Source organism: Apteryx mantelli, chromosome 12, assembly GCF_036417845.1.
Source record: "Apteryx mantelli isolate bAptMan1 chromosome 12, bAptMan1.hap1, whole genome shotgun sequence".
Classification (NCBI taxonomy): Eukaryota; Metazoa; Chordata; class Aves; order Apterygiformes; family Apterygidae; genus Apteryx; species Apteryx mantelli.
Genome location: NC_089989.1, coordinates 7,309,180 through 7,381,268, shown reverse-complemented (window position 1 = coordinate 7,381,268; position 72,089 = coordinate 7,309,180). Strand labels below are relative to the sequence as shown.

Here is a 72,089-nt window from a genome sequence, read left to right as displayed (position 1 = left end):
AGTGGAGAAGGAGCGCAAGCGGATGATGGCAGAACCTCCAAAACAATGAACAGAGCAATAAAAGCAGTGAATGTTGTCTGGGTCATTACTGCGTTGTGTGTGAACGGGTTGTGTAGTGGAACATTATACAAGTGCTAAGGGTATAAGTACAGTTAAAATCTCTAATGTCATATGTCTTGTATGGCAGTGTGTTAAAGATGCTATGAACAGAAAGCAGCAGCCTGAACATAAAAATGTGAACTAATTAAGGCATATAAGAAAAATGTATATTAGGACAGGTTAAGAGGCAAGGAAACCTTTGCAGATATTTATTTCAATTGCAGAGCTCAGTACTGTGCCTGTTCTCATGTTTTCAGCTTTTTTTCTTCGCCAGCGGATCAAGAACATCAACAATTTCTTGGCTCATGTTTACTCTTCTGCTACTGCTATGATACTATTATCCTCTGTTTCATGCCTTTGTCCTTTCACCTCTTACAGCCTGTCTCACTATTTCTACTTTATCTCCAATATCTCCTTCCTTCGCTTCCATACTACTAGAAAGAGTTGCTGGATTTGCTTCACTGTTTGCTTGTTTCCTCTGTCCAAGGTAGGCTCTCTTCCTTGTAAAACATTCACACTCATCTGCTGTGACAGTCCCCCGTGCTGATCGGCCAGATCACGTCCCTCACTCACAACCTAAGTGCTGGCTCTTGTTAGTTTTTCCCACACCAGGTTCCAACCTTACAGCCTTACTGTGCCTGCTTATTTGTTAAGCCCATGCTTTTCACTGTCTGAACTTCCTTATCTGTAGCATATTCTCCATATCTCCAAACATTTCAGTTAATTCTGTCTCTTCCTGCCCGCTTTCGCATTGTTCATATTTTATATTTCCACTGCTCTCCATCTTCTTGCAGCAGGAGTACACATTTTTCTCTGTCATTATAAAACAATCTACATTTGACTTCACTTGCTGTGAAGTGCTTCCCTTACCCCAGGTTTTCTCCAGTGCTTCAAGGTCAAGTTAATTTTATAAAAACTGGTGGTCAACAAAAGTTATCATCTTCACACCGCCACCAGTGTTGCTTTCCAACAATAATATGACTAGTTCTTCAGTAAGCACCTCTGCACCTGTCTGCTCTTTATTTTGGAAAACACATTACACGCACAAGCTGCACAGCTTGTCTTCTAGGATCCTCTTTCCAGTCGCTTCTACAGAAAAGCCTGTAGGAAAATGTTGATTTGATGATTGTTAGGCAGGTGGCTAGCTGAGAATATTCACATTGTTCATCATAAATGTGAATCCAGCTGCTCAGTTCAAATCTTCCTTGCACTTATATCTGACTTAGACATTTTTAAACTGTTCTGACCAGAAACTATATTCATGCGTGTTTAAAACAATGGGGCTGTCAGGTACATTATAATACACATAACAGCCCGTTGGCTTATTCAGTGGAGTTTTATCCTATGAAATATTTTACAACACATAAGCGGATGGAAATAGAAGTTTTAGCTGACTTTCCCTTCAGTTCAGTTCAATTCAGCACCACTGTATTGTCCAGCCAGATGTAGGTTCTCTTAGTAAGTGAAACATTCCCTACTCATGCAATAGTTCACTCTCTGGAGAGTAAGGAAATAAGCTCAGTGTATTCTGCTGTCAGACTGCAGGTACGTGCTTTGCTCATCTCTCATTTAACTGCAAAATTCAGGGAAGCAACAGAGAGTATTTTGAATAGAAATGAAATTGTGACTTTACATGTTGCCTTTATTCCATATTTTGGCTTTTACAAGTGAAAGTGTGAAGCTGTTGCTATTGGGGTGGTCCTGGATATTCTCAGTGATAAATACTGCACTGGGACCAGCCCTGGCAGGTAGCTAAATAGTAATCAGGGAGGTTTTTGGAAACGTCTTTGCGGAAGTGAATTTTAAGTGTTTGAAAAATCAGACACAACCTCTTTACTAAACTGGCCAGGGATTCTTGTGGGAACTTTTTCTTAATATATTCTGCAAAGATGCTATTGTGTAGTTACTGACGTTAACTCTGGAAGTTTATGTTGAACATAAAAAATGTGCTTTCCCCACAGTTTTGAAATTTAGTTCCATCTAGTACTTCTTAGTGTTACTTCGCTGATTCATGGCCTGGTGAAATCCATGAGCCAAAACTTTTCCTTCAATCAATAATGTAACTTAGCTATCATAAACAGATTTGTATTAATCACTGCTGTGACATATCAATTTTCAAACTATTTTCCCTTATTTAGTTTGCTTAATACGTTATAGTGTGGTTAGATCTTCTTCCCATTAGTGGGACATAACTAAATCATAGTTGAAGTAACCTACTGTATGGTGTACTGACAGGGCTTGTTTTTAAAGCTCTGTTTAGTGCTTTAACGAGAAATTTGTTAGACATACAGCACTTCAGTCTCAGAAAGTGGTAATACGTTCTTCAATTATCTGTTTAATTTTTAAAGTACAGTTATATATATATAGGGTATATACGTTTATATAGCCTAGATATACATATATATAAAGAACATATATGTGCTTCATGTGAACCGTCTTTTTAAAACTTAAAGATTTAAGTTTCAAAAAATGACTAGCGCTCCTGTGATATTTTTAAAGGAAAAATCATGCATGTCATGAAAGTTGACTTAAAATTTCAGTTAAATTCAGATGTGTGCTTCAATGTTTATATCTAGTTTCATTGCATTGTTATCTCTAAGTACCAGGAAATTGGAATAAATCTGCTTTGCTGAAGATACCCTGTCTCAGCAAGTGAAAGATCCATATTGTACATGTCGTTTCCATTACAACAGGCCACTAGATTTGTATTTCAAGTGAAAGATGATTTGAAGAGGTTTTTTTTCTGTATGAAATATAGCAAATAAACGGAAAACTATTCTTATAAAAAGTCTAGCAAATAGGGCATGAAGAACTGGGTAATCTGGGTACCCAGGATACCACTGAGTCTGACCAATAGCAAGAAGATACTTTTCTTTTTTTCTCTGTTTTGTCACATACAAAATGTGAGTTTGTAAACTACTTTCAGACCCATGGACTAGAGGAACAGCATAAAGCAGAGAAGTTCAGTTTTGGACAAATGTGACTGCTAGCATCATTTCCTGTTTTTAAAAGATGGGAGCCTAGAACCTAGAGTCTAGCCAGAAGCAGTGTAAACTGCTTTATCAGTGTTATCTTTAGGAGGCATGAGTCCTTATTCAGTCATGCATTCAGTCGGGGAAAATCCGTCCTTCCATCAGAGGGGGTTTCACCACGTTATGAAATCTAGTATTTGGCCTTCTCAGGCTGAATTGCTAGACCTATACCATCTACACCAAGTGAAAATTGTTGTTTTAACCTATTGTTACTTTGTTTTGTACTTTTTATTTTTAACTTTTGAAAGCTCAAAGTAAAGCAGTAATTGCAGGAGGGGCAATTTTTTTTTCCTTTTTTTCCCAGAGAGCTGCCTGTCTCTGTGCTGCACGCTTGTGTGGTAGCTGCATAGCGTAACCGGAGATTAATATTCTAGAAACCACAATTTATGATAGCTGCGATCGCACAAGTATCAGCTGACGATAGTGTGTCACGTTTTATTTCAAAGAAGTAGCGGTAACAATGGCTTATAGTAATAACAGTAATGCTCCTTCCCCTCGGGGAAAGGCAGAGAATGCTATCTTGCCACATGATCTCATTTCTTTTAAGCTTTGCACTAACCGCTGACATATCGCATAAATGCCTCCTTTATTACCTGCCAGTGATTGTCTTCTGTATTGGGAATAGCCCCCGGAACCCACATCCACATGCCAGCAAAGTGCTTCGCTTACTCCATGTGAATTTGTCTCTGTCTGGCGCTCCATGAGGCCCCTTTATACACCTGAGCATCCTGACCAACTCAGGTAGCCTCGATTACACCGCCTGTGAAAGGCCTTTGTTCGGCCGCCGCCGTGGAGCGGGGACTGGGAGTTGGCACAAGCCTGGGCTCTGTTTCTGTATTTGCCAAGTAAGTAATTTGCCATTTTAGTTAGGGGGCGGGATTTTTTTTTAAGTTGTGTCCAGCTAGTAATGTAGCCTGGCCACACATCTCTGCAAGGATTTTGGTTCTTATCATTTCAGTTGCTTTTAAACAAAAGCAGCATTCAGTCACATCACTTCACTTATCAGCTTGCTAGCAGATAAAATAGTTATTTTTCAAATTGCTTCTCTATCCTGTCTTAAACAGACCTATATAGATACTTTTTAGTCATTTTAGTCCATGGATATTTGTTTCACATAAAAATATACTTTCCGTTTTATACGACTATTCATGCAAACTCCATTTCCATTTGCACAAAGCGCATTCTGTGTCTTTCAGTACCAAATGCCTTAACCTGTTCTGTCCAGTCCTACTTAGAGGAAATGCAGGGGAGAAAATTGAGCGCAAGTCAGAGTGACTGTTCCTCCCCAGTGGTGAATTTTAGCCTATTACACATCCACTCAAACTAGTGCATCACTTGCGGAACTGAGAAATAGTACCATTTACCTTCAAATATTTTTCTTTATTTCTATACACTGCACCAGTTTTACATGAGCGGTAATTATTAGGTACTATGACCATGGCAGATGAGTAAGATTAATTTTGCACTTTGCAAATAAATATTTTGATCAATCATAATAAATATAGCTATCTATATAAATATAGCTATCTCTAGCTCCATTGTGTGATCATTTAAAATTTGTGGTAATAACAAACTGCTGTGTCTCTTAGCTGTTTCCGTGTGCCTTCCATTTATACAGCTTTCTCCCTAGGACCCGGCCTCCACTCCTCCAAAGATCTACTGAGTCCTCCTCTCTTAGCGCTGTTCCAGCCCAGCCTGGATGCTGGTTTGCCGGAGTCTGTCAGCACAGCTTTCCAAGCACCGGGAGAGGAATTGGTCATTCACAGCAGAGTCTCAATTTTGATCCCTTTGGGGCTCCTGCCAGTTTTGCCTCTGGCTTGCATAACATTTGTGTCGGACCATGTACAGTCCCTGTTGGTGGTTAAATGTAATGCTTTCAGGCCCTTGTGTCCCAGAGCTGGGTACCAGCTACGTGATTCACGTACGGCTTCTCACTGCTTTACCAGCAGAGCAATGCAAACCATCCCGAATGCAACCTTATTTCTTCTCCCTGCACGCACATGCACATTGTAACTCACAAACAGGCCCTTTACGAACTGATGTCAAAATATTCTGTTAGCAAGGCTGGAGCTCCACAGTCTTTTCTCCAGGCTGCAATTTTGTGTGAGCTATTCGGACTCTGGATGACGAACCATGCAACCTAAACAGTGAGGTACCATTACAAGAGTACATTGTGGAAATGCTACTTTTAATTTTTTGAGACAAAGCTTTCAAGGACTTATTTTTCCCTCAGTTACATCCGTTTTAACTCTCTCTGTATAATCTCTTCCTGCTGAAATTAGGACCAAAGATGCACTTGTATGCTGTAGTTTCAACTGCATAAATATCTACTTCACTTCTGTTGCCACTGCTCAAGCTGTCTAAACAAGGGCTGTGAAAGATGGTAACAACTAACATGGAATAGCCCTGGGAAAGTATAATAATGCAAACTTAGAATGGGGGCGAGGGAAATTGTCTTATTTTCTTTTCTTCAGAAACATGAACTTACTTCCCACATTTGTTTGCTTTAGTTTGCTGATTTGCCAGGTGCACGGATCCAGTAGGCCAGGGCGCACCCAAGACATTTGCCTGGATGGTTTTCTTTCCTTTTACACTGCTCTTCAGATCCTGTTGCATAAATTAACACGTCATTTTCCCACATTTGGCAATATATGGTTAGTGGTTAAGCATTGTTTCATTCTCTTTTGCGCTTGTGTTGAATCAACAGTGTACAGTGTTGGGTAGGAAGCAGTCCGGTGAGTTTCATCAAAGAGTAACTGAGTTTTCATGTTCTGCTGTGTATAAAACAATCTCTGCTTGTGGCTGTCTGCTCATAGCTGCAATGGTAGAGAATGGCTAAGTCCTGTTTGGTAGTATCATAAATTTAGAAATAAAATGTTTGTTTGCTTTGAGTAAATCTCAGTTTTGCACTGACCAACTAATAAGTTTATTTGGTCCGAGTTCTGTGAAGAGTAAATACCACAAATTATCCCCACAATAAGGGGATTGTTCTGTCTTTCGTTCTGGATGGGAACAGAGGTGAGCATAAATCATTAAGAATGCTACCGCTGAAATTAGCATCAACAGGGCCAGCTATAGAAGGGAAGTTTTGGTTGAATAATTAAAGAAAGGAGCTGCAAGTCAGGATTTCTGATTGACGCACTAAACTGCAGTTTTATTTTTGGAAAAGAGACTGAACCTCTCTTTTGTTTATCTAAGATTCTGCCAGTAGCACTCTGAAGGGTACATGAGGTCTGACAAATTTTTATGAAGCTGATCTTTTCAGTCCTTAGTGCTATTTTGCATTTATACCGTTAACTGATGTAAGTATTGTCAGCACTACAGTTTTAAATGATTGCAAAGCAGTCCTCCCTTTGCTGAAGAACGCATTCCTTCCCTGAGCATTGCCGGTGCTTTTGGCTGACTTGCAGTGGAGGATGAAGAGCTGGAAGATTAGAGTGTCTGTCCCTTTTGCTTTCAAAACGAATTTTCATTCAGTAGTGGCTAAAGCTGGTGGACAGATGGCTTCAAAAAGCCCTTTAACTAATATGTGTTGCCAGCCCTACATCCTCTCTTCTGTTAAACATTTCATTCATTATGCAGTTTCGAGAAACGGTGAGAGCCAACTCTTTCTGCCAGTGTCACCCCTGCACGTAACTCCCCCTTCATTCCAAAGAGCTGTCAAGAGGCATTTTTCTTAGAAAGGGGTAGCAATCTAAGTCTTGCTACAATCAGCTTCTGAAGAGGAAGGGCCTTGCATTCAGCCAGAGCACTAGCATTTGCTGAGATGGAATTAAAAAAGAGAAGGAATAAGGGGAAAGAAAATCTCAAAGGGTGTCAGGGGGGTATTTACCTCAAACAGCTTCGTTAGATGGAGTGTGTTGCACAGACTTTGTTTTGCAGATCCAGCTCAGTGTGCACAAAGAGAGTGCCTCAGATGCTGTGTAGGTTACCAACAAGGGAAAAGAGAAATGAAAATAACACTGCAGCTTTTCCACTCTACAAGAGCTTCTTAATGGCTTTGAATAATTAGAGGCTGCAGAGCAAAAGTGGCTATTTTTCATTCCAACTCCCATTTTAATTCAGCTCAAAGTCAGCTGTTGGTAGAAGAGAAGAGGAGAAACAACCAACGGTTGGTTATGCCTCTCAAGTGTCACAACTCCTTCCCGTAAAATGCAAGGAATGAGAGCTCACCTGGGGACTGTGGTTTTGGCTAGAAGCGCTCCCAAAGTCTTAGCAAACAGCTCAGTAGCTGGATCTGTGGGCACGGCTGCATGCAGGGGAGGGAGAGCATGGTATACTCTTGTATGCTGCCTCACCAGGGGCAGTTACCAAGTGCTGAGCTCTGGGCCATGGAGCTAGGCTGTTCCTGATGTTGGATCTATCTACATCATAATTCACTTGATTTAAGGTATACAGGAAAACTTTTCATAAGGACGTGCTAATTTAAATTAAAGTGCCAAAAGACTTTTCTGGTCTAGTATTTTGTTTCTGGTCAACTCTGAAATAACCATATGCTCAGGACAAAACGCTGGGATGTGGAAGGACTAGTTTCATGGCTCTGTTCTCAGAGCCTGATGTGCAGCCGCATGAAGTTGGGTGTTTCAGGTTCTTGGGCAGAGCCACTGGGTTGCCCCAGGGCTGAGTGCTGTCATTCATAGGGAGGAAAAAAATCCAGAGATCTTGGTTTTATCCCAATAAGTAATGATAAACATATCTCCTCTTATATGTCCCCTCTCCTTCCCATGTGCCTACACCTTCAATTTTGGTGTGCTTCAGACTTTCCAATAAGATGATGGCCCTACTTCCCTACTTTTAACCACATAGAAGCAACTTGGAGAGGGAAGAAAAAAAAACAGACTCTGAGTCCTGAAATTCTCAATGTTTAATCTGTCTGCCATTAATTTTCTGTTAAATATAAAACAAATTTCAGAGTAACGTCAGCCATTCAGAGTAAATGGAGACTGAGAAGGGAAGAGGAAGTACATTTCTCTTTTTAAAGCACATCTTAAGCTCTTTTAAATTCAAGGAATTTAAATCATACAAGTTTTCTGGCTGTCTAGTATGAGGAGGAAGGGTAGGACTTTTCCCCAATCATAATAATTTTTTGTTAAGTTGCAAGAATTTTTTAAAGTGTTTACCAATCCAAGTCTGTTAACGGCTGCTCACATGAAGAGATCTAAACAGTGTAGTATTACTGGTGCATAGATTGTGAATACATGAGTAAACTAGTTTGGCAGATTAATTTTGACTCCAGTGATGAATTGCAGTTATCTTCACTGAAATCTTGATGTGTGGGGCTCTGTGCACAGAATGCATTATTTTCTGTGCGACTTCTGTGTTTCACTTGAAGTGAGCACTTCCAGCCATCAATGTTCTGTCTTTGAGCACCAAATTCATGCTTCTGTAGGTTTCATGAAATGTAGAAATCAAATCTAAGACTTCATATGCCCCTCATTTTAGTGGAGAAGAAGTATATGTGTATATATATATTTTTTACTAGCAAAATCAACCCATCCCTCTTGGGACGGAAGTGTCCTGAACAAGCAGGGTGTGCTGAACAACAGCAACCGCAAATCAGAATACAATGGCACAATTTGAATAGACTGGTCACCAAGGAGGTGTTCGCTGCCCAATCCTAGAACTAGGAAAACTACAGTAGTTTGAGTGGAGTCTTTGGGGGACAGAGACACAGGGAGAGAAAAGACAAAGGGAACCCAGAAAGGAGAACTTGAGGGAGTCTGAGGTGACCCCACAATCCTGTACTGGATTTGGGACCATCTTTTCAACAACGAGGGGAACTGGAGACAATGCAGGGGAATGGAGGGAGCTCAGGGACCCCCACAGCCTTCCTCGCAGGTCTGGAAACGCTAACCTGACCCACCCAACTTTTCTCCTGCACCCTATCATGTCTCCTGTAGGAAAGGGAAGTCATGTAATTCATAAAATTGCATATATCTGTGATTAAATTGTTTTGTTATCAAAATCTATTTAACCTTCACGCTGTCATTTGGTCTTAAACCAGGACAAGATTCTAGTGACAAACCAGCTTTAGTAAGTGCGGAAAAATCCCATGAAGGCTGTAGGTAGCACATCAGAAATATTGCAGATGCTATTGTGCTTTGACAGAGTTGTTGACTACTGATGCTCAAGGCTTCAAGAAAATAAGTAAGAATCTGCTGTGGGGAAAACTTGGAGGTATTGAAGGAATTTAAACAAAGGTTAGCAAACCATACAACCCATAAAGCTCAAGAAAGACTACTGTCTTTCATCACAAGCTATGGGTTGTGGTTGGTTTTTGTGTGTTTTTTTTTTTTATGGTCTCTTCAGGAACTCAAAATTTCAGTGTGATCTGTAAAGTTGGAATGAATCATCACTCCTGTTGGTGAGAGTTTTCTGAACTGCAAACTGGCTTTAGTCCAGATGTAAGGTACAATATGGGGAACAACCAGAAAGAGATTCCTGTTACTGAAAACCATTTAATCATTAAGATCAAAAGAGTTTTTAGTAGTTGTCCAAGCAAAAGAATGAGTAGGGAGTGATGTGGCAAAGGAGCCATTGGAAGGGGCGGTTCCAGTTCCTGGATTAAATCCGAACAAATGAAAGACAATGAAATCCAAGGAAAGATTGAAATGTTTAAATATTAGGAGATAATCTGCTCTGAGCCAAATCCTGCCTCTGAAACACTCCGGTAGACTCTGAACTTTTCTTCACAACAGCATTAGTCAAGATGCTGTGTTTTTCAAAGGATAGCTTCAGAATTTGTGCTGAACTGTCTCAGAAAGCTCAGTTTCAAGACAGACCAAAACAGTAACATGACTGTCTGTGCTAATTTGGTCTGCAAAAATTGGTTTGGGAAGTTCAAAGAGCTTTATATGCTGTTCTGACGTTTCAGCTGCTATTCTCAGTCAAACCCAGAAGTGCCGAAGGAGAGTTAACGAAATGTTTTTAGGCTTCACTGTGGGACTATATGAAACATACTGGTCTACATCTTACCAGAGCACAGCCCAGGCTACTGTTCATTAGAAAATAGGACTATGGCGCATATATATATGACAGTCCAGTATGAGCCTCTTGCCATTAATTCCCAAGCCATGTTTAGCTGAACACAAGTGTCTTGCAGAATGAAAGCGCTACGTTTGCTTGTGATGTAGTCTTGGTTCTTCAGTGCTCATCAGATGTGACCTTAGCCATTGTAGAGGATACTACTAATTTTCCCATGCAGTCTTATATTAGAGGTGTATTTCCCTGGCGAGTGTTGGGGGGGGTTTTTTCCGTTTTTTTTCTTGTTGTTTTTTTTTTTTTTTAAGGCAAGGTTCCTTTATACTAAGGAATTCTGCAACCTGAAAAAACAGCTTAATAGCAGTCAGCTGAGCACAGTTATACTGTACTTCTTTCCACTGCCTGCACAGATGTAGAGATCTTCAATTTATTTGCTTCGTAGCAAAAAGCTTTCATTTAAAAAACTGAGACACCCTCATATCAAACCTGTTTATGATGCTTTATAGCTTAGAGAATGAAACAATGTACTTTAAATCATGAAATAATAGGCCCCCAACAAAATGCAATTCAACTTTTCCATATAATATACACCTTGATCTCTCACATTGTAACTTGGTTTTTAATGCCATGTGTTTTGTAGTTTGTTTTTTTTAATTCATCCCTGCAACGTTCACTGTAGCAGAGTATCACTTGAATGGGTTAATTGCTCAAGCTCCTGTGTGATTTCAGTCCACCTAGTTGAGATGAACCACACATGCTTTAATAAGCAATTGTAAAAATGGACTACAGAACTATCCCAAATAACCCACAGAAGAAAGGAATAGAAGTATTTGTTTTGTCTCCTGTACTGGTATGAATACAACACTTGAAGGAAATTTATCTCATAATGTAGAAATCTAAAAGGAGAAAGTGCTTGATGTAATACGTACAATAATGTGCACTATAATAGTTACTTTTGAAAGCTGAGGAATTTTTTAAAGCATATTGTACTTGTGAATACTTAGTCTTTCAATAAACCTATGTATCTTTGACTTTGTTACTTGATGTTTTTTAATGGCCAAAGCAATAACTGAAAAAGGAGGGGATCAGTCCAACTTAATTACCTCAAAACATTATGCTGCTAATGTCTTAGAGGTAATCCAAGGATATCTAATATGCCTTTCATATTGAGACTGCTATGGAAAGGAAATGGAGATAGTCTAGAATCAGTTCAGGATGCTTTAGCATTCAGGAAGATGGAGAAAGGTAGCAGCGTGCACAGGAGAATGAGCTGTTAGGGTCTCCCAGGAATTATGAATGTCATGGCGAGCAAGAGGCCTGTAACTCAAGGATCACTTTGGAGCAGTACATGGTTGCAATATTGCTTGCGGCTGCAGAAAATGCAAAAGTTAGAAATAAAGACTGTGATATTGCCTACTAACTTAACGGGGCACCCTTGAATGAGCCTTGCACCATATCCAGTTCATGGAAGCCAGCAGATCTCTCTCTTCTCTCTTTGCTGCGTTCTGGAAATGAAGTGACGCTTGGTACTGAGAGGCCAGTAAGGCGCCCTGATTTTCTACTAGTTTTCAATATTTAAGACCTCTCTTTCTCTTACTTGTTGTTCTACCTTGGTTGTCACCTTCAGCAACTGAGAGAAAAGGGGGAGAGAGGCAGATATCTCATCCCTCTTGGGTGGTTACTGCATTCTGAAACTGCCACAATTCTGCACTTCCCGCGTAGTGTAGCACAGGCCTGAAGATGGACTTAACCTATCCTTGGTCTTACTGCACCTGAGCACTCTGTTTACTGGCAGCCTAATCTGACCCAGCAAGTTTAAAAGCAGAATGCTTTCCTTAACTGTATTGAGTTGATGATGAATGTTTCCAGGAAGCACAAAAAGAAGAAAAATCTTTCCCAAGAGAATCATTTGTTTAAGAGTGCACATGCACAGTGTAGGTGCATTGCTGTATAGGTTTAAATATTGTTCTGGATATGGAAGCTGCCGGCATGTCCATCATATGCTAGTGCCTTATTTTAGTAATGAGAAGGAGACGTATAATTTGCATGATCATAAATCTCACTGGAAGGGTTAAGAGGTATTTGGATCCTCAGACTTACTATGATGTAGCGAAGTTGTACTATTTCTTTCCTTGAAACATTTAGGAACAATTATACATGTTGTGAAAATTATCTTAATTGATTGTCTCATTTAAGCAAGCATGAAAGGCTGGTAGATGAATGACCCAATCCCCATTCATCATTTCATTCTGTGTAGATCCAGTTCATAACCTTCAACAAGTTACAAGTCAGACAACAAAACAGAATTTCAACAGCCTTGTCCTTTGCAGCCCAAAGACACATCTTGGTAATGAAGCCAAGCTGGCTAAGAATAAACTGCTAATACTTAACATTCCTTAACAAACTATTGAGGAATTAAATGAATGAGCACATCCATACTCGATTCAATAATAACTTTTGTTCATGTAACTACATCAGCTATTACAAGGTCTAAGAAAAGTTTGGCATATAATTGAATCATAGATGCAACACACTGGAAACAAGAAACAGATTTGCCTAGCTGGACTGAATTTGTCTAGTTGTGTATAATCGAGCAGTGCATGGTGAGATGGTACTAGTGAGAATAAAGAAGAGTAAAGGGAGAGGAACTGATGCATGAAAGACAGGTAATGGGACAGAGAATGGAAGGGAATGGATAAGAATCACAGTTGTAAAAGACATTTGTCTGCATGGATGGCTTCCCATTCATTTTGTCCTCTGTTTTTCAGGAGAAACTTAGGCTCAGTAGCTACGTTGCTTATTAGGCTATACCATGTGTATATTTAAACAAGGTAAATGATCCAGAACTTGCTTATCTGAGAAGGAGTGAGAGGCTGTCTGCTCCTTCTTTTCCTTTGGTAGCAACACACTAGAGTGAAGAGCAGCTCTAGGCTGGCCCCAGGCATGTAAGAAAATATAGTTTTTGAGACTAGATTGAGCTACTGTGATCTTTAGGGTCTTAGATGATCAGTCTTCTGGCACATCTGGCTCAGTGTATTTACACAAAGTGGAAAAGGTTTAAAATGGGCAGTATGACAACATGTAATTGTCATGTAATGAGGCATGGCATTTGCCACTCTGCTTGGCTGTCTGGTAGGTTCATCAGGTAGCCAGCATATACAGAGGTTTGCAGAAATGCCCTACTGTTACCCAAAACTGTATACAGATGAAGTTTTCAAAAGCAGGAATTCGATTTGGAGATCATATGGGACATTCACTAAGACTAAGGTATACTTAGTAGCTAAGTGGAGAGAGATGGCTACCAGTAGTTACCTGCTCTGTACCTTTTTATGAAATGACTTGTGTACTTTGAATTGACAAAATATGAGAATTAGGGTGAAAGTTTTCTAAAAATTTAGCACTTGAAGGTGGGAAAGAGTCTCTTATATTGCTTGGACGTCAGTGGATATAACAGTGTTCCCTTTACTACAACTCTGGTTTATATGGGAACACAGTCAAAAGAATAAATCTGATAAATCACTCTATGTTGATTTAAGAAAAAATGATGCAACACACAGTCTGGATTGCAGGTCCTGCCATGCTATGTCTCAGAAGAACAGCAGCTTCCTGGGATCTAGTACTATGGATTGGACTCTGACATCAGATGGGGTTTCTGTTATAAAGAGGTATTATTAACATAGAAATTGTATGTTCGGTCTTATCACCACCATAGCAAGATGGAAATTTCATTGTCCACTGAAATTCTGTGTGTATTTTGAAGTGGTTATAGGTAAAAGTAGTTATAGCTATGACATAGCCATACAAAATAAAATTTAAGAGCTACTGAATATCTTGTTCTGAGATTGAGTGTCCTTCTGGAAAGCAGAAAAATCTGTTTAACTCTAATTAAACTTTTGCTTTTGGCTGAAACCAATCCTTCCTCTAAAGCGACTAAATACCTGAGCAAATATCAAGCTGTGGTCAGAAGTACATTTTGTCAACACTGTCAATTTTGCTCTTGAGAGTACCATTTCTGAGCAAAAATCCAGACAAAAAAAGTTACTGACATGCCAATGACAGCAAGAACTCACAGGAGTTAACCTCTTTATCCACTGGGTCTTTATCCATCTAGGTCTGAAGCAGAAGCTGTACTGCTTTGGTGACTGCCTTGCTCCACTGGTGAAAGAAAGTTACTACTTTGTTGCTAAGAGGGAGGGGAGATGAAGAAATTTTGATTATTTTTTTTCTTGTGAAAAACAAGATGTTGTTGATTAAGGTAGATTTGCTGGGATAATAGGGAGTAGGCTTTTGGGAGTAGTCCTGAAAAAAATGTTGTCTGGAATCTTAGGCTTTTACAGTGGAAGTTATTGCAAGTTTCAGTTTGGTCATCCGTGTGTCCAGTAGCTAGAAGAAACTGTGGTATATTTGAGTCTACAACATACTAAAAAACACCAACAAGACCTTGCTTGCTTTCTTACAACCCAGACTCTGCACCCTTCCTGCTTTGTCATTATTTGACAAGATTAATATAACAATGATCCAATTTTGTCCCTCAATAGAGGAAAGCGTGTTGGCTTTAAGAGGGGAAGAGCTACCAAAGGACCTCGTGCAAGTTTGTCCCTCAGGACAGCTCCTTGCTGGCTCTGTCACTGCTTCTAGATGTTCTCAGTGAGTGTGGTCTGTAGCAGTTTATTTTATCTGCCGCTAATGCCAACTGTCACCACCTCATGACAGATCTCGGGGAGTCTTTGTCACCACCAGGTGACCCCAAACAAGGTTCCTACCCTGGAACCGGCTCAGAAGTGAGGAACACATTATGCACTTCCTGAAACATGTTCACCAGTTACCGCTCAGTGATGGGAGTTTCTAACGGTATCGTTGCAGGGAATCCCTTCTACGGTGTGTCCAGTAAGGCAGTTAGGAGCAGCTGGTGTGTCCATGCTCATGATTGCTAGGAATGAGTTTTCCAGGGTTGTGGCAAAGGTTGCTTGGCGTCAGGCACTGAACTTTGAAAACTGTTTGCGTGTTTGAGAGTTGGATTCTGACTACAAAATGCAACACTCTAGTCAACTCCACAAAAATATTGCTGTTTTATAATGACAGTGCAAGAGGAGTCAGGTTTCAGGGATTTTATTTGTACCATACCTGCATCTCATGTTCTTGAACAAAAATCATGGCCCTGATCCTATTCTTTTGTAAATGGTCTTTAGTTATCTAATAGTCCCACTGGATCTGGTGAATCAGACCAAAATTTATTTGCTGATTCTGTCCGCAGATCCTTTCAGAGGATTCAAAAGTGATAGCAGTGATAATTATTACTACAGAGTGCTTCTAATTTTGAAAGCATTTTGCCAAATACCTAGCCTAACCCAGTGTTAATGTCTCCACTGCTGCTGGTGTTTCAGAGCGTTTGTAATGCACAGCCTGGCAAAAACAGAACAACCGTATGAAGCTCAGTGCTGAAAACTCTGCTTACAAGAAAGCGATTATTGGCTAGATTTCCTTGAGAGAAACTCCAAGGTGCCTTTGTAATGTAACCCTTTATAAATGATAGAAACTGAGTCAAAAGAAAGTATTGCAAGCCATTGAGGTTAACCAATATGCCACTTAAATATAACTGTAGTTTGTGTTATCTGTAACTGAAGAAGGTCATGGGATCTATCGTTTGCAGTGGGAGCTCGCAGTGCCAACAAATTAGCATCAGAAGCTGTGGCTCGGCATACAGAACAGGGCGATAACTACAGCCTCTGAAAACTGCTCAAGAGAGCTGCGAATGGAGAGGAACAAGCTCCCTCAAGCTTGTGATCTTACTGTCATTTATTACAACAGCCCAGCTCTTGTTGCCAGCCTTAATGTGCTGAGAAAGTGTCAGCTGAGCCTTAGAAAGCAACGGGCAGAGAGGGTGATGCCAAGGCAGCCAGTGGGGAGCGGGGCCCGCAGGAGGTGCGCCTCTCGCGGAGCGGCGCCGCTGACGGGCTCCCGCGGGCTGCCTGCGGCTCCGGGGGCGAGCGGCTATCTCGCCGCTTCTTTTTGCTTTAAGGACGAAGAGGGCGACAACGGGATAAGCCCAGAAGCAAAAGGGCTTCTGAGAGGGGAGAAAAGAAAACCAAATTAACTTGAGTAATGAATTTAAGTGCTTTTGCCCTTTGTTAGCAAGACTGGCTAAGAGGGAGAAAAAAAAGGGAGAAGGCAAAGTCTGCCTCTTATTCCCCTCCCTTTTGCAAAATCCTACATGCCCTTTTGGCAGAGATCCATCATTCACTTAATGTGTCCTGAGGAAATCAATTCATCCATCAGGATTTGACCAAAACTTCCTTGCTGATCCCATCTGCCGATCGCTCAAAAAGATTCATAAGGATTAGCAAAAAAAACCAAAAAAAACCCACCCCCAAACCAAATTCAATTTATTGTATAAAGTAATGCATTAGAAAATGACAAATTGCAATAGGGAAGAGAAGAAGTTTGATTGCACAAAGCAACCTCCCAGCTGGCTGACAGTTCGCAAACACCTGTGAACAAAACAGGTACAATTACATGGAAAGGGATTCGCCTCCTTTGGAAACTGAAAGAGCTGCCCTCTTTGCAGAGCACTGCTGTGCACGGCTGAGCAAGCACGTGGGGGCCGGAGGAGGTGCGCGGCTCCCGGGGCAGCTCGGCCGTGGCATGCGGTGGCGCGGCCCGCGGGGAGCCGGAGCACGTGCTGGCACGGCAGGGGCAGCGCGGTCCGCGGCTGAGTCAGGCCAGAAGCAGCCCCATCTCTCTGCTGCCTGTGGCATCTGGGAGTGCTCCTGCCTCCGGAATCCTTTTGGGGCCTCCTTTGGATGTGCGTGGAAGAAGATTGATGTTACAAACGCCCAGCAGAGCAGGGGAAACTTAGTCCTCCAGTTGCTTGTCTTCACAGTCCTTTGGAAATCTTGTGAAACTACTCCTGTTTTAGGATACACTGTTGTGTGTCTGCATTGACATGTTTGACTAACCTTACGTAAAACTAACCTTTTTGCATGTTGTAAAACTTGAAGGGGGACAAGCGAAGGGGAGAGAGAAATAAGGATTCAGTTCCAGTGCCATAACTGTCTGCTAAAGAGTTTTCAGTATACAGGTATGAGCTAGCTTGGCAGCAACATGCTTGTTTGTCTGTTAGTGTGCTGAACAGTTTCACTTTTTGTTGTAGTAATAGATGCAATTAGAACCTTGCTTTTAAAAAATATTTCAATTAAAATGCAATTAAATGCATTAAATATAAAGCAATTTTCTCTAATCTCACATTTGTAGAAAAAAGATTGCTGTGAATGTTAGTCAGCAGAGTAAGGAACATGTAAGCTCAACTAGCAAGACCCTTTTTGCTTTTGTAGGTTCAGACAGGTGTAGCTTCATCCCGAATATTAGATAGGGAGATTAAAATTATACATATTCTACCTGAAGATTGCACCAACTACATTAACCTACTCGCTGACTGGTGAGCTACCTTAGCCTGCCAGTGCGTAGTTGCTCTGGTAAATAGTGTGGGGCATGATGTCACACTTGCTTAAAGCAATTTGTTGAGTTGTAAATATCAGTAATCAATTTCTGTGACTGAATCCTGTGGCCTTGGGTGTAATCCATGATAGCGCTGACTTTAATGTATTTTCTAGCCTTAGCAGAAGTACTTTGAGCTGCCCTTTCCCATTAACTTCTCATCTCACTAATAAAATACTTAGAGAATTCTATTCATCGCTTCTGTCAATTTTAACCGGAAACAATTCTGACCAGCGAATATTAAATGTTTCACATTGACAAATTTGATCTTCTGTTAGCCCTTGCTGGGATAGGCAGCCACCTCCTTGGCCTTCTTTTAAAGCAGACATACTTTACAGCCCAGGGTCACCTGACTATAGTTTCAAACTTAAATTTAAGGAGCTTTCTAGTTACACCCAAAGCAGCACAGGGAACATGCTGTCTGGATTTACTGTGAGACTCGCCTAACTTGTAAAACTTCCTTCTTCAAGTCATGAGCCTCCTTCCTGCCTGTCCTCCCCCACCTTCCCCCAAACTTGCATGTAGACACCTTTGAAAATATTAATTGAATTGCTTTTACACAATAGATCACAGCTCAAAAATCTGGGCAGAGCAGCTGACCCAGCTGTGTTCCTCTGACTAGAGGCCGTTGAGCTCTGACACTACTACGATGCTATGTACATGCACTTTATATTTTAAATAAGGGCAAGAGCTTAAAAGCAGAATGTGATCTGCCAGAAAATCTCTTTCCATCTTTCATACAGTCTGACATGAGATTTCTCTGCATATTTGGCTTTTCTTCTCATCCTTAATCCACATGCCTTCACAATATCTTGGTGAGAACTTGATGTTGCAAACTTGTCTTTCATCTTTCCCTGTACTGCTGGAGTAGCATCATCATCCCTAGGCCTCCAAACAGTCTAATTACAAGTGTCTCAGTACTGTAGTTTTCAGCAGATTCATTAGGCTTATTTTTGTGTTGTGAACCTGATGGACAAAACTGCAGCTCTCGGGCTAAGTGCTGGGGATGTGTGGATGGCAAGAAACTGCAAGCAAAGGCTGACAAAATTCTTGGAAAGTTTGTTCACTGGAATCTGAACTTGAGACAAATAGTACATGCTGGCTGCAATTTAAACTCAATCAATATTCAGTTAAAAAATAAATAGAGAGCTTTTTGGATCGGTGATGTAAGAGAATGTTGGTTCAAGGAAGTAATTACATATTATGTAGAAAAAGTCAATTTAAGTTCTCAATAATTTACTTAAGTGATTTACTTGACTGATGTGTTGTCTTGACCCAGTAGGGCATAGTAGCAGACACTAAGTTATGGCATAGTTCCAGCAAAAACAGCCGTTGTTACTGTCCAACATAAATCATTAGCTACTGTCTTGTTCCAGGTGTACACAGGTGCCATTTAAAAAAAAAAAGTGATAAATTTTATGTTTGTAAACATAACTCTGTCAAAACTAATCCTGTTTCTGGCAGATGAAGATGTTATCCATACCTCTTGGTAAGGCAATATACATTTTCAGGAAATAATGCCCCTAGTATATAATTAGCCTAAAAAACGGCGGTCCATAAAACAGTAGGGATAGGTGCTGTTTTTCAGCTGGGTTAGCTGGCTAGCTGTGAAAGACACTGCCCTCTTTGCCAATACCGCGCATACACATTGGGGAGAGCCGAAAAATGGGTGTTGGTGTGGGCCGGGCGTCGCTGAGCGCGCGCGGTGCCCGCCGGCGCTGCTTCGGGAGCAGAAAGGCTCCAGGCCTGAGCCAGCGCTCGCCTCCCACCTCCCTCGCTAGACCCTCTCGCAATCAGATGTTAGTGCCTTTTTAAGGATGCTCTTTGGACTTTTCCCAGGTTACATACTGTACATTTGGAAGATAGAGAGATTTCAATTTGTAGTCATGACAACGCTGCAGAGAATGCTGCCTTTCTCTTTGCTTGCTGTACCTGTGATACACAGAGTCCTTTTAAAAAATTACCTTTTGTGCTGTGTTTTCTTTAAAGTTGAGAGTGGAATTTTAGCCTCTGAAAAGATGAAACCCTGAGGGGGTCACTGGTGCCGAAGGCAGATGTGCTGAGCTGCTGAACGTATTCTTGAACTGCATTAGGTCTAGAGGAACAGTACTGAGTTCAATACTCATTCCAGATACACATGAAAACAACTGAAATCTGAATTTAATCTACTGCTTAGTTACCCCAGTATGTCTACCAATATCCTTGGATAAAGTTGGGAAGGTATGATGAGACCAACAAATTAAAAAGCTTTGAACAACCTATTAATCACCTGTTCTACACCTGTTTCCCTGTTTGATATTTAGCCTCTTGAGTGCTTATAGCAGCACTGTGAGAGCTGTATCTCTCCTCAGGCTCCAGAAGTGTCTTCCCATGGCAGTCGGGACAGGCAGCACTTGGAGAAGCAATTTCAGGTGTGGGCATTGGGTATTGCTTCCTGTGGCCATCAGTTTATGAATACAATTTGCTACTGGCACTTCTGAAGTTCAGACTGTACTATGAACTTCAAAAAGCAAAATCTTGCCTTTCCCAGTTGTACGCCTCTAAAAATTAATAGAGAAGGTATACTAAAAAGTAATTCAGCGTGTGCTGGCATCTGAAGGTATCTTCCAGGCTTGTGAGAAGTTACAGGTAAATATTAACAGTAGGTGACACAGATATCAGGAAGGCCTTTTCCTGAACGCGAAGTCTACAGTTTAAGCAGGATAGTCTTTCCCAAACTATAGGTGGAACGAGGCTATCACCAACTAGAGCTATTTTATCCCATAGAACCTCAAAAATTCTTTTTGACATTACCTTGCTCAAGTTACTGATAAATTGCTGTAAATTGACTTCATCTCTTCTGGAAAAAATATATTATTTTGCAGAGATAAACAATATTATGGAAGCATTAGTAGTGGCGTTCATGATCTCCCTTTAATTTCCATGGAGTGATGACCAATAGCTCTAGAAATAATCTCTGGAAGAAGCAGAAATCTCAGGACTGAGGAGGAAAAACATTTATGCAGACACATGACAGAGAGTACTTAAGCAATAAAATATAGGTGCGTTCTTCATTTTAAAAGCATGGTTTTGCAATCATAACAGAAAAGTGGCTATTATGGAATCAGGCTGGGGGCCCATATGCCCCAGTAAGCTGCTTTGGAAAGGGGTCCCTAACAAGTGTTTAGGACATAGTAAAAACATATACTGACAATTTTCCAAATATATCCTTCCAGTAATCAGCAGGTTAAAACTTCTTGAACTAGAATATGCAACTGGATCATTAGATTAATACTTGGGAACTATCTGCTGTGACAGAAAAACAATAAGCCCATCATGGGCTGGTTTTAGACTTCTAAATCTAATGTAAATGTGATTGATAAATTTGTAGATAAATTAAACTGATAACCCTGAAATAGTAGTATTATATTTGTGTTTTACAGATGAGAATAGGTGTTGAAAATAGTTCTCAAGGAATTAACTTGAATTTCAGTCCCTTCAGGTCTTTGGTCTCTTCATACGACCGATAAATACAACAGACAGGACTTATGTCATCAGTCTCTTAATGTTATAAACATTTAATGAAGTTAAATTTGAAGTACAACACATTGTAAAATCGATCTGATCTTGTTGGGGAGACAAAGGGAAGAAAATTGAGTCATTTGGAAAACAAATTAAGAACTATATTCACTTAACTTTGAGGAGGATGAAAAATTATGATCAAGAGAAATAGACCCATTCTCTTTCAAAAGAAAGCAGGAATCGGGAACAGAGAAAACCACTCTCTGTGTTAGGATGCCATGTTACATTTATTAACAACATCTTCAGTAGCATGCAGCCCAACATGAATCACTTGGGAGATGACAAGCAGTGCTTTCATAGAATTTGGAGGAATTTTGCTCTGAACATTGCATCTTGTCTTCCAAAATGTAGCTGCTTGAACAGCTGGAGATTTCAGTGGTTTTGGCCATATATCTTCACTGTACCATCCACAGCTAACTTCTCGCGGGAACATTACCTTCTCCCAACATTGCTCCTGTTTTATCCGGCACAGCATACGCTGTCTGGCTCTCAAATGTGATAGCTGTGTTCTTTGGCTGGAGGACAAAGCTGTTCCTCCTACAAATGCCTGTGAATACTTTCCTATGATTGACTTTCTAAGGAATATGTTAGAGTGTAAGGTTCTCTTGCCTTCTGCTGAAGTGGAAGCAAGAGACTTTATCTAGCAGCCTAATCAGTTTCCTAGCATGCTTTAACAGCATCTAGCATCTCCTCAATATGCTAAGTGGGAAGAAAAGAAATAAATAAAAATAAATAAAACCCTATTAGCAAGGATTACTGTGTAAAAATCCAGCACAATGAACAGGAAAAGTGAAGGGGCAATGGACATGTTAAAATGCTGTAGACAACAAGCTGCTCAGAGGAAAGTGTATTTGTTCTTTCTTTTTAAAACTCATTATTTATTTTCTCTTTTCTTCAGGCCTAATGTCTCACTAATGAATTCCAGAGGGATTTTTGAATCATGGTGATATCATGGGTTAAACCCCCTCTCTACTTTTTGAATGTAAATTCTTTTTGACATTCTTACTTATTGCAGAGCATTGACTTCTTTCCTACAACAAAACCAAACGCTATTTGGTTTTGCATAGTTAACATTTTGCTAATGGGTAGCCAAGATTCTCTCAGCAGCTCAACAACATTTTCTAAAGCACACTGGCGTTGTTGTAGCAACTGGTGGCTGATCTGTGAATAAAGCAGATGTCATTGTGGCAGAATAAAGAGAGAATAATCTATCACCCAGCCACTACCACTCCTGCCCAAACAAGTCATCAAAATGACAACTTTGGTGCATGGTCATCCATTAAGGTTTATGTATCACCTTAACTCATCTTGTTATATAAATCGATGTTATGTTATAAATGCTAAGAATTTCTCAGCCCCTCACTACTGCCTTTCTCACAGAGGAAGCACAGCTAAGATGTGCTAAGGCACTGACAGTTTGCCAGCTTCCTTTTAGGCTTTGATTGATTTTGCACTTCCATCCAAGCTGGTTTGGCCTAAATAAACACAATATATATCCTGAGAAGTTTTTCTCTTTACTGTTTAATCTGAACTCAGTTCATGTGGCTTGCAATTAAAGATGGGCAAGCATCAAAATATTCTGACTGGTACCCAACCTGAGTACAAAAGGAGAGACAGAAGCAGATAAATTGCCTTTCTAACTTCTCAGAAAGGCTTTAATCCATTTTTTTAGCTTCTATTCTAAGTCTCACAGTTTGTACTTAGTGGGCACAACTCATTGACCTAAGTGAGTCACCTCACGTCTTCCTCTTTTGGTGGCAGAGAACACCATGCAGTGTCTGGATATAGAAATGGGTTTAGCACTGCCCTGTTAAAAATCTTCCATTAGAATATTTGTTAACTTTTTAATATGCTCTCAGTGATGAAGCATCACAGCAACTTGTTCCTATTTTACAGAGATCCTTAGAGCTTGCATTGAGTTTCAGCTTGCCAGAGGTTGCTTGTTCTCGGTGTGGGACTCCTATCCACATCTGCCTTACCAGCCTACTCTCTGCTACCTTCCTTGGCCAACATCTTTGCTAATCATTTGACTTACGGAGACAAAACTAAGACCAAGTTACTATGTTTTCCCTGGTGCATGACTCGTGCTTAATATGGAGGCTGTATTAATTACTATGTGCTTAGCATTTAATGAGGTGAGAAGAGGAAGGAGTCTCCTGACTTCAGCTATATACCGCATGCAGTGAACTTACTACATGCAATGAACCTATTTCCAATACACTGAAATATGGATATGTATTTTGTAAATGGAGGCAAATCAGACATTGCTTGAGTTCCTTAAACAGCATGGCAAAGCTGAGAAATCTGGGCTGTATTCCTAATTTTTGCACAGACTTCCTTTGTGTCTACTAGCTAGCCTTCCTGTGCTTTGTGTATCCTGATTTCCTGTCTGTATATGGGAATAATAGTGGCTAACCGAGACCGGACTCAGTGCAGAACATTTGTACCACTAGACTCCACAGCATTATAGAAAGTCAAAAAGAATTATCCTGATAATTTTAAAAAGATAAGAGAAACAATTTTTGTAGTGCTAACATGTATCTTACAGACTTGTGTGCTGGCATTATGGTCTACTTTATCTGTACTACTGCTACTGTCTGTACTGTATCTTTGCTGTCCTTCTCCATTAACTTCTAGTTCGAGATGTCAGATATTTAATTTACTCTGTAGTTTAAGATAGTTCTGTTCAGATTTAAATCATTTCAAAATCAAGCTACATATGGACAGATATGTAGCCCACACTGCATATTTCCATAGGCTCACGTGTAACAGCAGAGTTGCTAGAAAATAAGCTGAGTGAAAGAATCAATGCACAAAACAGGTTTATTGCTGATAATATGGAGTAGATGTTAGTGGCCAGAAGTGTTTTCCAATATGTGCAAGCTTTTTCTCCTCCTCCTAGCACAGCACACTGAGAAATATTTTGGATTGGGGTTGAGCCAAATGAAATTGTGCTATGAGCTGTATATCAGGTAGAGAGCCTTAGCTTGGGCTAAAATGGGTCCGTTTAGCCAAGCCCTTTCTCTGTTCTCTGATAGACTCAGTAGTCTGCCTTCCACGCATTGAATTTTTCAGTGTTTTTCCTTCTTATGTGGTTTTCCCCTTTGTTTTCCAAAACACTTCTGGGCTGCATCCTATCCATATTAGGCCGTTAGTTTCTTTAAGTCTCTTTTTTTACTGCTTAGTAAGAATAGTCCTTGTCTGATGAACTGCTTTCTACACTAAAAAGCACTTCACTCTGCTGAAGTGTGATAGGAATTACTTTTCTGCAAGATACTGATGTCGTCACTTGGAGAATCTCTGCCCTCCACCACAGAGAACAAGCCATAGTACATGATAGTTTAAAATGTAACCCTGGGGACTATACAGACACCTCTCTAATGGGTTTTGATTTAATTTATTCTGTAAGTTCTATGGGGCCAGAAATAGATATTTGCTTTGTCACTGAAGTGCCAAAAATGTTATGGCATTTATTGCCTCTTATTGTGTAAATAATAAAAGTATTTCAGGATAGAAGGAGAAATGGCATAAAGGATCCAAGAAGGAATCTGCCAAACTCATTTGTAAAATCTTAATAGTCAGAATAATCAGTGTGCTGACATCATGTGATGAAAGCAAGCTCAAAAATAACATTGAGAGAATAAGAAAAATTAGAGACCGGAAGAAGGCTCTGAACAATGAGTAAATGTGATTAACAGGTAATATCAGACACTATCCACTGCACAATCCCTCCACAGCCCCATTTAAAGTGATGAGTCTACCTGATGGAGAACAAAATCCAGCACTGTCTCTTTACAGTTTTTGCTACAATTTATTATACAAGTTTAGTCAATTAAAGAACATCTGTTCTGGTCCACTCTCTTTATGTTAAATAATCGTCAGTGTGGCTTTCTTGACAATACTGAAATGCTAAGTTAGAGGGACAGAGTGTATTAGATGACTGAAGTAATTCCAGATTTCTTGTATTGGGCTGTAGAACTACAAGTACATTATAGTGAATGTTTTAGGTGCGAAGTGTCCTCCTCCTCCAGTGTATTGTATCCTCATACACAGAGAGGAAATCAAGATACACAAGCCATCAGTAACTTGGAGGAGTGCATTGGACAGCTTATAAACACTCTATAGAAAGCTAAAACTGCGAGTGCTTGGAGATGATAAAATAACAAGCATGTACACTGTGCAGGCAGGCACAGTGGTGAAAACGGGAAAGGGAAGCACTGCAGTAAAAGAAAGTTGCATAACGTGTTGTTCCCAAGAAAAATACCTGTCCACAAGTACGTAAGAGGTGCGCAAGGCTTTGCATGCTGGCAGTATTGGGCTTGTGACACAGTGCTAGTGAACTGTCTGTATCAACAACCACAAAATGAGCTGTGGATCTGATATGATATATATACAATGTGCAGGATTTTTTGGTGTAGGGAAAGGATGCAAGCTAGTATCAGAAACAAAAAAACCCCATAGGGTTATGCTTTCCATGCTAAGAGAATTTGGATATGTGCTACTAATCGCAGGTAACCAGTGCAATTTTGATAGCATCCTTTTCACCTTACGTTTGTATTTTGTGCACACAATCCACAATCCTGAAAACATTTTTTTCAAAGGTCATATAACCTCATCTTCTCCCAGAGAAATCAAACCTTATTACAAAGCAGGCATCTTACATAACAAGAGTGTGATACAGTGACTTTACTGACAAAAATACAGGATCAAGGTGAGGAATTATATGGACTTGAGAGCATAGATAGTAAATATACCGTGCTATACTTCTAAGTGTGATTTCTCTGGGATGTGTTTTTGACCTCCCAATTCCAAATCACTTAATATGTGCTACTGATGAATCTATGAATATGTAACAACAACAAAATGCAAAAATGAGTACTCATAAAGCTGCAAAGCATCAGAAGAAGCCTTTATAGTTTTAAAACATCGTCTCTAAACTGTTCAAGGCAAGAGGACCACAAAGTTCTGGTATCCTTCTTTAGACACCTGGAGTCCTTTAGATCCAAGTACATCTCTTCATCATTTTAACATAATCACGTTATTAATATTTGTTTCCAGAGGAAGGATTCCCTAAGTTTTTGTTTGGGATTAAAATGCTTGCCTTTGAGGAATTATTGGTATGATTTTGCGCAGAAGAACATAAATTGGTATAGTGAATTAAGTCACTTTCCATACTGAGAGCTATCCGAGGTAACCTTGAATTAAGGAAGAGTGTTTTAGAGTCTAGATGAGCTTCATAGTCTGGTGTTCTGCTGTGTGATAAAAGTCCAATACTTGATTCAATTATGGAAAATTTTGGAATACTAAAAGCCCTGAATCAGACTGCCTGCCCACTGGGTGACAGCAGGGGTATCGGTCAGGATTTGGCCTCCCCTCTCTAGGCATGTCAATCACTGTGTCAGCAGTTTAGTCCAGCTACCAACAATGCAGTTGGAGGGCTTGTTGTTCAGCAGATCTTCCTGGGATTACAAGTTTGGGTGGGCTGTATTAGTCAATACACTCATTTTGGACATCCACAGTGCGTCTTTCCCCATTATAATGATAAATGGGCAAGTATTGTCAGAAATACTTTTGCTGAATCTTCATTTGAATATGTGCACCCTGACTGCAGTCTGTGATGTTTCTGTATTCAAAAAATTGCTTTTTAAGTGTGGTCAGTTAAAACAGGTTTTGTAATCCCCGAGATAGTTCATTAAGCAGTCTGTGTAAGATGATATATGTTTATTATTTTCCTTTTTTCAGTAACTATGTACCTTTAGAATAACTTTACCGAATGAGTCACTTAAGATTAGATATTAAGGATGTTTTCATTCTAATTATCACTGTTGAAAGATGTATTTCAGTTAGTTTTGCATCTACCTGGTAAAGAAAACTTAATCATTGTTTGATTTGTGTTTTATGTAGGTACTTCAAGTATTCAAGCTAACTGTAATCAAGTTAGTTGTCCTTTAAAAAAGGCTGAGAGGTAAAATTCGTAAAACTTGCTTATGAATCCCAGTGCAGAACTGCTTCCTTTCCATGAATTTGGGTTCCAGTATCAAATAAGGAAGTGAGATTTCATAAAAAATAGGTTCCCAACTTGCAATTATGTTCGTTCTCTTACTCTTCCTACTCCTCTTACTCTTCCTGCCTCTTGAATGTATGTTTTCTTTAAAAGCCTCAGTTAAGTTATTAATGGGGACAGCAAAAATCCGGCACTTCCCTTGTTTAGCAGAGATGAAAAGATGTATTTTCTTTTGAGAGCTGCATTGTTCTGCAGTTGTGCGCGTTTCACTCCGTTGTGCGCTTCTTCACCGAGCGAAAACAGAACTCTTCTATCCCTGAGGACAAAGAGCAAACTGTGGTGTGGGGAGCAATATCTACAAAATCGTAAATCTTTCTCCTTCTCCTGTTTATTCTTCATGCCACTGAAGCACATTTAGAGAATGGCCAATTAACTCCAGATTCATGGCAGACTCTGATGGGCCAGATTTCTCTTATCTAAGAGGACACAGCCAAATTTCCAAATACTTTCTAGTTGAATGCAGCATGTGGCTTTCCTTGCTCCTGAATTCATAAAGCACCTTGTGGGGTTCCCAGAATGATACTTCATTTTATTAGACAAATTGAAATTTTCTCTAATTAATACACAGATCACTGGCAATATTGTAAACAATAGGGAAAGGGTATATCAGATTCATTTCATTGTGTGTCCAGTTCTTTATTATTGTGAGTAAAACTATTTAAAGATATTTGTTCTTTAAGAATTAATCTGCTAGCTGTACATTGTGCATAGCTGTATATTGAAATATAGAGGGAGCAGGAGTTTTACAGATTACTTTCCTATCGTCAAAACATACTGCAAAAATAACAATTTGTAAAATACTCTAATCAGTGAAGAAAACACACTTTTGACTGTGATGTGGTATCCTCTTAGTAAAAACCCAATACAAACTCGGGGGGAGGAAATTCCAATGTTAAATATCAGATCTATCTTATTAAACCATATTGTAATATTGTTATTAACATCCATACTGTATGTACTTCATTGCATTTTATGTCTTATCAGTTCCTGATGCATGGAATTTAGACAACCTAAAAGCATAAACTCCATTACAAAAAAAAAATGCTTTTATATTGCTTTATGTTGACAAGTCATAAGTATGAAAGTAAATTATGTTAATTGTATTTTACTTCAATCTCTCACGTTGCTGTTTGAATTGTAGAAAAATTATATTTTTTTAAGCTGCAGGTCTGCAAAGAAACTTTATAATTAATCCTAATTGTACATTGAAAGGATCAGGTATTGCATGGATTTGTGTTTTCATGTAAATAACATATATATATGAGAAGAGAGTTTAAAAAAAATCATGCCACATTCAGGCAAATTCTAAAACTTTAAGTTATTATACTAAATTTTTGAAACATTTTTAATGGTACTTCTGTTTACTTTCTCAGCATAGGCCAGTTTTCATAGTGTTAGGTGGGAGTTTTGCCCCAGAAAAATCAATGAACCCTGCATACATCTGTAATCTCTATTCTTTGTAATACTTGCTGTTATCGGCAGGAGCCAGTGAAATGCACCGTGTGCTGCATAGCGGTTTGCTTCCTTTACTGATAACACTCTTCACCTTACTACAGTCATGAGAGCTTGCATTTTGGAACTAGCGAAGAATCTTGCCTCTCCCAGATAGAAGAACACACAATGCCATCAGCAGTTCTGGGCCATGTTTTCACCCAATGAAAAATGCTGTTAACATCAGATTACTTTTTATCAGTCACAAACAAATCAAGCAGGAGGAACAGAATGATTCTAAAAGTAGGAATATATTTATCCCACAAATATCTGAAGAAATTAGAAGTGATGAAAAAGGAAATACCAAAAATGGAGCACAAGGTGGTTTCACTGGGCTCTGAAAAACAAGTGAGCAGTCTTTATATTTGCCTGGATGTTTTTCTCTGGATTTTTTAGCTCCATCCTTTGAGGGGAAAAAAATAATGTAAATGCCAAAAAGAGTTGGACAAAAAGTAAGCTTTGTATCCTATCTATGAGAATCAGATGATGTGTGTCATGCTAGTTTTTACAGTCATAGTCTACAGTCTTCCACTGATTAAAATCAAATTTGACAGTAACACAATATAGAGGTTTAACTGACAGCACACACAGCACATTTGCTAGTCATAACGCCACAGTTTAATGACTGATGCATGTGGGAAGCTAATTCGGATTTTTTTTCCTGAATGGGATAAATGAGCATCCAGTTAATACCAATCATGAATTCAAGCCTTGTGACAAAATTGATGCTACATACCCTGTTCTTGTTTTGCATATTCTGCAAATTGAACTGCAGGAAAAGAGCCAGTTTGTACACACATCCGGAGAGAAAGTTCACTCTGCTTTCTGACACATCCACCAGTTGCAGCTGAATGTCTCCAGCTCGCTGCTGTGCCCACAAACTAATTAGCCTTTCTCTGTTAAATAGCCTAAGAATTACAAATTGTATGTCTGTTTTGAGAAAAAGTACAGGTTGAACAAGCAGACATAGTATAAATAAAATATTTATATAAAAATAGTCTCTTACAAAATATACTCTCTTATCCTATGGTTGTTTTTCCAAAAGATGGAAGTTTGTCTGGAGTTCCTTATTTCTAGACATATTCCAAACAGGATTTTCTTAATGCTTCTTTCTTTAATTGATGAAAAAAAAATTCTGGTAGAGATTTAAAACCCCTACCATTTGATTTTTGTTCCAGACAACTAGCAGCAAACAGCAAAAAAAAAAAAAAAAAAAAGGTGTGTTTGTGTATGTACATATATATAAAGATGCCAGCTTTTGTACTTAAACATCTAGTACTGTAGAACATATCCTGCCAGTCCAACTAGTAGAAATATCCCAGTAAAGAATAATATATACAGCTCCAGTTTTTCCTTGCTGTTTCTACAAAGTTATTCCACAAAGAAAGCAAGCTATCTACTTTAATTGCAGAATAGGTCCAAAAATGTTGGTAGAGTTCTTTTTAATTAAATAAATTAATATTAGTTTTATCTGAATAAATTGTTAAATATTGCTATTATTATGCCCAAATGTCCCAAATCCCTGTGCTAAATCTGCAGCACACACACGCGCACACACACGCACACACACAAAATGGCAGATAAAGCAGTGTCTACAGAAAACTTCAAGAGTTCTTCTTGCTGTAGCAAATGGTATGAAGTAGAAAGATGGGCAAGACCAGCAGAAGCTTTTCACAAGTGTAGAAGCCTAAATCTGTATCACCCACACACTTACGCAGGCAATTCACACTGGGGCACTGTCCGTCCCATGCTGTGCAAAGCCCCTTTCTGAGCAAGCTTCCCCTGTCCCTCCCTGATCCTGATACACTGAAGGTTTTGACCATCTTTTCTGAAACCAAGAGAGTCAGTTGGCAAGCTCAGAGTTTTCTCCCGACTGGTGTCTCTTCACAAAGCAGTCAATGCTTCATGCTTTAGAGGTGCAGATTAGCTGAGATGATCTTTTTTCTGTTTTATATGTCAGGTGGCTCGGGGTGGGGGGGAGGTGGGGGAGGTTGTTTTTGTTTCTTGGCTGACTTTCATAAGAGTCTGAAATGCGTATCCATATAAGCAATGAAACATGAGAGGAAAAGACAGGGATCCATTCATCAGCATTTCTTCTGGGAGAGTAGGTCTTTGCTACAGTCTTGCGTAGGTACGTTGAGCGCATGTGCAAATGTATTCACGGCCGGGGGCAGAGAGTCAGCCCGCCCAGCCACGTGCTCACTTACAGGTGTACACCTCTGTTCTTTCACTGCACGTGTTACACTTAACATAGCAGCACCAATGAAATTTGCAGTTGCACTGCCACACTCTTGAGTACTGGTGTGTATTATAGCCTCGACCACAGCACATCAGATCGCAGCCGTTGGACTGCTGGGCTGTCTTGTTGCACATCCGTCCTTGCGTTCCCACGCTGCCGGTGACAGGGTCTTCTTCACAGTAATTGGGAGACTTCTCTATGTACACTAAATCTGTATCCATGGGTTTGCGATAGGAAAGCGGCTTCTTTATTTTAAGGAAGGTCGGACGCTTGTTACGACTTGCCCTCACTGGTTCAACTTGAACTGCTTCGTTGTATTTGTCCTTAAGGATGTAGCCCAGCTCCCGGAATTTGGGAAGAGTTGTCCAGCATGTTTTAGTGGTACAGGATCCTGAGACCCCATGGCACTTGCACTCCAACTTCATGTTTTCTTCCAGAATCTAGAACAAAGAATGATGCATTAACACAAACCAGATCATATTCAAAACAAGCAGGGTTATCTGAAGCATACTGAATGATAGCCACAGGCTAGACTGTTCTCCAGCATGAGCCGCTACCACACGCAGGTCAGGTTCCCACCAAAACTGTGGATTTTGCGTGCTCGCTCCACTGTTGTCACAGGTAGCAAATGCTCGCCAGTGCCAGCTGAGTTCTGCCTGTAAAACTGAGTCCCATTTGCACTCTGAGTTAAGCAGGGAAGATAACTTTGCCCAATTTCACAGCCTATGAACCAAAAGTAAAATGGGATCCTTATTAACCACAACTTGGCTTCACATTGCTTTGCTATAGGATTGTATACTGCTTCATATTTGTCTGTTTTGCAGTTTTTGTCATATGGCAGTGAAAGTAGGAACTGGCAGAAAATCACATCTTTGCTATGGCACCTGCATGAAATACCGTATGCAGAATGCTTTGAAAGTGCAATAATATGTACTAGAACTTGATTTTTGTAAACTGAGATTGAAAAATAAACTTCATTCCAGTTCTGGGACCTGAAAATGATGTAAGTTGGTGCAAGAAGTAAACAAGCAGATATTTTTCAATTCTTATCCTCATGTTGGTCTCTCATTAACCAGCAATGTAGAGCAGATGATCACTTATTCATACAGATGTCACCTGTTCCAAAATGTTGCAAGTTAATGCTCCAACTTGGAAACCTGAGTATTATTTCAATACACCATAATCTTATGTTCTTTGCGTTTTCTGAAGGGTCTAGGCTGTTTTGCCTCCTCTCACATGGATAAAAGAGCATACAAAATGCCCAGGCTACTTTGCAAGCAAACGGGCTTTATCTTGGAGCATAAAGGATAAGCGTGAAGAGGAGGAATTGCTTTCATGTTTTGACATCAATTCTTGTTAAAAAATTTCTACTACCTCCTTAATATTGTAAAAGCTTCTCAAACATGCCATCATCATGGCTTGCTCTACCCTGTCTTTTGTTTGCTTCTTTGTCAGGGTCTCTCATGTTTGCGCCTGAGTTGTCACTACTTTTCTTCTGAAGGTAGAAAGCTTCATATTCCTTTCAACCTCTACATCCCTTGAAACTTCTCATCTCTCTTCTCATCATCTCTCTTCTGCTGCTTATTTACCAACCTAGTCCTTGACAAGTAAAACTGGAGACCAGCTTAGTTCCTGCTGTCTGTCCTGAGCCCTACAGCTGACCTCGCTTAGCAGCAACACTGGGTTGATGCTAGAAAAAAAAATCTATTTCCAGCACTTAACTTCACACTGGTATTGGCTTGAAAGAGAACAGAATAATTTTGCTGATTAAATTCCGCTTAACCTGGCAGATACCAGTAGTGGGAAGTCCAGCCACAGGGATTATCTGGGTTCAAGGAGTGGCCACATAAATTTTTGCCCTGAGAAGCCCCAGCTGATCCACGCAGCACTGAACACAGGTAGCCTAGCAGGCATGGAGAGAGGTCAGTGATATGGAAATTGTAAGTAACCCTTTGTATCTACTGTAAATCCCCCCCCCTTCAGTTTTGGGCTTTTGGAAATCTTACCGTGCAAGCACCTGCCTTTCCAGAGGCACATGGACTGGCTGCTGCTGGAATTGGCAGTCTGCGTTGAAGGAGCCAAGTCCAGCTTGAAGACTAGAGACATGTTTTCTGGGATTTCAAGTCTAAAATCTCAGCATAAATTGGGGGTGGGGAGGGGTTAGAGCACATCTTCAGTTGTCCAGACAGCAAGTAGCGCACTGACGCTGACAAAATGTAACTGCATTCAGTCCTTGAAAGGCTTAAAATAAATAATTTAGAGACTGCGCAGCCTCTTACCTATTAGATCCTGAGGCTGTTCCCATGTCAGCTGGGCATGGAAATTGCTATTGGCTAACCTTAGGAGAGTTTGTATTTGCTTTCACTCGTTGTTCTTCCTCTGCTCTCTTTCAATGAAGAACTGGATTTCAAAGGTATCTTGATTTGTATTTTAGTTCATGAACTGTCAGTACATCTGGTCTGAAGACTGGTTTTAAATGCATAGAAAGTATAGGTCCAAGATTTTGATAGATATACTTAGGATATATTAGGTCACAATTTGTATTCCTGTTTTCCTGTTTTTACATTAGTAATGAAATTTTGGTGCAAACTGTCTGCCTAATAATTGCTCTAAAACTCAGATGTGAGAAAGTTTTATATTCAGATTTACATCTGCTCAAACTTTGGCTTACATTTTTCATTATCTTGTTATCTCAAGTTTCTCTCTCAGCTGCCACTGCATACTTCTTTTATTGCTCACTCATTCATAAGGTAGTATGCTTAGAAGATAGATGAGGAGATGGAAAAGGAGTTATAGTGCAGAAACCGGAAAAATAACATAAATTCTTTTAGCCTCATTTGTACCTTTTTAAAAGCTCTTTTTAATTTGAAACTAGCCAGGAATACATTTCTCAGTTCTAATTCAATCATTGCTCTTGTTCAAGTGGCTGGCCTTATATCCTGGTATGATGTTCAAACTTGCAACAAAATATTTCTAACTTGCCTTCCATCAGGATTCACCAAATTGGCTTGGAATGTTAATAAAAAACACATCATGGTTTAGTGTCATCTATCCAGGTAGGGTTTTTTTTCCTGAAGTGTCGTTAAATAGCCTAAATTGCTTTTTGGATTATTTCATTAGCATCCCATTTACAGTCAGCGATCTCTGACAGATTAAGAAAGACCTGAGCAAGCCAAAGGACTAGAGCAGCAACGGAGAGGCCTCGTGTCACGTGTTGATCTTTCTGTTCTGGGTGACACGGTGCCAACCAGAACCAGCTTTCAGGTTTTCTGGTCTCAGCTAAGGCTGGGCACAAGCAGTTAGGCTAAAAAGATCTGGCTTCATCTGAACATAAGTTTGGGCAATACTTGTTGAGCCCAGGTCGTAGGGGTCCTTTTTAGAAGATAACAAATTCTCGGAGATGTGTGGCTAGGAGATGAAGGAGTGAGAAGGACTTTTGTCTTTTAATGCTGTGCCACATTTATTGTTCTCAATTTTTTGTGTCTAAGACTTACTGGCTAACCCTCCCTTTTTTTCTTTTTCTTTTTTTTCCTTTCTTTTTCTTCTTTTTCTTTTTCTAGCTGGGGGAGCATTTCTGATCCATTGAGCTAAAATCACTCTAACACATCTGCCCAATTTAGTCCACTGTACTCTGCAATTGAATTTTCCTTTCCATTTCTGTCTTTATATATATATAAAGGCTTTTCTACCTTTTGCTCACAAACGCTTTCACTGGTTCTGCTTGTATATCCTCCCTCCCTGCTGCTGTCTTCCAGTGTGGTGTTTTGCAAATTCAGCCAGAGATTGATTCCTATAGCCTTTAGAAAATAGGCTACATGTAATCTGAACCATCTATCTTCTGCAAAGAAAAGGTCTGCAATGGCGATTTGATAGTTTTATTGTAGTGTGATATCAGGTGCTTGGACTATTTGTCTCACATTAAAATATGTGTATGGTGGTATGTTAATATTGTTATATTACTCCAGTAGGCTCTGTTAAATCGATGACTTTATAAATTCAAGACAGGAGTTGAAAGGGGAAGGAAGAAAATAAAATAGGGGATTCTCTGGGTAGGGACAGGAGGCCTGCGCCTCACCTTTGGTTTCTATGAGCCAAAAGAAGCATTCTACCCCTTAATAACTTTTTCTGTGTTAAAAACAGAAAAAAATCTTCACCTTTAGAGATCAGGATTTGTTTCTTTGAAGGTTTTAGCCAGCAGCTCATATCTTTTACATTAGATTAAAACCTAATATGTGTTATAGACCAATTTTTCCTAAAACATAGGAGTCTGAAGGGCACAAAATTGAAATCCTAGCTCCTCTGTTTCTTACCAAATGACCATACCCAGCTCCGTCAGCCATGGAAAGTAAATCTGTATGCACCAGTGAATGCTCTGAACTGGATTAAATGCTAACAAAGAGCTTGAGTTCTTTTAGCTTTGTCCACTTTTTCTTTGAGTTCCTACAGCAAACTGTCAGTACTTGTTTTTCTCTCTCTCTCCCCTTTGCCATTAGCCTCTGGGAAATAGTTTGTCTGAAGAGAACTTGCGCTGGCTCTCTCTAATGATGTTATCTTCAGATATAGTACCTTTGGGCACTGCCATAAGGAACTTAACATGTTTCTTCTTTGCTTTTAGTTTTGCAGAAAATGCGCAGGGTGCGTCATGTGAGGGTGGCAAGCTTTAGCTCTGGGGAACCTTGCTAACAGCTTATGAGCTGCATGTAGCTGGTGCGGGCACGATGGCCCTCCAGCGGGCTGGGCTGAGCAAGGGACGCGTGCTAGCAGGACCCTGGCGGTGGCCTGCTGAGCTGACGTGTCTAGTTTCCCAGCGAGGTGACAGCAGGCGCTGGCGGGTGCAATTCTGCAGTGGAGGGCGTTGCTGTACGAGCCGCTGCCACCTCCTGCCCACAGACCACATCCAGAGCGTGCCCTCCCTCGGCGGTGGGATGTGCGGCACAGGCGCTGTAGCTCTCAGGCAAATGGAGACGTCGTTATGTGGCTGGTGTGGCCAGAAGGGTTGGTAGGTTTTGTCAGCTCTTTTGCCAAAGTTAGTCAGAGCTCTGTACTTCCCTTGGCTCGCTTCTTCTAGGTATGGCTAACCTCCACAAATGCTTTCGCCCAGCTGGGTTTCTCTAACATGGTAGCCTATGACCATACCCACCAAGTCACATGGAGATAGATATCGCCCCACCCTGCCTCGGTCACCAGAACACTAAACATGCAATGTCAAAGTTACCCGGCAGGTCTTAGAGCATGAAATGCACTGGACCGTCGCACCTCCAGTGCGTTCTCCTTCACCAGCAGGATTTCCCGTAGAAACTAAATGCTGCCTCTTCAGTCTATAGTGCCGATGATTCAGCGTTAATATGTCATCAGTATAACAGGGCCCGAGGTCAAGAACCCATATTGCATCATCAGAAATAATTCAGACTCCAAACTGCATGCGAGGAAGATGTAATCAGTGAGACAACAGACACGGATTCCTATCCCACCAGAGCCATAATCTTTCCTTGTTTTGTCTGACATCATGTGGGTCAGGAAATACCTGTCTCCTACAAGTACTTGCAGATGTACCTTTACTATATAGGTCAAAGAAAACACAAACACTGGCAAAAAACAGTGTGAATTTCTCACTCCAGAGGAGAACCTGCCAGGGCTTGGAGCGTGGTCACTACATTTCTGTTGTGCTGAAGAGGCCTTTGGGTGGATGCAAACCTGCCCCTTTCAGCTTGTGGTAGATGATGGTTTATGATTTATGTTACCTTCACAAAAGCAATCGTAACTGTAAGACAAAGCCCCTCGAACTTCAGGAATAGCATGAGAGATCCTTTTTTTTTTTCAAAAAAGGATTAATCAAGTAAAAATACTGTTTTAAGCTAATGTAATAAAGCTACATCATGTTTAGTCTTTCAACAAATTAACTTATTTGGAAACCAAATCATAGCCAATGCACCTGACTGTGAGGTCTGGAGGGAGACATTGAAAAGGGCAGTGGATATATACATTTTGACAAGCAGTAAAATAACTATCTCTGTGTAATTAAAATGCCTTGCACATGACTCTGCCACTTGTTTTATTCAAGTGTGACAGTAACCTCAAAATGGTGCTATCGCTTCAGTAACTTCCTTGTAGGATTTCCTTAATACCAGAGTAGAAGTAATACTTGATGTTTTGTGATTTGAAAACAAAAATGAACATGAGAGAGCATGAAAGAAGAAATGCTGCTTTAAATATATGCCCTATGAAATCTTTAAGAAGTATGAGAAACAGAATATTTGAAAAGTACCAGAATGGAAGCCTAAAGTTAGCAAAGACATATCTAAGCAGAAAATAATACTTCCCATCAGTGGATGTCCACTAACTATTTTAACAGAGCTATTGCAATATGTGGTCTGTAGACACATAACACATTTTGCATTGATATCTTATGGCAAACTAACTGCAGATGAGTTTGGAACTGATCGTGTCGCGTATTAACAGTGATTCACTCCAGTCTTTCATATTTCAGTTTGAAAATATCATGAGGACCTTATTAAGCACAGTCAAATGATAATTTTGCTCATCTTTTTTATTAGTAAATCTGTGCAAAAGAATGAAATCTGAAGTCAGTATCTAACAAATGCCTTACACTGAACACTGTGATCCCTGACTGTTCTTGTGAACCTTGCTATAACCTTCCCAGAAATAACAGTACCACTAGGATACCACCAGGACTACCACTACTCCAATGCCACCACTACCATTTTTATCATTACAAGAAAGCAAGAAACAAACATGACAAGAAATTTTCTGTTTCAAATAAAAAATGGCTCGGAAATCAGCTCAGTACATCACCCTCATTGATCATATCACCATTGCATCTTCCAAAGAACAGAAGATTTCTAAAGGAAACCAAGTGAGATGCCAGGCTGAGGAGTAATTCTCAGCACAGCCAGGAGAATGTGACAAAAGCCAGAAACATCTCTTGCTATGAGAACAGTAGCCATAAGATTTGTACCCAGTCATGCATCTATCTTCAGTAATGAATATCCTGTTTTAAAGAGCAAAAACATTTCTTCCAGATTCTAACTCATGTTCCCCTTAAAAATGAGAATTTCACACATTTTTCTCTCTCATAAGTTTACTCTTTTGTATACTATTACTATCTCTGCTGCCTCACAGCAGGAGGTTCCTTACATTTCTTATATATATTTTATATAGTTTCCCAATTATTTTTACACCTTTTTTTCCTGACGTATCAGTTGCCCTTTACTTGGGCATTATAAAGAAGTCAACCATATGCAGCAGTTTTTCTCCAAATGCAGCTTCTATTTCCACAATGTATAAAATGAGTAAAGAAAAAATTATTAGTGTAGCTTTTTTCAGTCACACTACTTGTGTGCTGTTGTAGCACAGGCACACTGAATGAGATGTTCTTTTTCCACGGGTAAGTTACATCATTTAAATTAGAGGACAAAAGTCCTAGTACCTTTCATTCAACAACCAGCACTGTGCAGAATAGCGAATGAACAGAGAAGTCTGAGAGCAATATCAGTAAAAGCTGAGAGGAATGCAGAAAGAATATTTTCTCCTGCATATTTTTCTTATAGTTCTCTTAACCTTCATAATGACTTATCATGTACTAAATCAGTTTTTCACCCCTTCTTGGACCAAAAAACAAACAGCAGTAGAAAATAAACATTATAGGATGCTTTCATAATTATTAATTTTGAAGAATATTTGGACATGGGATAGAAAGGACATCACTGTTGTAAAAAAGGAGATTAAACAAGACAGATTCTCACACTGTTTAATAACGCTCTTCTCATCAAACCACCAGGCATGGCCCTCGCCTTCTTCAGACTGTAGGAATCACTATGCATAATAAAACAAAGTGTCATAATACCTCAGCTTGCTGTCACTGGGGGGTTCTTCCCAGGAGAAAACCTTATAGCCCGGTGCAGCTGCTTATAGGATAAGCTTCTGCCAAAACCCAGTCAGCTTCGCAAACGTAGCTGCGAAAGTGGATTCCGTGTATGTGTCTCAGAGTCTGTATCAAGCTTGCTCCTTACTCAATATTTTTCTCTGCAAATCTAATCATGGCCCCCGAAAGTCAAATAAGGTTCTTAAGTTTTTATTTATCTTCATCAAGATACTGCTTGCAGAGATAGTGGGCACGATGTGGCAACTCCCGATGTTAATAGCTCGGCAAAATCTGATATGGAATTTGAGTGGAATGATGCACATAAATCCATCCCGCCACGTCGGGCAGGCCCTGCTCAGAGCGGGTCTCATGCCAGGTATGCTCTTCTCCCTCACCCCCTCCCTTTCCATCATATCTGATAACACAGCTACAAACTAGTCTGTGGGATTCCTTGCCTTTTTATGTCTCTCCTGAACACATTCCAGTTTTCCCCAGAGAAAAAGTACCTGCACCCTCATCTCTCTCTCTCTGGTCATCAAAATGTAAAACGAAACCATTAATTCATGAGCTGGAACTGTGAGCTTCAGGTTGAATTTCACACGCTCTTAAGGGAAATGGTCGGTGACAGTTTTCTGTGTAAAATCTAATACAAAATCTTTTTCTCTACCTTTCCTTCTGTTAGAGAAAAGTCCTGTTATAAAAGTTTTTCCCAACGACGTGCTACTAAATTAATGGTTAGATAAGTTCTTATATCAGGAAATAGACTGTAAATAATATGATCCTATTGTACTATTGGCAAATAAGTTGTGGGGTCAGGGTTGCTGGTGTGGGGTTTTTTTTTTTCTTTTTTTTAAGTAAGTTGTGAATTCCAAAATCTCTGTACTTTAAAGTCGGTTTGGTAGTTTATTGATTACTGCTGCTATGCCTTCTTGGTACATCTACCTGCAAAACTGATCTGACTTGCATTCTGTTTCTGTAGATTTTTCTATTTAAAAGCAGGCAAATGTTTTAACAGAAAAAATGGAATTAGTTTGAAAACATAACTGTCCATGTGTTTGATAAACTACTTGTTTTTAAAAAATAACTCTGGGGAGACCCGTTATCACATAGATTAGACTGGATCAATGCAATGCCAAATAAGCGTCATCATGTAGGAAGTTTAAAGATCAGTCATAAAAAGGAGCTTAGAAAAAAAATAGTTTCTAGAAAAATTCCCAGTTTCCTTTAATGTGCTTTCACCCACAATTATTGGAAAATAGCTGAATTGTCTTACACACATTCAATATGTCATTTTATATCCTATATTTGCATAAGCAAAAGTATGATTTCTTAGCCCCAGACTGAAAAAGGATTGTGAGATTAGGGAAAAATTTACCTAGGATCATTATTTGCTACTATTCAAGCAAAACTGACACTGTGGAAATGATGGATTATAGCTTGTGAAATCCTGAGTAGTCTTCTTGTCCTAGACTACCTGGGTGCTTTGTACAGTGAAGCTAAAATTGAATGGAAGGGGGGGGGGTGTTACAGATTATAGACAGAGCTGTTGGTTTTATTATCTGTTTTACCTTCCTATCACTATGGAAGTTCCCTACAATACATATCTTCCTCTCCAAAAAGATATTGGATAGCATGTTGATGCCAGAAGTGAATAAAAAGATGGTGATAAAGGATTCTTGAAAATGAAGAAACAACATGATGTTCACTGACAATAAGACAATTTGCAAAGAAAAGGAGAGAGCAATTTTTCTGGATTTGGACATGCTATCAACATAACATTTCTTCTTAAGTCATATCTACCTTCCTTCTGTTCATGAACGAAAAATCACTTCAAAATACTGACACTTCTAAAACAGGCCTCTATAAAATAGTGACCTGTGTAGTATTTTACCATGAATTAGAAAGATGATGACTGTCCTCTGTTTAAAATGCCATCTTCCCTAATCCCTGCTTCAGCCTAGGAGCTCAGTCCTACAGTCAACGTACAGATCAGAGGTTAGTGAAGTCAGTGAAATCTTGGCTGGGAGATGTCTGCAGACCTGGGCCTCTTCAAGGTTAATATAATCTTTCCAACACCCCACGTCCACTGTGTTTGATCTTTGGTCTGTGATGTTCATACAAACTCTGTGCTTCTAAATGTCAGTGCATCAGGCTGCCATTAAAATGTAGGACGGGAAGCTTTTTTTTTTCTAATAAAGAAATTGTGCCTATAGTTCATATTTTAGTTTCATACAGTTCATATCCTGTTTCTGAAGTAATGGGAGGTCCTCCCAGTTAAGATGAAATGAAGCTTATGTACGCTCCTGCGTTTGAGAACAGAGTGAGTTAAGCGTGGGGGCGTTCAGGTTCTGTTGCAGCCTTGCTCTGCCGGGTAGCGATGTCGCTGCTACCCACCGTTTGGGGCTGTATCATGGTGTCTGAGTCACACTGCACTGCTGTGGTAAAAAGGTAGGGAAAACAGGAAATGACACAACTGGACTCCGTCCTCATCACAGCTAATGTACACAAAGCGGGGATTGGTACAGAACTGACTCATTCCCACAAAATTTCATCTTCCGTGTAACCCTCTCCACTAGCAGTCAAGCGCTCAAATGAGGTGGTGCTGGCATTGTATAGTAAAGAACTGGGAGCAACCAGGTAGAGCATTTTGACAAATGCTTAAGCTGTGAGAAAAAAGTTTCCAAAGAATGATAGAAACCAAAAGAACAGTCTAACTCGTTCCAGACAACTCATCAGAAAACACCTCTTGTGCTAAACTAATAAAGCCAGGCACTGGCAAGAATGTTAGTTGCAAAATAGTATCACTTCATATTGGTTCCAAACATTTTTAACCAATAGCCATACACAGTTAATTATAGGTTCATTTAGCTACATACCACGTTATGATAGTTAACCCTTAGGTACTCAACAAATAATACTATGCAAAGCATATTTCTCATGCTTAAAAGCATACATAAATTTAATTCTCCAAGATAGCATTTTTAGTAGACAATGGATGGGCTTTTTCCTTTCCATCAAGCTTTCCAGGTGATTTCAAGCGCTTCTACACTAATTTCTCAGTACTGCCTTTATTAAAAACCAGTACTTCCTAGCTTAACTTCGTGAACTCCTTTGATCAAGAAAGAAGCACTAGGTATCTTCATGTTTGATTCACAGAGAGACATCTTTAAGCTTCAATCCTAACATTTAACATACATTTCTCAACTTGTTAAATTACCATTAGAGGTGTATCCCTTGCCTGCTCTGCTGACCTACCATCTATTCAGTAGGAAAGAGCACCCGAGGCATCTTAAACTCACTTCCCTTCCCTTTAGTCACACTATTCTGCAGAGGTGACATGAGCTTCAAGGCCATCACCAAAGGTGGCTGCACCCTGGATGGGATATAACCGTGCCAGCACTTCAAGTGACAGCTTCTCACGGAAGTGATAGCTGTGCTTGTTGTTTTAAGAGCAACTTCACATGATTCCTCCAACTAAACAGTATGCAATTATCTTAGTTATCGTAAGGCAGAAACTAGATAAAATTAACTTACTGTTCTTTGTGAATATCTTTCCATACACTTTGTGTTTACAATTCAAAATATTCAAATTATTATAAAATAACATGATTTTGATTTGTTGACTGTGTTATTGTTGTGGGAATAGTTCTTCCACAAAGATGACTTTCAAATAAAGTTTTATACATAAGACTTTTCCACCTCCAGTTGCAGTTGAGACAATAGATCCATGCTTCCATGTTTTCGTATAGCTTCTTATAGCTTATCAGAGATAAGATCCTACCAGCAGAGCCTATCTCTGTAACCTAATAGCTGCCAAGATTAGCATGCTCATATCTAGGCCAAGAATTTTAACAGGGATCTTCTGGCCTGTTGTCAATTAAAATTTTCTCCTATACAGAAGAACGTGGAATTTCCTAATTTTGAGCATGATGCCGAATGCGGTCTAAGCATACCTCTTTGGATTTCTGTGTTCCTTACCTGGCTTATTAGATTTTCTTCTTTTGATTCTAACAGGTACTTTAGGTAATAGGTGTAGCTCTCCTCTTAAAGATGAGAGATCATATATTAGCAGAAGTTCTCATTTAGGGTGCACCATATTGACACATATAATTCTTCTTTGTCAGCTCGCTCTTCAGACTGGACATAGCTGTTCTTACAGGTTACGTGGTTGTACTCATAATTGTGTGTGGTCTTATATTTAGTGTAAGACCTAATGTGCTTAAGGCAAGGCTAATTCCCTTAGTTGGCCACCAGTTGACGCTGCAAAGAGATCCTAGAGTTCTAGCAATAAATGTTGGCTTAGATCTCATTTAGAGTTTGTGGATACTAAGAGTTTCTGTCTGTCTGTCTGTCTGTCCCAGTGGATCAAATGTAGTCTGTTAGGTACTTTTAAGTACCAGCAGTCTCAAGGTCATTTCAATAACCAGTTCTGATGGTTTTCTGCTAGTATTAATGCAAATTAATACTTGTGTCATTTGGCACTAATTGGCGATGCAAAGTTAAGCATCCTATCTGCAATTACCTGAAACCCTTATCCTTTTACAGACCCATATCACACTCTTTCAATAACAAAACAGGCCTTGTTTGCATCCTTGGACTAAAAGATTGATCTTTGTTTTGCCTAATCAATTTTTTTTTGTACTGTTTACTTGAAAATACCTGGAAATTATTTCTGTTAAAGCAAAGGTCTGTTCCTCTTGCACACCAAATGCTACTGCATATTGCTTTCAGTGAGAATTCAGAGCTTCATAACTTCAGAGCTTTCTGCCACCAAGTATCTAATATAGTATTTGGACCAAACGTTGGTTTAACTTTCAGCTTTAGCAAAACTCCTGTTATGCATTGTTCCAAAAGTCTCTGCATAGCCCAACTAAATAAGTGAGTTCACGTTACTGACTCGTCATTGCAAGGCTCTTGGAAATGCTCCTAAAGATACCTTCAGTTCAATCTCCAGAGATTTGTGTTTCAAGTGCAGAAGGTCCCAAGTCCTGTCCCTGTTGACACAATACGGTAGCAGAGATTTAACCACACACACCTAGAGTTGCATAATGAATGGCTATACTTCATCAGATAGGTAATGAATGAGACTGTACAGAGCAAGAGCTATAGTTTAATTCAGTGTAAACTTTATGTGTAGTATAAATTCTCACTGTGTATTAAAAATAGTCTTACTGAATAGCCAGACCAAACCATTAGTTTCCTGCTAACTTGGCCAATACCTGTCTTCTGTTGGTTTTAATTGCTAAAATATCCAAAGGGAAGTGTCTAGTTTTATATAATAAATCAGTGTTTGGAAACCTAAATTTGAAGTGTGATGAATGTCATCTGGTAAATACAGGGGAAGAAGATCTGTGTTCATCAGCTATTTTTGAAAATATTGCAGTGACTTAGGCCTAAATTTAGGCACAGAGCTCAAAAATTATGGATTCTGATTTCATTTCTCTTTTGCTTAAGTAAGTGAATAATTAAAATGAAGACATGCCTCCAAAAATAAGCAAAAAGAAAATTAATTTCTCAGTAAAATATCAGAAAACATAGATCAATAGAAATAATACAGGACAAAAAAAAGCCATTATTATAGGTCAAAGTTAAGGTTATTAGATGCTATGTTTTCTCTTTCTTATGACTTTTATTATATGATCAGCATAAGGTTTATGATACACAAACATAGCAAGTATTTGCTTATGCTTTGTGGTAATAGCATTTGTCTCAAACTAGTAATGTTTTTTTAGAAATGAGGACTTTTGTTCTGCAGCACAAGAGAGCCACTGAAGATGCTACTAAGGGACTCATCCAAATGGGCAGAAAAGGGTGGGAGTTTTTTAGGGAGAACTGAATAACTTATACAGCTACTGTTTTTGTCTAGATGATGGTCCCCTATAATTACTGAATGACAGGTGTATGCACTGTGGGGAATGTTGCTCACTGTCCAAGAGAAAGACTGAATTAAATTAGAAAATATCCGAAAGTGTGAGACTCAGCCAGTGGCTTTGCTGAGCAAATTAATCATTACAGCAAGCATCTGATTATTTCAGTTATAAAGGGTGCATGATATTAAATTTGGAATTTGAGATCTTTGTTATTTATTAACAGACCCTGGCCCTCAGTCTCAGCTATCTTTGTCAGCAGCATGACAGATTGTCAGCTCTAGTAATCATATACATGAAATGCATGTTTTGCTCGTAATGCCAGAATCCTCTAAAATTGCGACTGCAGGTAAGTGATAGCATTTATCATTCCCTAATCTTCAGCGTAAATCAGGAATTCAGTTTTCAACCACATAAGATATAAGAGGGAGTTGAAAGCCAAAATACAAGTAGGACCGTGTATCACAATTTTTGATTAGCTGAAAGTGGAGGACAAGTGGAATGAAAACTCATTCTTGCGGATTACAGCTCTTGTGCAGTCCAATTCCCTCTCATAATTTAGAATAACATTAATGTTCCCTTTATCTTTACTCTGGGCTGTTGAGAAGATGCAGGGCTTGTCTGTCAAGTTTGGTCTTGTTTTAAGACTATTATCTACAGTAAGTAGGAAAGCCATAAAATAGAACCTCGATACTTTCAAATACAAACGAAACACTGTAAGAGTGCGCAGGATGTGTATTTTTTTTCACACCTGGGAAATTGCCCAGCAGAGTCTTGTTGTGCACCGCAAACATGCAGCAGGGGTGCGATTTTGGAAGCGCTCAGCTTTGTCCAGTGTTCCCACTGACCTCAGTGTGAGTTTTCCCATTCAGAGAACTGGGCTTGCTCCAAAGTCAGTGCTTGGCACCTTCTGGAAATCCACCTGCCCCCTCACCCCAGCAAAGGTGTGGTGAAGAAGTTGCTAGAAAATCTCTTTGCCAGATCTAGTGCTCCTTTTCTAATTGCCTTGAACTACAGCTGTGGTGCCAGGCCTTGAGGCTCAAGGAGGTGCTCCGAGCAGGAGCTGTGATACCCAGGGACTGCAGGCTGTGATGGGACTGGGATTACCTGGGATAACATGCTGTAACCGGACTCAGCTCTGCGGGTGGACATCCCTTCTCTTTGCCCGTACCTTACAGCCACAATAATTTGAAATTAGTCACAAGGTTTTTTTACTTACTGCTTTCTGGTCACAGCAAGGCATGGGCCACATGCGTACATCACTTACCCTTCTCCCTCTGCCAAGTTTAATCTAGGCAAGATACTACACTGCTTGATTAAGCAAGGCAGCTATTAGGACATTCTGCATAGGGATATTTGGTGCATCTAGCACCAGATTTTCCAGATGTTACGTGACATTTTAGCAGTGGAGCAGTCATTTGTTGAGACTGCTATAGCTTTGTGAGTGGATATGCTGTGTGTTGCTTTGGCCAAAGATTATTTTCACTGATGTTTTTGGAATGGTTATCTCCATTACTGTCTGCTTTATTCAGTTCTGCCACTGCTCTGCCCTCAATCTTTGCTGCTGAGCTCCATGTTAATTTGTGCAACAACCTCTTCTATCAGGGGTCTAAACACAGCTACAGTTGAAGTCTGTCAGAAATGCTACAGCCACTGTCAACAAGAGGCACCTACCTACCTGCCAACAGACTGAGCTCCCCATCTTCCTATGGGAATGGACATGCATGAGCTCTTATCCTGGTCTTGTATCAGTCAGGAAAGAAACCTTGAAAAGTGCCCACTCCTATAACCAAGTGATTTTTATCACATTATAGCCAAATGCTTTGATATCCTTAGATGATGCCCCACCTCTTGAATAAGCAAGCAGCACAACTAGTCCTGGGCATATTTGTCTCTTCAGGATCCCTCACAGTTGCTCTTGTAACTAGAGGTGGAAAGTTACTCCTGAGAAACTCCAACTTCAGGCTACTCTAAATCAGGAATGTACCACAGCTGTGATTGTTTCAGTAGCAGTTAGTATCCAACAGCAAAGAGGAGAATCATTTATCAGTTTTGTATTATAAAGAACATCCTTAACATTAAAAACTAGAGGCTTCTGAATATAAATATAATCAGGAACGTTTCTGTGGCCGTGCCAAAAAAAAAGTGAAAAACTGTTGGAAAATAATAAGTGCAACTTCAAGAGCACTGTTAAATTCTGAGCTCCAAGAAACACGTGGCTGTGCTGCTGATACCATAATATCACTTACTGCTGGTGCCAGGAGTATCAGGGCAGCCTCACCCAGTTCTGTTGTGCTCGAAGCTGGTCTCCTAGACTCTCTGGAGTCTATGGTAATTTCCAGCAGCTCCAGACACAGGCGAGCTCTATTCTGGTGCGCGTGCACCATTAGAGACATTCTTTCTGATGGAGCTGTGAGACAGCTGAATACAAAAGTACGTGGTTTTGGTTACTCTTGGCTAGTCGCACTGTGTGCAGTGATTGCTTAGAGCCACATTACAGCTGGTCTGTATATATGGAAAAGAATCTCCTGGCCCTGATACGGGCCCTGCACCCTCCTGACACGTTGACTGTCCCATCTAGCACTACGTTTGCCAGGCAATATGTATCCCTGATCATCTTCTGGAAATGGAGCTCCTCCAGGAGCTAGACTGACCAGGTCCCGTGAAGGGGTGGCCACAGCCACAGCCTTCCTCGGGCACGGCTGCTCCAGTGCAAGGAGGGCACAGCTTCCAATGCAAGCTGCACTCACTCCCCACTGCAGGCAGCTGAGGTTAGCCCCAGGCATAAGCAGAAACAGTGCCATAGTGCCTGGCAATTCAGCTGGCAGTTTTCACAGTGCTCTAAGACTTAGTTCAGGCAGAATTAATAACTCTCCAGAATTTCATGCATGTATTCAAAAAAATTATAAATGTTAAATCTCTATCTTCTTAATTTTTCAGCAGTCTTTTTCCTTGGTCATTTCTCTTTTCTAACAATGTACTAGGTATTGCTCACAACTTTTTAAATGTTTCAGCCACAACAGCTTGAGTTCTGTGCTGTTTCATATATTCAGACTCATTAGGAAAAACATATCTTGATGAAATAGAAATATCTATCTGCTCTAGAAGATAGTTAAGTTCTTGCAGTGGTGTGGTGATTTCACACTTTATGCAAGAACTGGAAGACGCTCAGGAAAGCTATATGGCAGAATTCCCTTCTGAGGTCAGAGACGCTAGCAAGTAAAGGGGGATAGTGTGTCATAAAAGTAGCCTTTACAGAATAGCTTGGGAGAACTCTTGAACTCGATGTTTTCCAAGTGCTGGTGTTTCACTTCAACATTATTATAGTCATCCCTAAAGGACAAAATACTAAACACTTCAGTTAATTAATTACGATCATTGCATGATCCACTTTGGAAACACCTTCTGGTTTCTCATAACCTTGCTTGATATTTGCACCAATTCTGTTAGACATGTTCTGCCCCGCTCCCATGAACTTTAGAGCCAAAAGGGAAAACTGAAACGCTACTGAATCAGAGGATGAAGATACATTGCAAAGTTAGTGCAGTTAGGTATGCTTCCAAAGAGAAATGTTAAATAAAAATCCACCTTGATGTGCTCTTGAATTGCAAAAGCCTTCTAATGCAGCCTGTGCACATGATTTATAACAATGACTCATAATATTGCATTATACTTAATATGATGTAACGCTGATGCAAGATGCCATTCGTGGAATTTCAATGTCACAGAGAAAAGAGAGGAGAGAGCAATCTGGTCATGTACCTTGCCTTGCTGTCAAGATGAAGAGTTTACAGCCAAAATGTATAGAACCTTTCAATACCTACTTTTCTACTGAGGCAGGTTAACTGGGAGAATAACAGTTTTATTTCCTGGAGCATAAATATCTCTCAGACTTACGTTATTGTGTTACTTTCAGTAATTTAATTAACTTTGTACTTAAGAAGACAAATTTGCTAACAGAAGATTCAGTCTTGCAATTATAACCCCTCACATGGAAGTTCTCAGGGCAAATCAGTATTATGCCTTTAAATTAATCTAGGCTTTATCTCTCTTTTCTGACCCAACCAATATGAATTATTCTCCTGTTCTCTCTGTACTGCTTCCTTCTTGCTGCAGTGAATCAGCACTTCAGGAAACACTAATTCAAAGAGGAAAGACACCCTAACTCAGTTTCTGGAGGTCAGAAACAGCTGCTTTCCAAAAGGTTTGACAAATGACATGAGGCTTCTCAGGCTACTTGGGGCCAGTTTTATAGGATGCATGCAACCTCCTTTTTCAACTCTGCCCTTTCCCCTCCGAGTACCCTGAGAAGTTCAAAGTCATGCATTTGTCTATAAAAATGAGTCCTAGAGGTCTGGGGAGAACTGCTAGCCCAAGCCAAAGCGAGAGTTAGAGCCCCGACTTTTAACAATAAGGAAAACTGTTACTCACTCTGTCCCAGCAGCTGAGGCACCCCGGGTGCTCCTTCTGCAGGAGCCAGTGTGCCGGTGTGTCATCACGGGCGGCATTATTTTGCAGCATGGGAGCAGCTGGAAATGCAGAGAGCTCGTACAATCTGAGCTGCGAAGGGAGCACTCTGCACTGCACACTGGGTGTGCACACAGGTATTCTTTAAGCATTACACTAGCAAGGGCTGTTCAGAGAAGGAAATAGCATGGATCTGCTCCACCTATAACCTCTAAAATCCTCCATCTTTGACATGGCCAATTTTCATCTTCTATAAAAGAGGTAACAGGTGCCCATACTATTGCTCTAACAAAGTCACATAGTCAGTAGATTCAGCAGACAGTTGTTGACACCAGAAGCAGCAGAGAAACGTCTGCGTAGGTAAGATGAGACTATAGGGAGTCTATAAGGAGACTATAAAGACCATAAGGAAGATCTTGAACTGAGACCTCCAAAATGTCTGGATCAGACTTTTCTGGTAGCTCTATGTCAGTGTATACCATGAGGTCCTACCTATGTTCAGCTTCCTTGTGTAAGTCCAGCAGCCTTGCCTTCTTCAGTGCAAAGTCTGCCAGCTCTTGCTCTCTGAGATAGAATGGATGAATTTACCAGTGGAAGGATTTGTAGGAAGAAAACTAGATAACACTATATGTTTGATTTACCATAGTCCATCCTGAATCTGCTGCAGTTGGTGTCATCCTAGATGACCTTTCATAGCTCAGCCTTGAGAGCCCAGGGGAGTGGGGTCCAGCACACAGTTTAGTTTAGCCTTTCAAGAACCAAAGAAATAGAGGGGGCTGGCTTTTGAAAGGTGTAGTGATGCCTACAGGTGAAGATAACAAATCAATAAGAATTGAACATCTAGTTTATTTTTGGAAGCTCCACTAGGTGCCAGTCTGTCTCCTAGGTGCATAAATATCATCAAAAACCTAGCCATGGGCAAGTAAAACTAGACAAGAATTTGTAGCCCAGAGGGAAGCCACCAAGAATGGATTGTGTGGAGGCTGATAAGATTCATATTGCTCCAAAAGGGAGAGTACCACCTAAAACAAGACACTCTTTGTTGTGAAAGCATTAGGTTTTGAGAGACCTCGCTTGCCAAATACCCATATAGGCCTCCCTCTGCCAATTGTCTTAAATACTGTGATCTTTCACATAAGAGCAAAGACTGAAAGGAATCTCTCTAGCAAAAACATCATTTTTTCATCCTCTGCAGATTGGTGGAGTAACATGCCTCTTCTCAATCATGTTACTCTTTCTTTTCCCTGAAGATTTCAAACAGAGATTCGTTCGAACAAAGATCAGTAATTTTGCTCTGTAAGGGATGCAGGAAGAAGCATAGAAATATCTCTAGATCAGAACAGTTCCTGAGCCTGCTGGAGAAATGGCAGATCGCCAGAGATAGCGCACACCACCGTTCTCCCAGATAACAATGCATAGAGCTGAATCTTCCAGGCATAATTTTTTAGGACAGCAAATCGTGCATATATAGGTGAGAAACACAAGGAGCTCATGTCCTCAGGGGAGGCTGATGTGTGTTTTGCCTTCCCACAGGCCAGCTCCAGGACTCATATCCCTCCTCCTCTACCCTAGCTCCATACCTGGGTGATAATGGAGACAAAAAATACACTGAAGTGCCAAGGGGAACTTCTTTTTTTGTCTACATCTTTGAGCTTTGCATTTGAAATAATTTACTAATAGAGTAGTCAATTCTGTCTGTATTTGCAGTCCTCTACAGGCTGGTCTGTCATTTGGGGCGAATCTTTTAGTGCTGTCACCTACCTAATAAACAGGCCTTTCAGGCCTGTTTATCTTTTCCACAAAGGTGAGACTCCATTGGGCTAAACTCCTCTGCTGTTTTTGATTTCAGTGCATTTGAACTTGTGTAGCAGAGGACACTGTGGGCCCTGATGTTCTACCATGCTTTTTAATAAGTGTCTTTGTGCTACCAGAAGGCAAATGATAAAGATCAGTATCTTTCCTAAGATAACTCGGATTATTTGATTAATAAATTAATAGTTAGTCCTTGAGCTATGGTCAGAATTCAGTGTTAATTTTGCTAGTATTTTGAAGTACCATGTTTGCACTGGAGGGTCAGACCCAGAAATTTGGGATTCTAGGCAGAGGGAAAAAACAACCTGACCTGTAAAACAACTTCAGTAGCACTAAATAAGAGAAAGGTTAAGCTTTTGTTTGGGGTTGAAATCGCTTTTCTTCAATACCATATGCTTGTCTCCAGCATATGGTGCCTAAGTGGAGATGTCTTAGAGCCTAAAGATAATTGTGACAACAAAATAGTATCCACAAATTAATTGCTGTTCCTAACTTCCTTCTCCCATTTGCTTCTAAGGCACAATAAGATAGTGCTAAAGTCAGTACTAATACCACAGGAGTACAGATAATGGGGAAGGTAAAACAGAGAGCTAAGAAAGCAAGAGGCTCTACATTAGTTCTGTAAGATCTGATCAGCAAGATGGCAACTCCTATATTCAGCTACAGAAAGCAGTGCTGCTCTGCAGAAATGTGTTAAATCCTATGCAGTGTGGCTACACAACCCAGAAGAGGCTTGGGAGCGGCACAGATGTTACTAAGGGCATTATACAGAACAGATAATTCTAGTAGGTCGGGCACTTGCAAGTGCGGATAACTCGTTGCGCCTGCCTTAGCCCTTTAAAGTTTCAAGGGTAAAAAATGGTAGAAAACGCTTTTTGTTACTAGGCTCAGGAAATAAGCCTGTGAACAACTGAGTAAGAACATGCCATTTTCCCAGGGACTCCTTCAAAATAGGACTGAACCTGCACACAGTTGGCAGGGGCCGGGGGGAGGTACAGAGACATCCCTGGGCTCTTCCTAGCTGGGGTAAGGGAGAGCCCTCCGCCGCCGACCTGGTCTGCTGCACGCGGGGAGCAGCCCGGCCGGCGAGGATCTGAAGAGCACAGATCAGGTTGGGTCTTGCACCCGTAACTGCTGCCACTGAGGATCAGAAAGCTGGCTAGCTACAGCAAACAGCAACGGCAGCAAATCCAGGGCAGTCAGGATTCCCACAATCCCCAAGAAATCTGCATGTTTGAAGCTGCTGAATTCTTGTCTTCCCAAGTGCTGATTCTGCAGTAATTGCTTTCAGCTACCTGGTCCTGAAGAACGGAAAAATGGGGGCGGGAAGGTTTCTGTGCAAAATGATAAACCAAATACATATAATGGCATTACAGTGAGTCAGTCTGTGGTCTTTTTGCAGAAGTATTTTTCTCCCTTTAGATATAGTACTCACACAAAGAGCAAGGTTTAAACAGTTGGGTTGAAAACGATCCCTTTTCAAATGAGTGAGAAGTTCATGTCTGAACCTGACGGGAATCCCATTCACCCACACAGTAGCAGGCAAGCTTTTTATCATAAGTACCATTTGACTTTCCAGGTAAAATGTTTGTTTGCTTTTTCTTTTTACAACTGTAAAGAGTAACATTTAGAGAAATATTTGACGGGCAGATGGTCCCAGCAAGCTTGTATAACTTGCAAAGGTGCCTACTTGTCTACCATACCATGACATTAGCATCGGAGCACCCTGCAGCTCCCATGCACCGTGCACGGTCTAGCCAGACCTCTCACCTGAGGCGGGAGATGGCCGCGTCCAGGGAAGAGCAGAGCTACTCACCTTCCGCCCGGCCTCGTTGTTGTGCAGGTTCATGAGGGTCCTGGCGTTCTGCTTGATCTCCCTGGCATCCACAAACACTTTGGCGAATCCTATTCCATATCTGATGTCAGCGGAGCAGCCTCCCCATTTCCATCCTTCCTCCTTGTGGTACTGTCCTTGTTTCTCTTTGTCACAGCCACAGTCGCTCAGGTTTCCCTGCGTACAGGCGGCCGTGATTGCGTGTGCTACTCCAGCAGCAATGATGGCGTATGTGAATGCTGCTTCTCTGCTACCTGAAATTAAAGCAGTGCTGTAAATACGTGATACAACATGGTGACATTAGTAAGAAAAAGATATGCAAGTTGCTGCAGCGCAAACATCAGAGGGCTATTATTAGCAGTGCTGTAAATCTGCAGGCATAAGCAGGTCTCTGCTCTTCTAAATATTGATTTTTGTGGATGTTCAGACACTCTCTAAAATGATAGGTCTCCATGAGGTTGTCAGAAATAAGGTATTATTTAGGCAACTTCATATACATATTTCTAGATGACATCAGAAGTAGTCAAAGTAAACTATTCATTGGAAAAGCAAGGGATTGGCAAATGTTCTTGTTCAAAAAAAAAGAAAATGGATGGAATTGAGGGTGGAAATGTTAAAAAATCTTTTTTCAACTTTTTTTTAAATCAGCTCAGAACTGGTATTTTGTTTAGAAATTTAATTCTGCACTAAAAGGTATTTTTAGAGGAAAACAACTTCAGTTAGAAATCTTGTTTTGAAAATATTTTAGCTGAACTGAAACACTTTTTCAGATTATAAGCGTCACCAAGACTCAAGGCAAAAATTTTCATTTTTAATCTCAAAATTTCTCACAAGATGGAAAAAAGTTTCCTGACCTGTATAAGTATCATCACAAAAGCAAGGTAAAGGAATAGCTTCACCAGATGTCTGTGAGGAAGTGGTAAAGCCAGTATTATTCTGTGCAGTATGACTATGACAGGCTTCTTTTTGTTTGGGGTTTTTTTAACCTTAAATCAATGATTTAATTTATCTTCTTGAAACTTTCCTAGATTCTAGTGTGTGAAATTCCAAAGTGTGACTCCTAGGTGATCTGTGATGCTTTTGGAACCAGTTCTGCTGAAAGAGGGCCCCTTCAAAATGCAAGGAGTTTTGCAGAAGTTGTCCATGTATATCAAATAGCCCTTTAAAAATTCTTGTTTTCTTCTTTTTATCAAATTAGATCTGGTTTTGGAAATAGTTCCGTTTGTATAGAAAAAATATAAAATGTTAAAATACATACATATGTGTGTGTGTGTGTGTATATATGAATGAATAAACCTGTTACAAATCCTGCAGTCTTCATTCATAAAATAGCTGCATTTGACTGAATAAGAACTTCATGTCCTGAACTAAGTACCTGCCCCTACTCTTATTTTTCCAGTGCCAAAATGTACCTTTGCATCAATAGGATCAGAATCAGGCTTGTAATTAGGAGAGGGCAGATGGGAAGATCTGCTTCCCTTCTTTAAACATCTGCCAATTCTGGCAGAACTCAACTGCTGGCAATAGTTTATTCTACAAGAAACAAGCATATTTCTGCTGTTTATTGGATTTCACAAAAAAGTAATCACTTAGGAAGAAAATCTTACAAGCACTTCCTTCTCGCTTTCACATACACGATCTAGATTTCTGTACATCAGTAAATGCTTCTTTTAATGAAAAATACTCACTTCCTTATGAGCAAGGAAGTAAAATGGAAAACAAGATGACATCATCAAAATCTGTTAATAGGCAACTGCATTGCCTTTTATTGGCATAGGCAACATCCCACTGATACTGCTATGCACTGTTTGTAAAGGACCTTGTAGTCAAGAATTAAACTTCCTCAAAGGATTTCTTGCTTTCCTTTATTTAAAAAAAAAAGAAAAGAAAAATCTTAAAATGTTGAATTGCTGTGACTGTGGACTCTGTAGATGCGCCTTTCAGGACTAATGGCTTTTATGAAAATGTGAATATGGAGTAGAAGCCCTCAGTTTGTAGTTCCCAGATCACTGTCTGTGCACTAACATCAGAGTACCTGACGAAGCCTTCGGAGAGCCTCCTTCTGCTCTCTGCACCTGTGGAGGCAATACGTAAGCACGGACATGGCCACCACAAGGGCACGTCGTGGAGAGCCAGGGTTCAGACCTGTCTTCACTAGTAGCCAGCTGCTACTGTAGTGCATAGCCCAAAAACGTGCCACTGCCAGAGTGAGCTGTGAGACCGGTATCTTGCCATAGCCTTCTACGGTCAGTGCCACCTTCTGCAAGGAGTAAGTGTCCTCAGAGGTAAAAGAGGTAAGAGGAAGCTACTGAGATAAAGCCTAACTCAGTGGGAAAAGGGAGAAAGAAGCAGCCACTGATTTGAAGTGTGCATGGAGTTGTGCTCTCGGCGTGCCGGTGTAGCAGCGTGGGAGACCACAGGCGGCAGGTGCAAAGGGGTCTCCTTCCCGGGGGAGCCCGCAGGACCAGCCAGGGCACCTTCCCAGCCCTTCCTCCGGCTATCCTCAACATCCTCACTAGTTTAAGTGCAGCAGTATGAAAAGTGCACTGATAAACAGGGAGGGTACAGTAAGAAGTCCCATTTTTGCCACTCAGGGTCCCTCCTTGAAGGGGCAACACATTGTGCCAGATTTCTGTTTCATGAGGCAGCGAGAAGGGGGCAGCATCAAAAAATGTTTTGAGTTGAAGTTTGCATCTGATTCTGGTTTTGCTTTAGTTGGATGATTTCTAGTCTAACACAAGTTGTTTTCAAGAACTAGAACAAAAAATCATTCAAAGATCATTTCAATCTGATACACGCAACATTGTAAAGATGAAGCAGCTCTTTAGCCTCTTCAGGGAGCAAAATGCAATACAAAGGGTATAAAAATAGTGCAAGCAGAGGCAGAATCCAGTTTCAAGCTTGCTCTTAAAATCTTTTACACATATTAAGTTATTTTATAGATTGTCCTGTTTGGGGAAAAAGTAGCTTTTGAAAACTAAAGGTTAGGAGATTACAAGGTAAACAAAGCAAGTGTCGGGAGGAATTGATCCAGGTAGGAAGTACTGTCAGGAGATGGTTATACAGTGTTGATAAAGCAGTGCACACTTGTCACACCCACATCAAACTAACTAGTTTTTGCATAAATGATTCACCTTTTTAAGCTTCAATACCCTTGTTTAGCCCATAGAAATGTCAGCACATAAAGGGCAGTATAGTTTATAGGAAAGGAAGGCATAGTTTATTTTGAGCCTGTTCTGTGACAGTGCTTTAGACACCAAAATGATGTTAAAGGGTTTTTGCAACCAAACCAGCAATGCTCGAATGGGATAATATGCAAACATGTTTTTCTGAGACTTTTAAGTAATGAATACTATTGCTGCACTTCTTATTTCATCAGACAGTTGAAATGCCTGGAGCATCTCAGTTGGAAACGCTGCTTTAACAAGGTGCACCCAAACAGCTGCTCCCTGCAGGCAACAGTTTGTTTCCTCTGAGTTTGTGCTGATGCTCCAGAGGCGGCCAACAAGGGAGGTACTGCTCCGCATTCGCTCTAATCTCAGCATGTACATAGTTTGAAAGGCACAGCCCAGACCCCCAAAGATGAGCAGTTTGGGAAACGACCTCCTATGATTTGTGGAAGCCAGAACGGTGGGGGAGTAATTGCACCCTCCTTTGTTTTCTTTCTTGCTTAGTTTTCAGTCTGTGCGTCTCATATGCATCTGATCACCAACTTAGTCCTCCGCCTTAATTTCCCTCTGAAGATTTAGTAGTATAAAATTCAAGATCTTACTGTTAAAAAAAGTCCAGGGTTTGCTATCAACACAATACTGCTACTGTTTTGTGTTTGTTTTAAGCTGTAGGTGATGGTGCCTCTAGCATCACAAAATCTTCATACATGGGAACAGCAATTCTGCTTCAGGAGGACAAAGAAAGTTAGCAAAGTGGGAGATAAGGTGCAGATAAGTATTCCTGCCAGGTTGTTGCTGGGAGGGAAGATATAGGATAAAGTAACTAAAGAAAGGGAAAGGGGAACAGGATTGGCAGAAATGCGTCACACACTGTGAGACACAGGACCTGCCTTGGCCAATGACTGGAACAAGCAAAACACGTCTTCCCTAGGGAAAACAGGTAGTTGCAGTCAGTGGTCTTCAAGGACTTCTGCATAACTGAAAGGCTGTGGAAAACCCTATGGTGCAGTGATTTACCTTCTCTAGAAAGCTAGAAAGATGAGAAAGTAGCTGGAAGAGTGAACTAGTACATTTTTAGCAGTGAGATCAGGAAAGACTTTTTGGAGAAAATTTAAATGAAATGTTCCCATATGCATGAGGTAACAAAACTTTCCCTTGAACAATCTCCCAGCCCTTTGGCTTAGGAGCCCTGGGTTGAGATCCAGGAATTAAGTGTTTTTGCTGTTATTTCCCACTGAATCCATCCTCAAACTGCAGCCGAATTTAAATCTATGCCTTGAAAAAATAGAAAACGGATTTTAAAATGCATATAACAAACAGTTGATCTTTGTGGAGGACTGGTGCAAATCGTGATCCCAGGTGCCGGGTCAGTTTAAGAGTTTCTTGTGGAGGCCTTTCCAGGTAGTGACGTGCAAGGGTGCACACCAAGCCGCTTGTGATGGCTGAACTGACAGAAGGAAGAATGACGGCTGCCTGAGGACTATAGGAGTTACGGAGAAAGGTAGAGAGTTGATTATACCTGTATAAAAACTGTGTTTTGTATTGCCTGTGGCATTTGATAGTTGGAAGTGCAGCTCATTTACAGGTGCCCCTTCCACAGCACTGAGACTCTCTGCTATGTCCACGGTGAGCCGTGCCGATATTCCCCAGGTTTTGGCAGACGGCTGTATCCTCTTGCAGCCATAAGCCATATTCTGACTTGCATTGTCAGAATACTGCCACAAACTGCTTAAAAACAAAGCAAAAACTGGTGAGATTTTCATAGTCTAAACTGCCAGCGGGTGGTCTGGATCTTCCCCTCATCCATATTGTCAGCCTTGCAAAGTTGCTGAAAAGCTAGAGAAAGCGAGGGGGAAACAAATCCCCAAACCGGTGAGTCTGTGAGAAAGCCGTCCTTCCAGCGGCCGAGCGCCGGGCTCTTCTCACCGCGTCTAGAGCAAGCAAAGGCTAAATCCACACCAGATCTGAACTCCGCGTGTTAGAAACAGCGGAAGAGGCTCCAAGTCTTGCAGAGGCTCCTCTGGTCCTTTACAGGGCCGGTGATCTGAGAGGGCTTTCTAACCCCGGCAGCACTTACAGGGATCGTCGCTGCGTTGCTGCGGGCAAGAGCCAAGCTCGACGGGGACGTGCTGGGGCTGGTGGTGGGGAGAAGGAGGTGGGAGAAGGCTGGTGCCCGCGGCTGACCTGGGCGACGCCACCCCGCCGCGCCTGGCCCTGCGCCGGGATGCGGGTGCAGGCGTCCGCGGGGCAGCGCTTGCCCCGTTCGGGCCAGGGGCTGTGCTCAGCCTAAACAGGCGCTCCAGCGCTGTAGGAACCCAGCGGTTTTTCTTCATGTGTCAAACACAGGTATCTCCCTGCTCTTCCTGGTCTTTCCGGACGTAAACAACATGCGCGCTGTGCCTGCTGCAGAGGCGTCGCCGCTGCCCCGCGTAGCCGCGCGTTGCAGCTCGGTGTGCTTTGCTGGAGGAGGGCTGCTCCGCGTCCGTGACTCCCGGTATCTCCGCAACTCCCCCGTCAGGCTGCCGATAGCCCTCCGAAGCACTGGAGTCCCACCCTTAGCCCCTTCTCTGGGGAGCATACGACAGTCCCGAGCCGGCTTTGACCACGTCTCTGAGATCTGCACAGGCAACAACCACCGCGATGCCCTAAGGGGACGCGCTCGGATCCTCACAAGTAGGGGAACACACAGACATCACCGGCACGCGTGGCTCTGCTGCCACAGAGCACGCCGTGCAGCACTCGTGCCTCCCTCTGAGCGCGATCCTGCAAACACCCACGCGTGTATCTTTGCTCCTGTGCGTAAGCGTTTGCAGGACTGGGCCTTGGCTGATCAGCAAGAGATCTGCTGCAGGGGGAGGGCCTCATTCTGGCACTAACTTGGGCCATTTAACTCTTTAAGTTTAATCTTAAAATGTGAGCAGTTTGTAAAAAGCTTCACTCACGTAGGTGAAAAACTTGGAGAACTTAGTTTAAAAAATAAGCAAAATAACTTGGTGCTGCATGGGAAACAAGGCCTAGGCCTGCAAGATACGGAGTGGATTTGACTTGCAGGAAGTCAGCAAGCGCTCAGCGGTTCAGGACCTCGCAGTATCTAAGTATGTTTCTAAATAGCTTGGCCCACCATATCAATCCCCCTCATAAATTGGCTAATCTGGGAAATAAAAAAGACAAATTTCTATTTATCTCACTGGAAAACATAGGTTGTATTTTCTGCTATTTAAAGCCAAAAGGTCAGAGAGGGAGTTACCTGTAGTGACATGAGCTGAAATATATGTTGATTGTGAAAATATAAAGATGGAAAATACAACATACCTTGCCAATTATGTGCCATAGCTAACATTACTTCACATCTCTCTATAGAGGTCATAATTCATAGCTAGTAAAAATGAAGAACAGAACTCATCCTTTGCCTACTTTGGGGTGTGCCGCCTCCTTTTTCTTGGTAGACTATGTTTGGTCTTGGAGGTTTTTTGGTTTTATCTTTCTTTTACCTACCATGTGCAATTAATAAAATAGTAGCTTAAAAAACCATTTAAGTATCCACCTCCTCTTTCTATTCCCCCTCCTGTAATGGCTCAAAGTGTTGAGGGATTGGGTGCCCTTAAAATATTGTACTGACTTGAAATGAAAATGACAGTTCCCTGGTAGTATGTGCTTTTAAAACAGTAGTACCAATAATTTAAATTAGCAGAGCTGCTCTAAAAGACATTTAAGCCTTTTGGGGGTTTAGTCACTGCCCACTTTATCAAGCCAAGTTTGTTTCATCAACACATGAAATGAAATTCTTGGACAGGAAACAGCCCAGATATAGTGACTATTTTTGAAAATATCCCATTTTAAGCTTATGAAATAACTACTTAAGGCGTGTGCATTGCAAAAATTGCAGCCAGGATTTTGGAGTTCAGAAGACAGAGTTTCCCCCTTTCAGATGGCTTTGATCCCTCCACACCACAGCATTACTTTAGAAAACCTCATGTACTGACCCTGCGATAGGAGATACCTATTTTACCTTTCTAATGAAATGTAATCTTTTTCTCTGGAACATGTACTCACAAGACACATCTGAAGGCAGGTATGAAAACCTTCTGATGGGAATTCCAACTACAGTGACCTTGGGGCAATGTTTTATCTTACTGTGACAGTCCCTGCTTAGAGAGATTGAGTTTTGGCATAAAGCAGCATGCTGGGTTTTGGATGTTCAGGCCGTATGTCAGCCCGGCCTCTGTTTTCACAGAATCACAGAATCACAGAATCACTGAGGTTGGAAGGGACCTCTGGAGATCATCTAGTCCAACCCCCCTGCTCAAGCAGGGTCACCTAGAGCACATTGCACAGGATTGCATCCAGGCGCATTTTGAATATCTCCAGAGAAGGAGACTCCACAACCTCTCTGGGCAACCTGTTCCAGTGCAAATAACTGCCCGCAAATAACTTCTTGTGCAAGATACTGACACTAAAATGGGCAGTAAGGGCTGAAAACCTAGCACAGAAATGCAAATCCTGACCCTACTTGAGCAGGTAGCAAGAGTCCTGTTAATTACAACAATATTTCTTCTCTGTATATCTCCAGGGTTTCATAACACCACTGGTTCATAAAACAGAGTATTTATCAATCATTCTTCTGAATATTGACAACACTGAATGGTGTAGCAACATGTAGAACTCCAGCTTCCCATGGACATGTGCAGATAATCTTCCATGCAATATAAAAACAGCAGGCATTTTAACGTGGATCTGTCTGTGCTTGCTTCCTTGGTCTGTTATTCTGTGATTCAAAGAATCAGACTGTTTAAAACCTGACCCAAGAGACCTGAATATCAAAACTCTCCAGAAAATGATTGAAGATGGAACCCTCTCTGACCACATCTGTCCTGGGGTGTTTTCGAACAGCTTTGTCTTTATAACAATGGCAAAATGGAGTTTTATTGTATTATATTTCTTTTAACTCTACCAGACCAGACAAGCTACAGGAGAACAAGCTAGATTTTGTTCCTTTTTGCATGCTAGCAAAAGAGATGGCTCCTAATTGACAGTTACTGAGCGAGCTAGTTATAGTTTGGCGGGTAGGATGCTTGTCATTTGTTTCAATGTCTCTCTTACACTGTTAAGTCATAAAAGAGAAGCTTTTTTAATGTATTAAAAGTAAATCACTGCTAAATTTGGTCTGGTGAGCAGTGTAGACTTAATAGTCTATAATCCAAAGCTAACGGCCTCTTGCATTTTAACCTGTACATCTGGATGCATCTGGAACGATCCCCGAGTCCAGGGTACTGTGCGCAATGTAAATAGGTGCTGAGTGAGCCCACTGCCCTCAAAACTTTTAAGACCAGTTTGCTCATGTGGATTCTTCCTTTGATTTCAGCTTCACTACTCGCTTGAGTAATGTAAAATGGGTGAAGTTACCAGGGTTTGTACTGGGAAGCTTTTCAGTGTAAAAGGAACCAGACAACTGATGGATTTTAGTAAGACCAGGATGAAAGCTTGATTGAAACCAGTTTTGCTGTAATGTTCTTCAGGGATGCCACGTCCTCACAGACTTTGGTCGGTTCCCTTTACCCTGTCCCCAGCAGGGCCCATGACAAGCCTTTGCAAGGCTGTGCTGCCTTTCCGTTCATAGCTCTGCACCGAAGCTAATTTCCACCTTGCTGTGCCACTTTGTGGAGATGCAGTCAAACAGTTTGTATTATTTTTGCTTGCAAATTTTTCCTATGAGTCGTGTTTAATCGTGGCATCGCTGCTCTGTTACGACAAAAGGACATAGCTCTGTATTTTTACCCTGTGATGCCAGTCAGATGCTGTCCTCTAGATGCCATGAAACGCATGGATATCCTTACTTGAGATAATTACTCTCTGCTTGTGCCTTGGCTTGTGATTATCACAAATAGCAAAGCTATGCTGACTACCAGTTCGCAGAGCTGCATGCTGCAGAATGGGCTACGAAGGCGCCCGATGACAAGCCTTTGCCACAGCGCTTGCTCTTTCTGTGATCCCTCAGAGCCCAAATCCGATTTCCAGATTCAATCAAAGGCATCCCTGGCTGCTCAAATGTTTAGGCTTGAATCGCATTTCACCTGAACAGATGTGGGCATGAGTTTTTTTGGACTATCCTACTATAAAACCTTGTTTTTTATAGTGGCTGTCTTCAGGAACAGAAGTGCTGACCACTCTAACAAACAGATACGTTTGTTTTCAAAAATACCCAGAATTGTGTTGTTGCATCATCTCCGTGGTTATTTTTAAAATTCTCTTTGTGACTTTACATTATTAATGAGGTGTCTATAGAGTTGTCTAGAAAAAAAAATTGTAATCTTGATTGTGGCTTTTTCATTTCTTCTGGTAATTGGACCAAGTCCTCAGCTGGAGCAAACTGATGTCACTTGTACTCTGTTATATCTCTTCATGTTATTGGCACTATTGTCACCAGCTGTCATGATAAGATATCCACAGTGTGTCAGTAGGGAAGAATCTCTCTTTTCAAGGACAAACTAGATAAAATGACACAAGAAACGGAGAATATATGCTGTGTACTGCTTGGAAGCGTGCTGTGAATCTGGAAACTCGGTCTGTGATCACAAATATGCCATATGAAGCCTAAGCAAATTTAAATGGTTGCTAACTGTAACTCTGCAACTCAATTATCACTGGGAAACAGGCTAAATGTGATTTCTTTAAAATACATATACACACATGCTACAGATAAGAACAGGAAATTTTGGTATGACGTTTTCCTTCTATAGGCTTCAGAGAGTTTTACCAAGGCTAGTATCCCTGCTGGCATTTTAAAATGGGAAAAGGGAAACACAGAGGAGGAGAGGAGGGTGCCAGGGTCGCTGAGCCAGGCAGCGGCAGAGCTGCTGGGAGAGCCCAGGCCCCCTGCACCATGCCGCAGTGGCAGCAAGGGAACGCGAATAATTTGGGTGCATGTGCATAACATTCATAAAATAGATTACCCAGTAGAGATGGAAGTAATGAAACCTTCTTTTGAGGAGATTTAGCTTGGTGTGGCATCAAAATCATTGGCTGGGAAATAGTTCACGAGAATATGTCGTATCCAAGGTAGCTTATTTGTATGGACTAACACACACAAATCCCATTAGCATAAGAGTTACTTAAGCACATCCTCCCGGACTGATATTAGACTTTCCATGCCGCATTCACTTCACAGTGCAGTGGTGAGGCGAGTTGCATTACTGTCATCCTGAAGTCATCTCCTAAGCACAGCGCAAGTCCCTCAGAGCCGCTCCAAGGCCAGACTGTGCGGCCTAATGACCGTATTGCCAGTGCCCTGGGTTCTTCCAAGGTAATAACTTTAAAGATGCAGTTGGCTGAGAAATATAATCAGCCTTTGAGCACTATAAAAGGTACTCCTGCCTGAGTTACTGTTTGAATGCCAATTTGTAATATACATTGTGCCAAAGGACTGAGAATCTAGAGATGCTCCTAGTAATTAAAAAAAGCTACAAGGGTACAATATTTTTGTCCTAATATTAACCCAGATTGGGTTTTGTGCATATTAAACCCCAGATACATCCCATAAGGTATATGGTTCTTCATGTCATATGTTTTATCTCTCTCTCTTTCCTATTTAGTGCCTTTCCTATTTAGCACACAGGACTTACCCCTTATCTCCTCTTAGTTATGGGTACCGAATTTGACTTCTGGCTTTACAGCACACAGGTTTTACCCTATTTAACCAGAGTGAAATATTAGCCTGTATTTCTGTGAATGGTAACCTAGAGCACACTCCTACACAGAGATCTTAGGGACAAAGAGAGAAATCTAGGAAATGGGAGCTTTTTCCTTATCACTGGAGAAAGCTGAGCTGTGTCAGATGTGCGAGGTTTCTATACATGCTAATAGACAAGAAGCAGAACAAGGAGATGACCTGAATGGGAGTGATTACATTATAATATTCCATGGTGTTTGAGTGTCCTACTATTTTTACTCTTGCAACACAACATTTTCCTTGCATGTCAAATTCACCATTGCAGATCTCGACCCCTGAGAGATTTTTTGTCAAAGTTCGTTTTTAAATGTAAATGTATAAGTGGTTTAAATTTGAAGTTTTTGCTTGTTCTTTAAATGATTTTTATTAATCTGGATGATATTCAACACTTGCCTGGGCTCTGAAACCAGCGATGAATTTGCCCTATCTGTCCAAGCATCATAATGGCTAGATAGAATTATTAAGAGTTATCACCTCAAAGACAGATCAAAGTCTACTTCCTTTGATATTGACTTTCTTTAAAAGGACCTAAATATAACCCACTAGCTAAATAATTCAATTTTTTTTGGGGGGGGGGGCAGAGGAGCTGAGTGCATGTTTATGCAATAGACCACAGTAACTCTGCAGTTTTATGATTTGCTAGAGAAGAAGAAATCCTTCTCACATTTTCTGTTTAAGGAAATGTTACTTGTAGACTAAATGAGCCCAAATCAGTCAGCCATCCAAATGGCCTCTTCACTGACTAAGTGGCAAACACTTGCTTGGCTCACCGACAGGGACAGCTCAGCTCAAGGAGTAGAAACAATGAGCTAATCCTAATACATGATCCCTTTTCAGCTGTGCTCCACAATGTTGTGCAGTTTGGTTTTCACATACCTTACTTGACTCACTGTATATGATTATATGAGGTGTTGCTAGACCTGTAATTCACACTGATTTTAAAATTTACTTTTTTGTTCTCTTTTTATTCTTTCCTTCAGTATCTCTAGACATTGGAAAATACACACATCAACATGCACACACATATGAAAATATATGTGAACATACATGTTCAGTCCATCAGCCTGAGAGTGCCAGGCATCGCCAGGGCTGCCACCTTCCCTCGCTGGAGGCTGCGCCCCCAGGGGCCATTTAAAGACATGGGTCTCTACCTGTCTTTTAAAATGCTCCAAGGGGAGCATTCGCAGGCCTTCCAGAGCACAGTGTTAATGCTGTACCTCTGCAGTTTATGCGAACGCGAGGAAGGTGGTACTAAGTCTCTATCCTACCACTTGTCCCTGTATGACTAAATGATGCCTGGAGCCAGGCCAGGCCAGAGGGTTTCCCAACAGGCCGGACACAGCTGCTGTACAGCTACGCATGGCTCTTCTAGCTTCTGTTCTTATTCAGTGCTTCAGTTCTCAAAACATCCATATTTTCTATCGTGCTGTCACTGTTTGGCTGGTTTTCTGGATTTTTACATCTAAATTTTAGATTGGGAGGTGGCAGAGAGACCTCAAGGCCAGAAACCGCCCATCCCACCTTCTGCTCCCGGACATGGAATGCCGTCCTGTGAGTGATCCGCTTGCAATTATGACTCAAAAGTGACTGTGCCTCTATTTGGAAAATACTGCTGTCTTCCGAACTCTTTGTATTTCAAGTACTGTCCGACCAACGAACACGAGTAAGCCCCACTACTGTGCGTTCTGCACTACAGGGGTATGGCAGTTTTAACCTCAGCTCTGTTTCCTCAGATACTTGTGTTTATCATGATTCATGCTATTTTAATTAAGAATTTTGATATATTTGTACTGTTGCAATAACTGAAAAAAATGGAAACTGGAAATGGACTCTTCTGACTGTTGATTAGAATAGCCCATTTGTAAATGTTGACGTCTCAGACTGGAAAGTACCTATTCTTTCCGGAGACAGAGAGGTCACTAGAGATAATTACTATAGAATAACTACTTCATGTGGTAGAAGTCTCTTATAATGAGATTGATTCCTCGACCCAAAGACATTAGTCCCAGAGGGTGGAAACATCCCTCCAGTATCACTTGCGAAACTTCTGTGCCCCAGGATTGTATTTCTATCCCTGCTCCGCGTTCTGCCTCTGACCACTGCCTTTAACGAGAGCCAAACACTTTTACTCATCCTTAAGTATGTGAATAAGGCTGTTGTCCTGTGCACACAGTGGAAAAATCTTTGGGAAAGGTTTTGTGAGAACAGGACAGTGAAATACTGTAGAGGAAGCTAAAGCACTGTGAAAGCGCTTTCCTGAACTACAGCAAGGGCCCAGGTAGATGTCTTACTAGGGAGATCTACAGGTGCCACTCGTGTCAGTGTGACAGCCCCAGCGTCCGGGTGAAAACACGCTCAAGGGGACGGTCCTGCCCCGGCTGGCGCAAGCTGTGCGCGCTCACTGGTCTTTCCCAGCTCCAGCACCCGCGTCCCGTGCTGGCTGCCATTCCCGCAAGGCCTGTCTGCCACCCTTTCCGCGGCCGTCAGGCAGGAGCCGGTCGGTAGCTAGCAGAGAGGTAACGTACCCACTTTCAGCTCTTTCCCGAAGACTGTCCTCTCTCCCAGGGCCGAGCAGTTCCAGCGCCCGTTGCGGAACTGGAACTGGCACTCGTTGATGCCCATCTGGGACCCTTCCCCGATGACGATAATAGCGTCGGGCCTGCTCTGGCAGATCGCCCGCTGCCGGGGGGCGAGACCCGGGATCTTGTTACAGATGATGCTGGCTCCCAGGGCCACCACAGAGGAAAAACCCCTGCAACGACAAGAGTCCGGCGGTGGCTGGGGGGCGGCGCGTCCCGGAGCCGGCCGCCGGGGTGGGTGCAGCACCCGCCACCTTCCCGCGGCCCCGCTCCCGCGCCGCGGGGCCCGGCTTTGGCAGGTGCCCCCGGAAAACACCCGCCTCCCCCTTCGCCGCCGCCGCTTCTCTCTTTCTCCCTCTCTCTCTCTCCATAAATAAAACAGAGATAAGGAGCACGTGGGCTCCTGCCAAAACGGGACTCAACTTCCTCATTCGTAAATTAAAGCACATGCGAGTGCGGTGCGTGCCTGGGCCACGCACAACCGAGGGGCTGGGAGGGCTTTGAACTCTCGCCGCGAGCAGTGGCGGGCAAGGGGGGGGCGGGCAGGGCCCCCCTGCACCCCCGCTCCGCCGCGGGCCGCGCCCGCCTCCCGGCGCCGCCGCGCACACCTGGGCCGGGCAGCGCCGGGATGCGCCGACCGGGGAGCCGGGGCCGGGGCTGGGGGCGCTGCGGGGCGGCCCCGGCCCCGGCCCCGGCCCCGCTCCCGCTCCGCACCCCGGGGCCGCCCGCGGGTCGCCCCGGCCGTCGCGGCTCCGCCGGGCATCGCCGCGGCTGCCGCCTTCCCCGCCGGAGGCTGCGCCCCCCGGGGCCGCTCACAGACGTGGGGGCTCTACCTGTCTTCTAAAAAAATAATAAGCGGGATCGCCACCATCATTTTTGCAGACTTCCCGAGTTAAATAGTAACAGGTCTGGACAGGTTAGGCAGAGAGCGAGAGAGGGAGCAATCGTTATAAAAGAAAAAAAAAAGTTACTTACCCGATCTTGATATATACAATCCCTAGGCTCAGGAAGATGTGGAAAATCCAGCGCCTTGTTTTCCTGTTCATATTCCTTGCTCGCTGTGTCTCAGATCAGCATGGAAATGATGCCCGCGGCGCGGGCGCGGGCGCTTTCTGGAGGCGCCGCTCAGGGCCGCCGGGGCAGCGGCCGCCGCGCAGCGAGGCGCCCGGGGCCGGCGGGCCGCGCTCGCCCGGCCCCGCGGACACTCACCATAGCCCCCGGCCCCGGCCCCGGCGCCGCGCCGCTTCCCTCGCTCGGTGCCGCTTCGCTCGCCCGTCACACGCCGCGCCTCAGCGCTGGCCGAGCAGCGGCTGCGGGGTCCTCGGGGGAGCCGGCGGCTGCGGGCGCTCCCCCAGGTGCAGTGTTAACTCTCTGTGGGGTTGGTTTTTTTGTTTTTCCTCCCTTTCTCTCTTCTTCAGATACTTGGGCGTGTTCTCCAAAGGAGGGAGTTGTCCAGCCGGGGGGGAAGAAAGGCGGGGGCGGTGGGAAGAGGGGTAACAAGAAATCGCAGGCAGATCACCTGCCTGCGAGGAGGCTGCCCGCGCTCCTGCCCTCTGCGGGCCGGGCAGGCGGCGCGGCTCGACGGGGCGGCAGCGCCTGTGGCCGCGGAGTGGCCGCGGGTGTCGCCGCGGGGTGTCCCTGCGGGCGCCCGCTGCTCGCCCCGCGGCGCCGGGCGGCATGGGGCCCGCAGCCGCCTCGCCCGCTCGCCCGCCTCGCTCGCCCCGGGGCTGCCCGCCCTGCGCTGCCGGCACCGAGGGCTGCGGTCCTGCCCCGGCGCGGTCGCCCTCTTTGCCGGGACTGCTCAGCACCTCGGGCTGGTTTTATGCGTTTGCACCAGCCCCGACGCTCCTCCCCTCTCTCTCTCTGCCTCCCCGCATTTAACGTACTTTTCTCGCTCCCTCTCGATTTCCGAGTGGCGATTAACACGTTAGCGCGGAGCGGAGCCCCCGTCCGCGCCGCGCCGCGCAGCGCAGCGCTGCGCAGCGCAGCATCTTCGCGGCCCGAGCGCGGCCGGCGCGGTGCGGTGCGGTGCGGAGAGGTGCGGAGCGGCGCGGTGCGCGCTTTGTTCGGCCCCGCCGGGCCGCGTCCTCGGCTCGGGACGACTTAGATCGTATCTGCCGGTATTAGAGGCAGGCCCGTCTGCCGGAGAGCCGGGGAAAGAAAAAGCCCATTGTTGCCTAAATACGCTGTCTCTGTACCTGGATTGCCTTTTCCACTTATTTTTTGAGTGATTCTTTTAATGACATAGATAGGGACGTTTAGCTGCTCGCCCGGCCGCAGCCAGGTGTCCTGCCGGGGCTCTTCGCGGCAGCGTGGGGGGAATGGGCTCAGATCAGGTGTCTTTGGGACCTGACCGCGCTGGGTCGCGTTTCCATCGGGGAAAACGCGCAGCCCGCGGCTGCCGGGTGCCCGCCCGGCGCTGCCAGAGCGGGCGGCCGGGCGCCCCCTGCCCTGCCCTGTCCTGCCCGCCCTGCCCTGTCCTGCCCGCCCTGCCCTGCCCTGCCCGCCCGGCCGCCGCGGGGCTGCGGTGCCGCAGGAGCCCCTGCGCTCCTCGCGGAGCGAATCTGTGCGGATATGGTGACTATTTTATTATCCAATTAAAATATTTCAAACAGGGAGGTTGCCTAAGTGATAACAGGGGTGTGGTGCTGGAATTGTTCTGCTGATAGTGTTTTTCTGAAAACAAAACAAAACAAAAAATCCCAATAAAAGGATTTGTACTAGAAAGTTGGTTCGAAATATCGCGTGCGGCGCAGAAAGCGCAGTAAGCGGCGAGCTCAGCGCCGGGGGGCGATGGGGTCCCGCGGCCGCGCCGCCGGGGCCGGGGCCGCAGAGCGGCGCTTCCCTCCCGCTGCTTCTTCCGCTCCCTCTCCCGCTGCTTCTCCCTTCCGCCCCTTTTCTCCCCCCTTTCGCGGCACAGAGGGTGGTTTCGCATCACCTCGTCCCCGGCCGCCTCCCACCGCGGTCGGCGCCGTCCGAGCCAGCGTTGGCCCGAGCCAGCGGTGCGCGGCCGCGGCCGCCCGCGGGAGACCCGATAAAACAGGGGCGCTGCGGGGCGCTGCGGGGGGTGGGAAAGCGCTAAAATGAGCCGCGGGGCGCGGGCAGGTGCGGGCGGGCGCGGGGCCGCGGGGCCGCCGCCGCCGCCGCCGCCGCCAACTCTTTGCGGCGGCGCCACCTGGCGGGCGCGGCGCGGCGCAGCGCAGCGCAGCGGGGCCGCCGCGGGCGCGCAGGTCTCCGCGCTGCCCCGCGCCGCCCTCGCAGCCCCCGCGGACGGCGCCGTCCCTAGTGCGAGACGGTGTCTGCGCGTGTGCGTGCTGCCGGAGGGGCTTTCCGGGCCTCGCCGGTGACCTGTGCGCATAAGTGCAAGGGGGCCTGTATTAAGGAGAAATAAATTCAAGGTTTAGGGCATATCCTCCTTGTGTGGGAGGGAAAACTCCCCCCTCCCCCCCCCCCAGAAAATGAAAGCACCATTCAGAGATAGGCAGAAAGGCAGTATTCCAACTTGCATTCATCTTTCATCTCCTCAGATCGGCGAGGAACATATGGTGTTGATGCTAAGAGTGAGCCTAGCCCCGGATATCGTGCTGGGACAGGCACCCCGCGCTGTGCACCGGCACAGGCACCACTGGCGGGTGTGCATGTGGGGAAGCGGTGGAAGCAGGTGTGCAACAAACCTGAGCTTTTCAGAGAACGTGGTGTCCCGCACACAGCACGCTTCTACAGCAAACACGTAATTAGGTGATCACCTAGACCTTGGGCAGAGTGTTGGCCCGTGGTTCAGGCTAGGTGGGGTGGTCTTGTGTGGAGCAGCAGTATAGCACACGTTACGCTGGGTCTGTAAGGACACATCGACACATGCTCTGTGCACATCCCGCTCTCCCCCCTGCCCATCGGGCAGAGGTTTCCCAGGTGTCGGACCATGCCTCATCATCCCAGCCAGACACCAAAGCCTGCCTTTTGCCTGTGCTCTGTACACGGCCTAGTACCATGACGTCCTGGTCCAGCACTGGGGCTCCTAAGCACTAGGACAGTGCAAAAGAATAACAAAACACCGCAGGTGAGCAACAGAGCTGCGGATGAAGAGGGATCAGTGACAGCCAGTGGAGGTGGAGTCTGTTTCTTTTTTTGTTTCTTCCAGTGCAGTTGGTCACATTACTGTTCAACAGTCCTTGAACAGGAATGGGCACAAACAGCATGCCATCAGTCCCAGGAGTCTCATCCCAAAACAAAGCCTGCTTTCCAAAGAACAAATCTACCCCCAAAGTGAACTTCTGAACACTAAAAGAACTGGGAAGTCATTTAAATTCACTTCAGAGCTTCAGTCCCTGTTCCCCGCTATGGTGATCTGACAAGCAAAGTCCAAGGGCTCCTTAGGCTTCATTTTTGTTTTTTCTGTATTTCTGATGCTGAAGGTAGAGACAGTTGTTTTGTCTGACATCTCAGCAGGTTGGCTGCTTAACCCAGCACAGGGGGATCGGATAGGTCAAGGCTAAGCAAACTGTTGTCTTATGGTTCTGCAAGAGCAGAAAATGGCAAAAGCTCCTCAGAAAATGAAGACACTTTACTGGACTAACCAGTGACTTTGCCTTACCCTGTTTGTTCCTAAAATATTTGTGCCTTAGATATACGTGAGTGTGTGTGTGTGTGTGTGTGTGTGTGTACACATGTAAGGCATATGTAAAATAACACTCCTGTGCAGATTACAGAAGGGTAGTTTGTCTTCTTCCACAAAGTTTCTAAAACACTTAGCATTTAAAATGCTTGCAGAACTTAAGTGGTCCTTCTAGCCAGTGGTCCTTCTAGTGGTCTACAGTATCTCATCTTTACCTACTGCCTGTTTTCCAGTGCATATATACCCAGCTTCTCTTTTTGCACTATATCCTTATATTACTTTCTAATTATTGTGTAATAAAATCAATATGAGGCATTATGAAAAATTATTCTTCTCCTCTTAACAGAGCAGGGCAATATGTTACAGGCAACACCTGGAAAATTAACACAAAAACTGGAACAGTGATTAGCAAATCCATGGCAGAAAAGTAGGAATCAGGAAATTGCCTATGGCAATAAAAATAGGCTAGAAAGCATGCTCTCAAAAGGGTTGAAAAGAAATCCCAGAGCTCTCAATTCATAAGAAGGTGTCTGCAGGTAAAAATCCTAATTTTCCTTGTTAATCTAACAGCACTGTGACTGACTGAATCTAGACAACCAGAACCAGCCTGCCTCTTTCTTAATATAAGGAAGAAGTAATCAATATTTTTGCTTAGCTGTGATAATGCCATGACTTTTGCCTTTTGGACTAAATAGAGGCTTGCGTCTACTTTCAGAAGCCAAGCTAATAAAGCTGTATGGTCCTATGGTGGTGATTCAGAAATGAGCCCTTTCCTTATACTACTAGATACCCTCCTTGGTAATGCAATACTTTTATGCAGCACTTGGAAGGATTCTGCAGTCTCTGCGCAGGAACTCACCAGACAGTTTTTGCTAGTCCATAAAGGGCAGCTGCCTGCGTCACCGGAAAGCGTCAGACCCATTTCACACACACTTGCGGGACTCCACGGTGTGGGCGTGCAGCGAGCTCAGGGCCCCCGGGAGGGCCGGGCTCGCTCCGCATCGCGGGAAGCGCTCCCTGTACGTGGCCGGGAGCCTTTTGCCCAGCGATCAGGCAGCCCGGCTGGGCAGCGTTGCTGCTCGCACTCCGCGCGGCCTGGCAGAGAGCCAGAGAGGGCTGGCGGGCTGCTTGCGAAAGCTGAGGAATGCGGGAGGTCAGGCAAGGCAGATGGTCTCCGCA

At 42.5% G+C, this 72,089-nt stretch overlaps 1 protein-coding gene across 1 annotated transcript; it reads right to left on the bottom strand.

Annotated features, from left to right (window-relative positions):
• Positions 1 to 30,921: 30,921 nt before the first annotated feature.
• On the bottom strand, positions 30,922 to 67,344 carry WNT7A (Wnt family member 7A). The gene is made up of 4 exons (XM_013947446.2): positions 67,274 to 67,344; positions 66,245 to 66,471; positions 52,806 to 53,077; positions 30,922 to 31,401 (listed from the first exon to the last, which is right to left on the bottom strand). Exons 1-4 carry the CDS (start codon positions 67,342 to 67,344, stop codon positions 30,922 to 30,924), a joined length of 1,050 nt encoding a protein of 349 aa, XP_013802900.1.
• Positions 67,345 to 72,089: the final 4,745 nt, after the last annotated feature.

Bases quoted from the DNA above. Each gene is read 5' to 3' on its own strand.
- WNT7A (XM_013947446.2), bottom strand. From the start codon at position 67,344: ATGAACAGGAAAACAAGGCGCTGGATTTTCCACATCTTCCTGAGCCTA. The intron at 53,078-66,244 runs GTACGTTACCTC...CTTTAATTTCAG, and splicing joins CGGGAAAGAGCTGAAAGTGG to GTAGCAGAGAAGCAGCATTC. The intron at 31,402-52,805 runs GTGAGTAGCTCT...TCTTTGTTCTAG, and splicing joins ACAACGAGGCCGGGCGGAAG to ATTCTGGAAGAAAACATGAA.